Genomic DNA, 72,089 nt, shown 5'->3' with positions numbered 1-72,089 from the left:
GGACTAGTCATCAACACGTCGAAGACGAAGTACATGATAGGGCAGAAGTTCAAGAGAAGACAATGTGAGCCACCCACCGCGAGTTTGCATCGGAGGTGACGAAATCGAGGTGATAGAAGAATTTGTGTACTTGGGCTCACTGGTGACTACCGAAAATGACACCAGCAGAGAAATTCGGAGACGCATAGTGGCTGGAAATCGTACGTACTTTGGACTCCGCAAGACGCTCCGATCGAATAGAGTTCGACGCCGTACCAAACTGACAATCTACAAAACGCTAATTAGACCGGTAGTCCTCTACGGACACGAGACCTGGACGATGCTCGTGGAGGACCAACGCGCACTTGGAGTTTTCGAAAGGAAAGTGCTGCGTACCATCTATGGTGGGGTGCAGATGGCGGACGGTACGTGGAGGAGGCGAATGAACCACGAATTGCATCAGCTGTTGGGAGGACCATCCATCGTTCACACCGCGAAAATCGGACGACTGCGATGGGCCGGGCACGTAGCCAGAATGTCGTACAGTAACCCGGTGAAAATGGTTCTCGACAACGATCCGACGGGCACAAGAAGGCGAGGTGTGCAGCGGGCAAGGTGGATCGATCAGGTGGAAGATGACTTGCGGACCCTCCGTAGACTGCGTGGTTGGCGACGTGTAGCCATGGACCGAGCCGAATGGAGAAGACTCTTATATACCGCACAGGCCACTTCGGCCTTAGTCTGAATAAATAATAATAAATAATCATTACCAAAGATAATATTATATCCTGTAAGAGTAACTAGTGAACCCTCGTGAACCTTCCATCTAAGATCGTTCATCACCAACTAACTGGCTATAGATTTCGGTTTACACCCTTACCCAAAAAAACAAATTAATTTTATTTTATCAGAGTTATATAAACATCCGACTCATTCATTCGAGTATGTCTGTACGTTCAGTATTGGAAGCTCAGGCCGCTGTCAAAACTGAATCGAAAAATATTAGCTCATTTGACAAGAATAATCAAAACATTTATTTTTCATTCCCGATAAAGTATATCAAACGAAATCATTGGCTGGTATCCGCAACTGTGAGTAAGCTAGAAAATTCCTAGCTACTACTAGAAAGGTGCAGAAAGCATCGAAAGAGAACGATTTCCAGGGATTTTAAGGGAACTTGAGGAGGACACTGGTCGCACTTTTGTTTTTTCAACCTTTATTATAGTGATTTCTTCTGTAAATGAAGTTCATCACTTAGACCGCACTTTTGGTATTTCTGAAGCAAGTTTCGGAAGCAATCTTGTATAAATTCCCTGTGGCAAACTCTGGAGGAATTCTTGGGATCATGCTTTTGGAACAGGAATACAATCAATTTCCTAATTGATGAAAGCTCGAAAGAGTTCCTTCATTCAGACCCACCCAACGTTAATTTATCTTTTCCATCAACCGTACAATTCAACTCTGTGCTTTCGCGGTTTGCCGGATACGAACGATGTGACCACCGACCATGCTATCTCAGTGTCTCAGTCTTCATCATACAGCTACTGTCGCTCCCATCATCTTTTGGCCATTTCTCCCCCATCACCCCTACACCGCACCGCACCGTGCCACCGCCAGAGTCAGATGGCGGTCGATGAGGAATTTTATTAGATGCGCCATGGCCATCGCGACACGGTTGGCCACCTTCGGCTCCTCTTCTCGATTCTTAATTGAATTTAATAATCCAATAAACATGCATACGGAGCGCGATCGTGGCGGCTGAAGGGTGCGAAGAAAAGTGAAGCGTGAAAATTTTAATAAAATGACCGATGACTTCTCGGCGCAACTGGTGGCCACATTGTGCACTGGGTGTTGATGCTTCTGGCTTGGAATGTCATACGTGTGGGGTTACCAATCAGCAAGCATAATAAATTCATGAATAAACAGATGCTACTTCGTGATTCATGAGGACAATTGCGAGTATCTAACATCCAAAATCAATATGTTCGCTGCATACTAGGAATAAAACTTGTAAAGGTGATGTTTACCATATGACTGCGAGAAGAGGAGCTTTTATGCGCTCAAGAGACCGAATATGACTGTCGAGAATTTATTTTTTTCATTATGGCAAGTCAAGAACTTACATATTTTTTTTTTGCGTTGTTTGAATTTTGATTTAATTATTGAATTATTAAATTATACGAGGATGACTATATAAAACTATATAAAACAATTATTATTTGTAGGCCAACATTAGAAACAAGCGAAATTATCCAAATGTAGTCATTCCAGCATCTCATCTGCTTATTCATATAGCTATACATGTGAACGAAATACTGGAATAATCACATTTTGGTTGTTGCACCCTCAATGGAGTGTATTGTCAGTGCACGCAATTTAGTGGCTCTGGTTTGTCTTTTTTGACAGATTGACATGACATTTAAATTCAAATTTCCTCTATTAATTGCTTTTACTGAATTATACAAGATTATACAACCCTTTGAATGGTTTACAATGAGAGAGAGCAGATTTTTTTGGAGGGCATTTATGGACTACACTGCTGGCAGTTGTGTTTGAACAGTCAAGCTGATTTCTTTTACTTGAAAACCCCTAATTCTGCATATTCTTTTCCCTATTGTCGCCAAAGATATAATTCGTGTGCTTCACGACCATGCGGTTAGCGGCGTCAATCGTCTGGAAACATCTGGAAACATTTACACATTCTGTGTAAATGTCTTCTCCGTTGTCTAAATCTAGCTGTTAAGTGTTCAGTCTATGGTCGAAGATGGTGATCCTGTCTTTAAAAAGAAAAATCTCGTTGAACAATTTTTCTCATATTTTGTACTCTTCTTCTGGTAGATAAATCATAAATCATAAACATAATATGTACATAATATATGCATATTGGAAGAAGAACTATTTTGACAGAATACTATTGCGTTTTGACAATCTCATCTAAACAGCCATTTCACTATTGACATTAGTTTGAGCTAGCTGCATTAACAATTTCATCAACTATTGGATACCTAAACCAAACATTCACATCCAAGATTTGACAAAATAATATCTTTCTTATTGGTTTTGACACGCTGGTGCATCTTGCCCAGCACTATGAAGCCGGTTCCCAGCTCGTTGGTGGTGCCACAGCTCTGGTAGAAGAAAGCCGCTCTATGCCCGCTCTTCCACACTCTGTGTCCTGTCCAGCAAATCTCCAGCAGTGCCACGACTTCAAAGTTGTGGGATGTAATTCATCGTAGATTATCCTGTCGCAACCTGCGAAATCTAGCGACTTGCAGTTTCATGTTCCCACCTGCGCAACCCTACTGTCTCGTCGGAGGGCCGTCGTGTAGGTCTATTTAGTGTCCCACCTGACATCAGGACTTGCACCTTAAGCAGCACACGGTCGCTTCGGGGAGGCCTACTTGCGGATACATGCAGCTTTTTATAGAAGTTCAACAGAGCCCACTATCAAACCCCACCACATTCTAGGCAAGCTGGCAGATGGCATGGGGAAGGATCGTCAAGCCCTTGGACATACTCCCTGTTGCCCAAATATAATATCCAAAGGCAATATTAAACTATTAAACTATTGCTACTCCAAATAAATTCTTATTTTTTAATCTCATTTTAAGCATTGCAAGCCAAAACCAATACAATACCATCCGTCAAGCTGATGGCTTCCGACCAGGAAGCGAACACAGTTACAGTTTGTTAAACATTTGTTCGCACTCCAAACGTAATGGTTATCTGCCCTTCAAAAGCCAATCCATCCTTCCTCCAACCAATGCTAACTCATCGATATTTACGTCGAATTTTTAGCAATTTTTCAATGCGCCTTTGACATTCAAGAGTCGAAAATAAGACAAAACTAATGGATTCGGCGCTCTTCCAGAGTGCTTTCGACATTACAAGTCGGAACTAAAATAAAACCCTCCGACGCACTTTCAAAATGCCCTCGACATTACAAGTCGAAACTGATGACAAACAGAGCGCCTTCGACATCACATACCGAAACCGATGAACAATAATGCATTCAATCTGGCGCTCTTCCAGAGTGCCTCCGACATCACAAGTCTAAACCGAAGAAAACAAAACATTCAATCCGGTGCTTTTCCAGAGCGCGTTCACATCACATGCCGAAACCGATGAAAAATGGTGCTCTTTTAGCCCTAACAGCACACATGTTTCACATATCTAACTGTAACTCATATGTGACCAGATTCGGTAACAATTAAGTTGCTGTAACCATCTTTGTCTGACTTGTGCTGCTCGGAGAGTATCTTCGACAATGAAATTCATTATCCCTGTGACATTCCCTTTTAGTTTCATTTATACTATTTTATATTAATCCAGCTTTTTACGCTAGCCATAAATCAACAAGGGGTGAATCGAATTTGCCGTATGCTGTGAACTTGATCTATAATAATAACTTACTGATCTTTCAAAACATAAAAATCTATATAAATATGGTCTGAAAAATGGTGCAAGTCTAAGTCTAAGATTAATTCATCCTTCGTTTGCTTTTTAGTTACGAAAAATAACAAAAAATGCTTTTTCTAGAACGCCTAGACTCTAATTGGAACACAACAACGGATTCTTCTTGGAAAATCCTTTGAGATTCCTAGGAAATCGGAAAGCGGAACAAAGCTTCGGCAGTATTCGATCGGCTCAGGGGAAATCCTCAACTGATCCCATATTGGACGATTTGAATGACCACTCTTTCACAAATCGGAAGGCCGTAAAGGCTGTTCTGAGTTATTGGTATAAGTAGGCTTCAGGTTGGTCAACGATGCTGCTGGTGGATTCCAACTTTGGGTATGTGATAGTCGATGGCATTGGACAAATCAGAGGGCGACCGATTTGATGTGGAAGGGCAACCGATTTGATGTGGAAGCAGTGGCGCCGGGAGTGGGTGGGACAAGTAGGACATGTCCTACGCATGAATTTTCCTGGGTAGGACAGTCAAAGCATTGTCCTACCCATGATTACGGTATGAACATATGAAGTCATTGGCTGGCAAGAATGTGTGTGTTAGCAAATGGTAACTTTAAAGTTAGTCAAGAGACGAGCCAGGATTATTAAGCCCACAGAAAACAAAGTTTTCTGCAATCCTCACAAGATTTTTTGAAATCTGGGGAACCAGAAACACTCCAAAGCCCGCTTTAAATCTGGTCAGTAAGGGATTCTGAGCTCCCAAAATATGTTTTTGGTTGTTTGCTTTAAAATACTAGATCCATAAACATTTCTGAAATTTTTCATTGCTTAAATTGTTTCATTGAATATTTTTTTGAATTTTTGTATCCGCGAACTTGGAAAGATATTCGATAATGGTACGAATTCCAAGATGTATGTCAAGCTTCTTGGAAATTTTTGTACAATCTGGGAAAAGCAATGTCATAGAAATCAAGGGTTTTTTTTTCAAATTATGAGCATTCTGGCCATAAGCACTACTTGAAAAGTGCTGATTATTTTCGATTTCTCAACACGAGAACTGTTACTCAAATCGGAGACAAGCTTGGTGTGCTAGTAGCTATTGCTTATGCCTACAAGCAGGAGATCATGAGTTCGATCGCAGGCTTGCCCCTTTGCTGTTCTGTATGTCTTAGTTTGTTCTGTGTTTCACGTTCTACCAAAATGATTCCTACTGTTATAGGTTCCACAGTCGTAGTGTGGCATATATCAGAGGCCATAGTTTTCTGCCCCTTACTTAAGTATGTATCCAATATGCAATATTGGCAATTTATTATAATTATAATCATTTTCAAGGCAGTGGTCAGGGAAGATCTCGACTGTTGGAGAGTGTCTTCCTTCTATCTAAGAGATAGTGATTAGTCCAAAATCAATATCTGTAGTAACGGATGGAATTGATGCTACTCTCAAACAATTTTTTATTATTTTTTTTCTGTTGTCGTGATTTTTTATTAGATATTATAAGTTCATCACGACTCTCATTCAATAGTCTGGATTTCCAACACCTACCAATCATGCGAATCGCTTAATGTTAATACTGCCCGAACTGTTGCCCAAATCGGCATTTCCTATTTGTCCTACCCACGAATCGGGACGTGGATGCGCCTCTGTGTGGAAGTGAAATATGCGGAGGTTGGATGTAATCATTTGTCTGTCGAAATCAAAAATCGTTTTAGTTAATATTGAATTGTGTACTACTTTGGAATTCTAGTATTCGTAGTCCTATCGTATCGGGATTTATTTCAAGTTGTTTCGTTAAAAAAAATTAATAAAAGAGATGCATTAATTTGGTAAGAGTTGTTTCTGTGATTATTTTCCTTTTCACCCTTTAATACGGATAGTTCATAACATTTTCTTCTGTAGGAAGCATGAACAAATATCAGACCGCTTGATTAGTACATATTTATTGTAGCTCACCAGCTACCTGGAAATTCAAATCATTTCACCGTTCAACACTAAGTAGAACAATCAAACTGATTGTGTTTGTCGATGATGTTACTCTCAGGTTATCTCAGAAGATCTCAGATCCTATCCTTAAAGTCAGATGTGCGGTTGTGAGATGATCATTAAGAAAGCTATTTTCTTGCCTCCTTGTTTTTTTATTACTTGACCCTGTGGCCATGAATTCATAAGGATTTAACATTAAAATTACCAATGGAAAGAAATTATTATTTCGCCTAAAATTGATTTATTCTCTGATTAGTTCTCGTGTTATGCAGAAATTTCTGTTTCATTTATATGGTAGTCCCCCTTTCCAGAAGGAGGAGGAGTTTCGAATCACCACAGAAACATATCTTCTCTTCCAAAACCTCCACATGCCAGATTTGGTTCCATTTGCTTCATTGATTCTCGAGTTATGAAGAAATTGATGTTTCATTTGTATGGGAGCCCCCTTTCCAAAGGGTGAGGGCTCTCAACCATCTTCAGAACCTTCAGCTCCAAAATCAAATCTTCAGATCCGAAAACCCCTACACACAAGTTTTCACGCCGAGCGGTTCAGTAGTATAAGGGTCAGACAGATAGAAATTATTTTTATGTATATAGAAAAGAAACGCCTTGCTCTAGGCCGTTTTCTGAAGATTTCAGTCTACCTGAGTTTCATATAATCATATGATTAAAAATATGTTTATAAAAATAGGTTTATACCAATAATTAATTTTAGGGAAACAAAAATATATTATTAAACTGTAAAAATTTTAAACAATATGACAGTTTTATGCTTTTACTGAGAGCTTCAATTAGTCACAGATGGTGGTAGGTTGTTTGGCATAACGCTGTTTGGCATAAAGGTCGTTTGGCATAATGGTCGTTTGGCATAATGGTCGTTTGGCAAAAGGATCATTTGGCATAATAATTTTAAAATGGCATTACCCCGAAGGTCACTACCTCGAATGGGACGCTTCCCCGAAATCCATTACCCCGAAAACATTTCGAATCTGTAGAATTCCATTATTATGTTTAAAACCAACAGATATCGATGAATCGCAAAATGAAAATCTTTGCAAAAAATGAAAAATAGAGTTATTTAGAGAAATGCAATAAAGATTTTGTTTAACCAACAGTTTTGATTTTTCTTCTAATTAACTGACTTAAACTGACATTCTACCCCATCATAACCTGGAAAAGTACTATTCTATGATAAGGAGTATGAGAGCCTTCATTGAATAGAACGATTTTTTCCGGAATAAGGCAATAAGGTGCCTTCTTTCAATGAACGTGACTGCCTAGTAAAAAAAAGGATGCTCCCTCACGAAAACTTTCTGGGAGAAGACACTTTTCGGGAAAGAAAAACAGTCTGGAGAGTGATAACCATTGTTCCCTAACTTTGATTGCTATGGGAAAATGGTTTACTCGTTTTCTTCCATAACCTAGCATTTTCGGTGCCATCAGTAATGCAAACGGTAGTAGCCTTTGTGGAATAACCTACATTCAGATAGCGTGGTGGTGTGGCTAGAGTGAGCGCATCCCTATGTCTATTTTTGTAGATATGCTGGGTTCGAGTCCCACCGTTGTCATACAATTTTTTATAATTGTTCTGCGATAATTCTCGAGAAAAGTAATAGGCACGATTTACGTTTATCTTTCAAGGCTAGATCCAGAGAAAATATTGGTGATGTTCCTCACTATAAACAAGAAAAATAGATTTTCCCTGGACCAGACATACGCTTGCTCTGGTCTCATTGAAACGAAAAGTCGAAACCCTGCTTTTGACAGATTTTGAATCATTTTTGATAGATCTTTTGTTAGCAGCAGCCATTCTTACGGCCAGGGAATTTGAAAATTTCCGAACTGTCACTTTTAATTTTAATTTGGTTTTAATTCGCGAATAGGATCAAAGCCTTAGTCCTATACTGCATTGCAACAGTACAAGGCGAAGGACAAACTGTTGCTTATTCATATGAATTCTAAATTAACGTTTTTTCTTTTTGCCTTTCTCGTACACCAAGGTGTAACGAAAAGGCTATATAGGAATAGAAGGTCCGGAGACTCATAGTGTTATATACAAACGGACTCAGCTCGACGAATTGAGATGATGTCTGTCTGTGTGTATGTGTGTGCGTGTGTATATGTATGTATGCAAAGTGTTAACCTTTATGCCAAACGACATTATGCCAAATGGCATTATGCCCAACGACTTTATGCCAAACGGAGTACAATCGTCACAGAGTGCTAAAACCAATTTATAAAAATTATAGGGGTCACAGTATGTGTTAAAAAGGGTGATTCAAAGCATTATGGCACGTTTGCACCAGAAAGCTGGAAAAAACATTGTAGCTCTAAAATAAAAAGAAAATGTTGCCAAAAACGGGTGTTATTTTTATTTTTATAAAGTTCATCTTAAGTTTCATCATCTTTTATCAAGTTTATCGTCTTCATCGAACACGGCATGCCGGTTTGGGAGAGCTGCACCGATCAGCTTCAACGAGTACAACACAAATTTATGACGATGATCCTCAAAAGCCCTACCTAAATCATCCTAGGTCTACCGTCTTGATGAAAAAAAGTATTTATTAAAACTAAATTGACCAAACAATGTGTGGGGTGTAAGTAAGATACCTTCAACATGTGTTCATAGATTCATACATAAATTGGTAAGCAGCAATCCATGACTCGGCCTCTTCTTGTCAGATCTCCATGTGATGCAAACTCACCGATGCGACGAAGAGCTGCTCACGGTGCGCCAGTTGGCCGTTATTATAAAATAAAAATGTCCATCAAAACCAAGTGCAGGCCTCGATTATTGTGCTAATTCTGCACCTCTAGACATTTTTTTTAAATCCCTAGGAGGAATCTCGAGAAATATTGGTTCGAAGTTTTTAGCTAATATATTTCAAAAGAATCCATACTTTAATTCAAAAATATCCCCAAAATACTTTCAAAGCCGTCCAAAAAGTGGTCCAAGTTGATTTCAATCAGTTTGCATCTGTTGCCTTTAATACAATTATAATTTTTTACAACTGATTAAACACCAAACTGACTTAGGTATGTTTTTGTATAGCTTGAAGCCGTCTATATTCAAGAATGCTATGTTCAAAACCATTCATGAATTCACGTGCAAGCTGCAGATTCTTTTGAATGCCATTCAGATTAAAGTTTGTATTTTTTTAATGTATTCACAAATGTATTCGAGCATCAGAAGTAAAAGATTGGAGTATGGAAAAATTGATGAAAAAACCAACAGCTTAAATATTTGTGTAAAGTAGTGTAGTTGTTTAGTATTACATAAAGGTTAGATCTTCGGCAGATGCTGTAACAATTGAATTGACGGAGCTTTATTATATTCTGAGATTTCCCCCAAAAGGATCATCGGACTGGTAATGACTCCAAAGATGGCGGTAAGGAAAAGCTATGAGTGAGCTCGGCATATGGAATGAGATCTCGAAACCAAATAAAATATCAGGAAAAATGCAAAGAAAAGAAAAAAAATTACAAGCTTTGTGCATATTCTTTGGACGAAGAAATATTGTGGATTTACTTCACCAATGTATTCTAAGGTCAGTTCACTTGCCTATTTCAAACGTTCCTTTTCCTGCACGGTTTGCCAAACTTAGTAAATGTTTGGTAGATTACCTTGTTTTTGCTCCTTGTCTTTCAAAACAGATGTCAAAACATCGAGAAAAAAAGCGAAGTCCGAGGAAACAGCAAAAACCACGTGGCAGACTTGTCAGTTTGACAGATTTTACTATGAAGACAGGTGTGAAGGTGAAAACGGCGATTTCAACGACCGTTCAAGGAGCGACTATTTCGAACGTTCGGGTCCAATAGGAAATCCACGTACAATATTCAATTTTTGAACTTTTAAAAACACTTTAATAAAGAAACAAAATGAGCCTTTGCTTATCTCCGTCACTACACATCTAGTTCGGAATTGTTAATACGATTTTAAAGTTGCTCGAGAAGCGCCATGTTGAGCCAATTTATGGGTGAACCAAGTACAGATGAGGCATCAGCAAATTGCATAGAGTTCACTAAAATCCCGATCTTGCGGATTACGGCATTACTCTGCTTAACCATTAACAATTTTCTAATTAATATTTCAATTAGCGGTTTCTGAATAATTTCAAAAAAGTGTACGCAAGATACAGATCTTTGAAACTCGAGCATGCTTTCGAGGAAGCAATTGATGCCTTTGATAGCAGCTGTAAAAAGCCGCAGCTTCCATTCTCGTCAAAGTACCATATCTTGAATTATCATATTTCTGAGTTCTGTAGAGGTACCGGAATAGGTTTTTGCTTACATATCAAACATGCTTTTTCTAGTCCGTTGATTAGAACTTTGACGACATGTGGCAGCAAAGATCGGTTAATAAGTGTTGTGATCGAGTATAACAGCTTCGAACTACTATTATTCTACACGAACTCTGGTCTTACTTCTCTCCATTATGAACATAAACACTAAATTAAAATTTATGTTTACCTTTCATTCTATTAAACATTGAAAGCAACACTTATACTAAACCCGAGCAAGTTAGCCATACAAAAACATACTTAAGTCAGTTTGGTAAGATAAGTCAGTTGTAAATATTTATAGTTCTAATAACGGCAACGCGTGCTTAGGGCCATCTTTGGCGTTGTGCAAGAGAATGGTGTGTGGCGGCGAAGGTTGAAACAAGAGCTCTCTCAGCTCTACGGCGAACCCAGTAAAGCTGGAAGGGTACGATGGGCAGGGCATATTTTAAGAATGCCGGACAGCAACCCTGCAAATCTGGTGGTTACTTCCGACTGGTTCAAGAAGAATTGAAGGTCATCTATCTAGGTGGATTAATCAGGGTTTTTGGTGATATTTATGGATTCTTTTGAAATTTCTTAACTAAAAACTTCAAATCAAGATTTCTCGAGATTCCTCCTAGGGATTTTTTTAAAAATTGGTCCAGAAGTGCAGAATTACCACAGGAATCGAGCCCTGTACTTGGTTTTGATGGACATTTTTATTTTATAATACCTAACGGTCTACCAGGGGCACCGTGCTGCTGTCATCCTATTTCGATCCAGCCATTTAGGGTCACACATTTTGGTGATTCTGTGACTTCATGGATCCTGACGCTGATTTCGAAAAGTGTGTTAATGTGCAAACAATGAAATATTTGAAGGTTTTAACAAATCACAAGGCATTGCTTTGATTACTACAAGACGCGTTTGGAAAATTACAACGCGGAAGACCGTTGGAAAATGGTTTGTGGTTTGGAGCCCCTGTGGAAGACCGCCGGATAACGGATTGTGATCTGGACAACCACAAGGCACGCCTGGGAGACTGCTGAGAAAAGGGTTTACGATCTAGATCCCAAGGTGATTAAGGTTGAAATGAATTAATTTGGGTTGATCACCGTGCGCATGGCTTTATCATTATCGATTTATTGGCATTGATTGGTGAGTACAACATTAACTGCTCATTACTTTCCCCCTCCTACTTTGAGCAGTTCATAATGAAAGTTCATAAGATATAAACGTAACTTGACACCATTAAACAACCCTGTAAAAACAAAAAAAAATGATTGTAATAAAAAAATATTTCACTAAAAACATTTCGTCATTTTATAAAACGTTAGTGTACAACAAAAATGTAGAACGAAATTTATCCTGAGAGTCATCATTTCAAATCGAGCCCTGAGAATTGCGGCATCCGCTGCTTATCTGGTCGCTGAACGGGTTTGTCGCTCTCCATCCCTGATTTGGCTGCAGCAACCAATTTTCTACTAGGCATTTGACCGCGGTTTGGCGTGGCCAAAACCGCCTTTTTTGGATTAATATAAATGTTGGAATGCCTTATCAACTATGTCAGCTAAAAGTGTTGTAACCACACACCAGTACAGCTAAAATAATTTGATCGTTATTCCTCATTGGCATTGTGATACATAAAATGAATTTGTTTGCTTTAGGCAACAATGTTGAATTCTTATTCATGGATGTTGGATCTTTACATTTTTATCTCATCCCGCATGCTCTCTGATAGGACATTGTAATATGCCTCATCCAAAAGAGTAAATATTTTCACAGTTGTTGCTACCCTTGGATAAACCAGCATTAAAGCTAATTGGCTTCTAGTGGATGCGGCTTGTTTGTGATGTGCTTCAGGATTGACTAACAGATTTTATAGTTGTGCTACACTTTGTTACGAACGGGATGCAACTGTAGGCCAAATCAATGACGATGTTTTTGATACAGATCCAATTAAGAATAGATACTTCAACAGCAGTAACAACAAGCAACGGGTTGACATTTTAGCGAACGGTTTGCATTTCATTTGCACAAGATTTTCCCTTTCAATTATTGAACAAACTTCTCTTAAATACTCTTTAACGGATAAAGGCGTTATTTCTGAGAAACTTAGGATTAAATACCTCACATGTTCATCCCTTTTAATATATTAATCAAAATAACAAAGATTAACGGCATTCTACGTGGTCCTATAAAAGATCACTAGGAAAAATACATTTTCGTTACATCTTGCATTTTGCAATTAACGCGATCACGTCTCTATTTGATTATCCCACAATAAATAGATTTTTAATGAGCGCGTCTCTATGACTTGAATGAGCATCCTAGGACCATAAATCATCAGCAGTGCGTCTGACATTGAAATGATGTGTTGCGGATTTTATTTCTAAAGAAAAACATTACGTGAGAAAAACCGCTGACTGCCCGTACATATATTACGTAGGGGATTTTTCTGGCGTTTTCAAGCCGCCCTACCCATGTAAGATTTTCTCATGCAAATGGTGTTTTATTTGTATGGGAAAAGGAATAATGAGAAAACGATAAACCTTTGCTCCTCTAAAAGCATTACGTAATTAGTGTACGGGTCCTAACAGAATACAAAACAATTTCAAGTTTTACGACGACTATTTCAGAAAAGTGATTTCTGCTATGGGTTGTTTTATATATGCATTCAGAAGGATACTTGAAGCTTAAGTATTCAATTTTAATCAGCTAAAATGACTAACTACTAACATATTGAGTGAAATATATGTTCCCAATAGCTACATCAAGGTCCTATGGATATAGAAAAGTCATATCATCACTGTTCTAAAAATTCAAGGCCACAGTACTTATCGCACATTTGAAAATTTTCGCTATATTCTCTTTTTTCGTTGAAAAACCACCACGGAATATTTCCTGTTCCCGGTGCGATAAATCCATGCGGTGCCCACGTGTAGGTCCCACCGATAGAGCGAAATAGCGAAATGACAGTCGCAACTGTTAGGCTGGCAGCATGCCCGCCCATTTATCTGCCGATGGACGCTGATCCGATATCTCTGCCCGAGAAAGTAATAGGGCAAAAAAGCGAAACGACTACAGGACAGTCACCAGTGAATGACGTACAGTGACCGAAAAGAAGAAACATATGGCATGACTCTTTCGCGATACTCTGGAAGCAGTGCTGGTAGATTTGAAATACAGTTGCTGTAGACATGTAATTAGCAGAAAATTCGCGCTCCTGGCATCCACGGGTTCGGGAAAAAGCGACAGGTTGCTCCTCCAAGATGGCAAGACAGTGTAGATCTTTCTTGCACACGTTTGGCAAGCCACGTTCTCGGTGAACGGTGGCAAGGAATGTAGATTTTTAACGATGTTATCATTCGTCTTGGTCGGACGGTGTCAATAAAATTCCATTCTCGACTTGGCACGGCTTTCGCTTGGGGTGAATTAGAGGCACTCTTTCGTTGTTTATTAATATCGTGCATGTTTAAGATATTCCGGAGCTGGATCACTTGCTTGGAGGTCGTGAATGATGTTTTTTTATTAGATGGGTAGATAGTGGTTTGAGAAAAAAATAAACATTGAATCTCACAACGCAAAAGTCTTGGCAAAGAAGGCTAGAAGCTAGAAGCTCACGTTGGAAATTATATTATTACCGATAAATTTCACTGTACAGTGTAGCAAGATAAACAGTATTACGCATCCAATATGTGCTGCAATGCGAGATGAAAAATCTTATTATTGGCGATACGATCGTATTTTTACTGTCGCATCTAATCTTAATGATATCCTTAAAACAGCAGTATCTGAAATACTCACCATGTGAACGTTTCTTCTACTTCAATGGCACTACATTCAAGTATAGTCTAGTCTGCACATTACACAGCCAGTTCTTGACAGAACCCTGGACAGTGATAGATTCGACTATATTTATCATTTTTCTTGTCATTTTTTTTTTTAAATTTTATTATTTGAGTTTTAAGGTATATCATAAATGGAATTCAATCATAAAAGCGGCTGTTTGAAAAATTCTGCAAAAATCAATTATAAACTTAATTTTACATTAAGCCTCCGTCCCGGTAAACAACCTGGCAGGCCTCCGGTAACGCTCAACACCTGTCACCTATACCGGTGGGTAGTAGGTTCAGAGGCACTATTCTGATTTACGCCGATCCGGCTCTGAACAGAATTTTGTAAGGCACCGGAGTCAACCCTTGCATGGACCTCACTATTTACAAAGGCACCCATGGGATCACAAGAGGCGACCATCTTCAACAGGTAGAGGTAACGGCCCGAAGGGGGGGACCGTTTTAACATGGAAACAAATTCTACAAACAATGAAGGAGCAGCCGTGTGAATGTTTTCGCAAAGAGTCCAGCGATCTCCAGTGATGTCGCAGGGAGCAGTATCGAGTACCGGCAGTACGACCAAGTCTGCTGAGAACCAGGTATGCCAATAGGAGCCAGGGTGTCCACCCCAAAATCGGAAAGTAGTGCTACTCAGGAGGAGCTACAACTTGGAAGGTCCAACCTGATAGAGGTGCGGAAGCGAATCAACGAGTTTTATGACGGACAAGCACAATGTTCACACGAAGGTCAACCTTTTAGTGACGAGCAACAAGTCCGCCGTTAAAGCTGCTGAGCACAAACAGAACGAGCTCAAAACAAGACCGGCAGCTGAAAAAACACTGAAAGTTGCAGCGGAGCATACAACAGTCGAGGCACTGCAAACACCAATGAGCCCCCGGAATACTCGCACGGAGAAGCGAAGCAGAGACTCTCCAGGAGAGCAGGAAGTCCCGAAGAAGCTGCTGAACGCGCAAGATTTTTCTAGCATACTGAAGGAAGTTTAAGAAATATCTAGAAAAACAGGCAGATAAGTGAACGCACCAAAATACGAATTTTCAACTCTAACGTGAAATCTGTGCTGTTATACGCTAGCGAAACATGGTGTGTATCAGTAGAGAACACTCAACGGCTGCAGGTGCTTCGGCCTGGTGGCCTCACAACTGGATCTCAAACAACGAGCTCCATTGTCGTTGTCACCAGAGGCCGAAAGCAACAGAAATTCAGAATCGGAAGTGGGGCTGGATCGGCCACACTCTACGTAAGGCGGAAACAGAAATCTGTAAACAAGCATTAGACTGGAACCCTGCGGGACATCGCAGCAGAGGCAGACCCAGATGCTCATGGCGGCGAAGCCTCAATAAAGAAATAAAAGAAGTCGACCGAAATCTAACCTGGCAACAGGTTAAAGCGATAACCGGGCAACGCTCAGGATGGAGATCTTTCAAGTCAGCCCTTTGCATCACCTGACCCTGGCAGCACACTTATTCCACATAGGTTACTGCAACTCATATATGATCGAATTCAGTCACAATCAAGTTGCTGCAACCATTTTTGTCTAACTTGTGCTGCTCAGGGAGGTGTGCAGGATCCCTAATATAAATATAATACTTCGAGCGCACAGCAACGTTACAAACCTTGACGCAGACCAGCTTGCGATGCAATTAGAGCCAACGAACAGCTGCTTCAAGGAGTTGTGCCGAGAAGCTGACGCTGATCCTTAGGATAACGCTTAACAAAGAAGATCAGGAGTCCAGCGACGCCAGTCGAAATGTGTCCGGAAAAGCTGAAGATCATCGTGGACGGCCTTTTCCGGCAGCATGGTTCTACGCCGTGGCCGCGTACGCCGTATGAAGATGAAGACCGAGTAACCGCTGCAGGTATGCAAGTCTCCAATGACGGGCTATCATCAGTGGCGAAAGGTTTGAAGATGGATCCTGGTCTGGATGGAATTCCAAATGTGGCTCCAAAATCCGCGATTTTGGCGTTTCCGGACCTGTTCAGAATGGTGCTGCAGAAGTGTTTACTAGATGGTAATTTTCCGGATACGTGGAGGATCCAGAATCTAGTGCTGCAGCCGAAACCAGGGAAACCGCCGGGGAATCCAGCATCGTATAGCCCATATGTCTGCTGGATACACTGGGGAAGCTTCTGGAGAGGGTTATCCTCAATAGGCTTACACAGTTCACGGAAGGTTAAACTGGATTATCGGAAAAACAGTACGGATTCCGTAAAGGCAGATCGACTGTGGATGCAATTAGGACAGTCATTGGAGATGTAGAGAGGGCGTCCCAGAAGAAGAGGAGCGGCAATCGGTTCTACGCGGTAGTGACGATTGACGTCTAAAACGCGTTCAACGGTGTCATCTGGGAAGCCATCGCCGCAGTTCCCTGGAATGCGGATCCCCGACTTCCTGTGTAAGATCCTTAGGAGCTACTTCCAGAACCGGATTCTGGTTTACGACACGAACTCGGAGCAGAAGTCGGTCAGGGTTACGGCGGGCGTTCCACAAGGGTCCATACTAGGCCCAACGTAATGGAACGTTATGTACAATGGGGTGCTGACGCTGAAGCTGCCAAAAGGTGTGAAGATTTACGGATTCACGGATGATGTCGTCCTAACAATAACCGATGAGTCACTGGAGGAGGTGGAAATGCTGGTAGCGGAAGCTACCGACGCAGTAGAAACCTAAATGAATTAAGTCAAGCTGCAGCTGGCTCACCACAAAACGGAAATGATGCTGGTCAGCAACTGCAAAGTAATCCAGCTAATGCAGATTACCATCGGAAGGCACGACATCTCGTCGGAGCGAACTCTGAGACATCTAGGTGGGATGATTGATGACCGGTTGAACTTCAACACCCACGTGGACTATTCCTGTGAAACGGCGGCTGAAATGATCAGTGCGTTAACAAGGATCATGCCGAACGTCGGCGGTCCGAAAGGCAGCAGTAGGCGTCTTCTGGCGACAGTATCCTCCTCGATACTAAGGTACGGAGTTACAGCCTGGGAAGCTGCGCTCAAGACGAAACGTAACCGGAGGAAGTTGAATAGCATGTTTCGTCTAATGGCCATTCGAGTGGCGAGTGCGTACCGAACCATTTCGTCGGAGGCAGTTTGCGTTATCGCAGGGATGATTCCAATATTTATAACCCTAGCAGATGATATCGAGTGCTACCAACGGAGAGTTACTTGAAATGTAAGGAAGGCGGTGAGACTGTACTCTGTGGTGAAGTGGCAGCAGGAGTGGGACAACGCGGATAATGGAAGGTGCACCCATCGGCTCATCCCCAACATAAGTGTCTATGTGGGTGAACAGGGAGCCTGGTGAGGTAAACTTTTAACTTACACAGATCCTGTCCGGACACGGTTGTTTCCGCCAATATTTGCACCGGTGTGGCCTTGCGTAATCGCCATTCTGCCCGGCGTGTATCAACGTAGAGGAGACTCCAAAGTACGTGGTATTCGACTGCCCGAGGTTTGCGGAAGCACGTAGAGGAATGCCTGCGATGAAGGTATGTGGAATGCGGTAAGCAGAGTCGTGATTCAAATTCCGTCAGAGCTGCAGCGTCGATGGAGAAGGGACCAGCAAATAAGCGTCGGTTTGGAGAGTTATCCTGCACAGTGAGCAGTGTTTGGTCTCGGGTCGTCAGGGCGCCAGCGAACCGGAAGTCTTTTGCCAACCGGAATCGTCGGACCAACTTCAGCACTCGAATCGCCATCCTGCTAAAGAAAGAAGAAAAACGAAGGAAGTGCTTCGGGTATTTAGGGCACCGCTAGTGTGGACGTCATCCACCACCGGAACTGTCGGACTGGGGAGTCAGGAGGATTCGAGTTAGGAAGTTTGTGGCACGACCGCCGAGGGATCAAGAACACGTAGCAGTGGATCTCAGCAAACCCTAGCCTAAGCTAGGGGCCGGAATTTTAGAAGAAGTGCATGAGCACAGAGGCTGCACAGACTGAACACTTAACTTTTTTTTAAAGCCAGTCCACATTAAATTTCGGACTTTTAGCCAATGTCCAATCGATCTGTCGTCGTTTCGTCAGTTTGGGCATGCACATTCACAAAATAGCAGCGATATTCACAAAACAACAGGATGTTATTGTTTTCTTGACCATGTCTAAAGGAACATATTTTACTGTTAATAACTAATTTTTAGCGTAGTTATGGATCTTAAAATTATTCTTTCTGGATACTTCTGAATGGATTTATGATAGTGTTTTATGGAACATTCAGATGTTATTTACGAATCATTTTTAATTTTTATGGATCCTTTTTGCAAAGCTACGGTACAAATTAAGGGCTGCCATAGTTCAAACAATGGAACGAAATAACGTTCTGTTATAATAAAGTATTTTTTAGTGAAATTGAACACGAATATGTGAATCTAAGATGTCTTAGAAAAATAATGAACTAAACTTTCATATAAACCAGAGTTTGCACTGCCCATGATCGCATATTTGAATCATTTGTATTTTTTCGATTTTGATTTAATCCGATAAATCGTCTTCAAATTGTTGATTCTTTCAATTTATTAGATGAAATCAGAAGGTTTGTTCTGAAAAACTTAAAAAAAATACATAACAGTAACACTGAACATTGTTGTCGCTGGTATACCTTGCGTCTCAAAAAAAATACACAATTAATTTGTCCTCAAAGAACAAGTAATGTTAATGTTGCTGGCGAAGAATTTACTGATTTTTTTAAGTGTTTTTGGACATTTTTAGAAAATGGCTTAGATTTCTATACTTATGCATATCACAAACTTTATCCTTCCATTTCTCTTATGCCTACTAATGTCGAATATACGATCATAGGCTGGGTAGTAGTAACACGTCCCTATAATGAAATAAATGAACTTAGTTTTGACGACTCATCAAACGCCTGCAATTTGGCTCAAACCATGATTGGATGATATTTGATTTTAAATAACGTGTAGCAGGCACAATGATTCTTCATGATCAGAGAAATCGAGAAAGTTTCCATCCATAAAAACCTCTCTAGGAGTTTGGGATTTGTCTAGGCGGTAGGTTAACTTTTCTAAGCTTTTCGTAGCGACATTTATAATGCTTTCTTAAAAGATTCTATCAACAACACAGTCTTACCCACTTTAATCATGGTTATAGAGGCACACAAGGAGATAACTTTCTAAAATTAGTATGACGAAAGGCGTCAAAGGTTTTATTTCTCGAATTTAAGCAACTTCTTCGAAAGAACACTTAACTACATAGCTGATGCTAAATATTATTTTACTATCTTTATTTGCGAGATTTTCAGCCCTAGGTAAGTTCATCTCGTATAATACTAAATAGTTTTGCGTGAAAAGTACCTAGTTTTGAGAGAATCCGCATTAGAAAAAAGACATCTAAGGCAGATTTTCTCATAAGTAGGAACTTTCCCGCAAAACTATTTAGTATCAGTTATGTAGGACGGTATTCTGTACGGTGGCGCCATACAAATTTCTGGCGGTTAACTCATGTTGGCTTTTTTCACATGATGTTAGCGCCTGAATGCTGGCAGCGGCTGTTAGGAAACCACCCTTCTTTTTCTTCAATGGCTCTACATTCCAACCGGAACTTGGCCTGCTTTTCAACTTAGTTTGCTATTAGCATTTTCACAGTTATTAACTGAAAGCTTTTCTATGCCCGCCACTGCATGAGTGGTAAGTGCAATGGATACACTATGCCCAGGGGGAGATTCCAAAAATCAGCCACTGTTGGTAATTCAATAAAAAATCCTGTTTGCCAAAGCATACTGTTAAGTAGGTATGTGCGTGAGTTAGCCGACAGTTAGCATTACGAACAAAGCCGAGAGATTTTTAAATCAAAGATAGTGGATCTATTCGGTAAGAAAGATTCTTAATTCCCAAGTAGTCCTATCAAGCAAGGCCCAAGTTCCAAAACACAAGGAAGAAGCAACCTTATACACACCTGTCTATAAATATTGCTTCGGCACAGAGAGTTCATCTTCATTCGCGTGCTTGTGTAAAAGTTTGTACTGGTCATTTTGAAGTATGTCGTTATGCCCCCGTTGCGCGGTGCTAGGGTGCTAATAAATATGGTAACAATTTGCCGTGTTTTACTTTTTAGCGCTAGTGTTCATTTCGAATTGCTCCTAGGCTCACTCCTAGGTGGCAGCACTACGTTGTTTATGTAGTGTATGCCAACGCCATCACTTAGTGATATTGAGTTTTTATGTCGGGCAGCCTGCGTTGGCGGCGCTGAGGTTCGATTTAAATCTTTACACACATTTTTAACGAAATTTTGTTCGAGCATCTATGTCTGTTCTCTGTGGCTTCGGTACAGTAAACTCATTTGTCTTGTGATCTAAGATAAGATTCTATTCTGTTTGTTGGTCACATCAGCGCAAACGGAATGGATTGAATACAGCAAGAAATCGCCCTTCCAAAATTTAGGTGGAACAATGCAGAGTATATGTACTTGCCCTAAAATGTGTACATGTTGAGCATTCAATTGTTATGTGAAGGCACTTTTAATTTAATTTCAATCCAACATCAGTTAGTTATCAGAAGGATGTGTGTGATCCAGTTGTAGAATTTATTCCACAAAATTATGTTGAATATACTATAATATAATACCATCGCTATTGTGCTTGAATTGCAGCAGCAAAGTCTATTTTCCCAGAAGATAAATTGACTTGACTCTCTGCACGATATCGATTGGCAATCCATCACCCAATGCTCGCCAAAAAAACGCGGTGTCGTAACTCGTCACATGCCAAATTCTTCATCAGTGTACAGAAAATGTAAGCACAGAATAGCGGACTTCAACTGATGCAGTGGAAATTATGATTGATGATGCTTTAAATGTTCGTTACTATGCTTGTTTGCCGAGCACAACACTCGGCTAAGATTTCCAGACCCAACTTTAATAGACAAATGTTCGTATCTTCTAAACACAATCAGCTACTTTGCCAAAGGGAAGTTCTCATCGTCGACACAAAACAAATGAAACGCCCTTCCAGATCTTATCCGATACAAATTGTTTTTATTCTGTACAACAAATACGATTGCAGTTTTCCAAAAGTTGAAAACTGGTTTCCTGTCGGAGCCCACGAACTTTGAAGTTATTGAAAAGAGGTGGTTGGTGGTCCTTAGAATGAAATTGCTCCAATAGATGATAAAATAAGAACGAGAGGTGGATTGTGGTTTATTGTTATTAGATAAAAGGTGGATCCAGTCCGACTTTCTGTATTAAGTTTTATGATTCAATAAACACTGTTGGACACACGATTAATTCGAACCCACCCTACACCGGTTACGAGGGCTCGTGTACCGAATAGATTTTCTATGGTTTTTCCTTTCCGATTTCTCTCCTCGGTTGTAGCAAATAAAAACTTTGCTCTCGCCAATTCCTACAGTTCGACTGTCTGCTAAACGTACATTCATATTCCTGTTCTAGCTACTGACTGCGTTTTACTTGGTAACGTGCTTTCTTAAATAGAGAGCAAGGTGGAAAATTTAAGCTTACATTATCGAGATAGAATAGAAGGTAATTAAATATTAAAACGAACATTAAGCTAGCAATAGTTGGATGGTACACTGAATTGGATAGGGGACCAACCACGATGAACTGGTTTAATCGTCTCCACCAGTCATGACTTCCATGAATTCTGCAAAGAGATTGAAAATGTCAGATTATGTTCAACAACCACAAAAGTGTTTCATCCTACCATCGAAATCAACGGTTCCCGAACCGTCAGAATCGATTTCCTCGATCATCATGTCCAGATCGTCGTTGGTCAGGTTGTCGTCCAGCTCCTTCAGGATTTCACGCAGCACCTGGGTGGTGATGTAGCCGTTGCCCTCCTTGTCGTACAGACGGAAAGCTTCCTTCAGCTCCTGCTGCATGGCTTCGGCGTCCTCCTCAACCAGGAACCGGGCGGCCAGGGTAACGAATTCCTCGAACTCCAGCTCACCGGAACCGTCAGCGTCGACCTCATCGATAATTTCCTTGAGCAGCTTGTCGTCCAGCTGGTGACCCAGCATGCTCAGGATGGTACCGACCATCTGGGTGCCGATGCATCCCTTCTTCTCCTGATCGAACGCGTTGAAGGCGTTTCTCAACACTGTGCGCGGGGCGGGAAGAAACGAAAAGTGATGCAAAACGTTAGTCGAGTTGAAGCCATGATAATGCGTCAATTGAATTTAATATCGATAGGTACGAGAGCATGCAATTTACGCTGAATGCTTCAATACGAAAAAAGTGCTTTTGTGCGGGATTTTCCCGCATTAAGCCATTCAATTTGCCTTTGGGTTGCCAGCTCTGCCGGCGAAGGGAACAACGGATGGAGGGAAACTGGGAAAATTCCAAATGGCGAGCACGTTCCGCGTCTGATGAGATATTAATAGAGGTGCAAATTTAATTAGCGTAGATGCTGTGCTGTGCAGCAGCAGTAGCAGCAAACTTGCTGCTCGGTACTCATAATTTGGAGATGAATTGTGTCATTAGCGGAATTTGGCTACCGTGTAAATGATGTCCACGCGGTTTCAGACCTAAAATAATGCTTCGATGAGTTGCATTCATTGTGCAATACATTTCATACATTTATACATTTGAATACATTTATACAATTTATATAATTGGGTATTCAACAAATGTTTGCATTGTTTGTTCTCAAACAGTTCAGCGAATTTAAATGTTTAATCTTTTTGGTACGTGGATTCCAAGATATTCATTCTGCATTGTCCATGAATAAAATATGTTGCACAATATACTAAAAAGTGTATTTTGAGTCATCTGAAACGAAAAGTAATCAAATGTTTGCATTCATTGTTTGCATGTTTTCATTTGCCGGTTTCGAGAGCGGGGAATAGAATTTGATAGGGACATAAGAAATGTACCACCAAATTAACGGGTGGCAACTAAAAAAAATGGAATGAAAGAAATGGCTCGGGATAAAAAATACAAAGTACAGTTCAATCTGATATATGATATACAAAGAGTTGTTCTTAGTCTTCAAACTTAGACTAATGAATATTGGCTTATGGGCCGTGGTTCGCCGTGCGGCGCAGCTAAGTCTTGCTGGTATAACATGACCGCTGTACGGTTCTACCACATCGATTTCCGGAATGCTGTTTCTGATCCTACTTATGAGTTGATCCTACTTATTGTGTCTTTGGCCTTAGAATCACCACAAACAATGGAGCTGAGTAGACCAAATTATACTATGACAGTTTTCGAAACATTTTCACGCTTAAAATGTTCGACCGTGTACTTTATTCCTGATTTTTGTTTGCTTGAAAAATTTACAAAGCTCGCCGCAGTATTTCCTGTTTCCACAGCATTTTGTGAGCAATGTTGGAGTGAAAGTGTGTGTGTGCGATAATTTTAAGCATTTATTCTAAGGATTCATTCACATAAACGTTTTCGGTGTATGGAAGCTAGAATGAAACGTGAACCTGAGCTACCAGTGATTTTACAGACAAAAATAAAGAAGAATGGTCAAGAATGGTTGTATTCGTAAACTTAGCTCGGCCGAAATAAAACGTCGCAGAATGTGTCGCAGTTATCGAACGGCATTCGCTATCTGGTACGCAAACATGTTGCAGTTATCGAACGACTAGTGTATTGTCCATAAGAAATTCTTGGGAAATTCCATTGGCCGAAAGTGACATACGGCCAAACTGGTAATTTGACCGAAAAAGTCGTTTGCCCTCACAAGTCGTTTGGTCAAAATGAACATTTGGCCGAATAGGTTATCAGTCGGAAAATGCCGTTTGGCCGAAATGGTCGTTTGACAGTATGGGCCATTTGGCCGAAAATGTTGTTTGGGCCAACAGGCCATGAGGCCAAATGACTTCATCATCCGTTTGGCCAAATGACATTTACGACGAAAACGCTATTTTGTCAAACGAACATTGAACGGAATTTCGTAATTTCTCTACTTTTAAGCCGATACTGGCCTTTAAGCCAAATGTCATCTCATCAAATATCCAAAACTATTATCATGTTATCATTGGGCAATCGTTTAACCGAATACTTAGATCATTTGACCTAAAAGGCCGTTTGGTAGGAATGATCATTTAGTCCGAAAATATCCTTTCTGGAAAACAACCCTTTCGGCCAAACGGCATTCCTTGGCAAATGACCTATTCTGCCAAATGTATTTTTGGTAAAATAATCAATACAGCCGAACAACACTTTTCGAAGAAGCTTTGTTTGCAGAAACAATATTTTAGGTCAAATGACTCTTTCTGCCAAATGATAATTCTAACCAAACGGCATTTTTGGTCAAATGATCTACCCATCAAACATTGAAAACTGATAGAGCGCTTATTCAACCAAAAATTGTCTTCAACAGCAAAAAAAACTGGATTATTCAGCTTAAACTGTTTGTTGGGAATTCGGTCAAATGACCCGGGCAGGGGTGGACTTGAAAGATATAAGAGATAAAAGAACAGGCAACAATATCAAAAATTTGAACCGAAATATCATTTAAATATCAAGATATGCTATGAATAAGAACAAACTAATGGCACATGATATTGATCACTTATTACATATAACATAACTTGATCTCCTCGTGATATTTTAGTGCAAAATATTGATATTGTCGTCTAATCTTTTATCTCTTATATCAATCATTTCCATATCTCGTTTTGTTATCCTATCAACATTTGATATTATATTATTGATTTCTGTCTACTCGGGGACTGTTTTCGGCCGGCCGACATGTTCAGCCAAATGACCTGTTAGGGTAAACAACTTTTTCGGTCAAATTACAAGTCCGGCCAAATGTTCCGTTCGGATGTACGTCGCTTTCGACCAAACCACTTTTTAGGTCAAATCTGTTTCGACAGTTTCCGTTAAATGTTTAGTTCTACAAAATGGTACTTGACCAGATGATTTTTGGGCTACAGGCCAGTATCGACTTAAAAGTGGAGAGGCTACCGTCGTGCGGGGCTTCTTTTGAGAAATCGGGGGCTACTTTGGACATTTTAAAACAAGAATTGTAACGTAAATTACTATCAAATCGTCATTATTACCATTCAGGTGTCTTGTTGATAGTTGGATGCTAACTTTCTGTCTCAAATTTGGTATTGGTATTTGGTATAATACAAAATCCAAAGTAGCCCCTGAAGTCAAAAGAAGCCCCGCACGACGGTACGGAATTTTGTTTAATGGTCTTTTGACAAAAAGGCAATTCCGCCAAACGAGTGGCCATTTTTGACCTTATTATCCGTTCTGTAATAGATATTTGGCCCTATGATTCGATGGGTCAAATTACATTTTCGGTCAAATGGCTCATTTAGTGAAAAAAATACCATTTTGGCCAGACGGCATTTGCGACAAACGGTAGCTTTGACCAGACGGCCTGTTAGGGCAAACGGCTTTTCCGGCCAAATTACCAGTTCGGCCGTCTGTCGTTTTTGACCAATGGAATTTCCCAAGAATTTATTATCAGAAATAGAAAGAATTTTCTGAAGAAATCCAAAGAAACTCCTTAAAAAATGTTCGTTGAAAGCAAAGGAATTTATTTTGTTGATATCTACATTTTGAACAATGAACTATAAACAATCTTCTACGGAAACTTTGAAGAATTTATCGGATATTCCAAAAAAATTTCTGTTTTAAAGTTGGCAATGCCAATTTAGCCGTCCTGTGATGAACTTCTCCCTGCTAAAAAATCACTCTACGTTAAAGCATCCCTTTTACCAGTTACAATCTCCTACAATTATGAATGATTTTCTGTTCAATTTTCTGAGAATTCTCAACAAAAACTCAACAGGAGCTTTCCGTGAATATTGACCTGAAGAATGTTCTGGGGAAGTTTATCAATTTCATCTGACAAAATTCAAAACATTCTCCCGTAAATTTCTTGAAAATATCTAAAATGACCAATTCAGCCGAACGACACTTTCGACCGAATGTCTATTTCGACCAAATGGCCCTTTCGACCAAACGACTGTTTCGACCAAAGGGCATATTCGGCAAATTGAGCAATTCGGCCAACCGATGTTTTTTAGACAAAGGAAATATTCGACCAAATGGCATTCTCGGCCAAATAACTTTAGACTAGAATGCCTAGCATAGACTGAAATCATAATAAGAGCCATTAAAACATTAAAAAATATAAAACATATTTAAAACATATTTTGATTTTGACATCAAATTGATTCATAATTAGTTTTCCAATATTTTTCAATCATAATAATTGATTACATATTTTGATCTTATTTTGCTGTAAATTACCAATTGAATGATATGACATCAAACTGTGTACTTATTATGTTATCGGAAACCAGTATCAAAATAAATTTTTCAATTTGCTATCATCGATAGCAGGAATAGATTCAAAGTGAAAATACTAGCAACACCCTGAATTGTGCCTCCAGAGCTAGGCCATGCTGAAAGTAACTGATTTTAATTCATGGTACGTATTCATATGAGCATTATCGTGTTAGTCTTACGACACAAGACTGCTAAAATGGTGAATCAACGTAGAAACCTCGCAGTTAAGGTTCAAGAAAAGTGGCGATGGAAAGAGCTTTCTGAATGATTTACCACCGGCGATGTGTCGTCTGTCTTTTTCCGTCTTTCGAAAAATTGTGATTATGGTAGTGCAACACTGACACATACCACAAACACTCATTAACAAACTTAATTCACCAAGTAGTGATATTGCCTTTCTCGCATTTAGCTAAGACACCAACCTTATATGGTGCTAAAATGTTTAAATGTATTATTTTCTTCATAACTTTTCAACGCAGCTTTCGATCGTTATAAAATTCAATAGTGATCAACTAGGTCTTGTCTCCTGTCGAATGCAACTTGTTGCGAGAAAATCGGTTAAGAATTTCTATATGACATACACACATACACACGGACAGACAGACATTTGCACAACTCATTAAGCTGAGTCGATTGGCATATAACACTTTGTGTCTTCGAGGCTTCTATAAAAAGTTCGTTTTCGGAGTGAAATGATTGCCTTTCGGTACAACTTTGTTGTACGAGAAAGGCAAAAATACGACAAATATCACAAAAAATCATTAAAAAATACGGATTTATGTAGTGGTTTGATGCTAATCTTTGTTCCTCCTTAATACGTTGCGGCAATTTTGACATGGGGGATGAAATGCCAACAAAAAATACCAGAAAAAAGAATTCCAGCAGGACATAGCTGAAAATCCTACAGGAGGAGTTCTCAGGAACTGATGAAGGAATTTTCATGAGTTTCCAATATATATTCTGAAAAATGATTTTTTTTTATTCCGCTGAACTTCTCGCCAAGGGATTCTCTAAAACTTCTAAATAAAGAATTTTGTAATGAATAAGAAATCTGGGATAATGAAACCCTCCAGGTTTTTTTTTATAAGAATTTTACAGCAATTCTTGTAGATAGAACTTTTCATATTTGGAGGTCATCCAGCTCAGGGCTGCAAGAAGAAAGCCTTAAAAAAGACTCTAATAAAGTTGAAGAAATTCCCCAGAACATAAGAAGAGTAAATTTCTTTTAAATTATCAGTTCATATTTCGAGAGGGATAAATTTCCCAGAGTTGTTAGAGGGAAGAATTAGAGCTTGTTCGCAAATTACGTAATGCTTTATTATAAGATTTTGGACAATCAGGTTCAATATTTTTGCGACCCGTAATGCTGGGTAGACACCTTTACGTGGTGTGTTACGGGGTAAGATCTACCACGGTTACATTGCCAGCTACAGGCAAATCCTGACCCAACGATTACCTTCCTCATTACCCAACTCCGTGGTACTTATGAGGGTGTCGCTAAGTCAGTGGCCTCTCGTTAAGTAAATACTACATCAACACTTCCTTCCTCTCCCTAGTTACGGTGAAGATGGGCGTGGCCAGGAGTAGTAATCCTCATGCTTTTGTTATTTTGTTTAAGACTGGAATCAAGGACCACTCCCCTTCTTGATTTCTGATAGCATTCTAGATAAGGATCTCAAAAGTAAAACATGAGTATCACTAGTGTCCAATCTACGAATTACACCGTAACAATGCTAATGCTAATGCTAATGCCAGGTTCAATATTTTTGCATGAATTTCAACGCTTGACCCGACCCTATCCCCACTGCAGCGTAATTAATGAACCGGCTCTTCATTAGAATATCTAGGCCGAGTTGATTAATTCCCCAGGATCCTCGAAGTAAGGATTCCTCCAAATTCTTGAAAGAGAAAATTCTTTTAGGTTCTGAGAGAACCCAGAAGTCCTAAAGGAAGAACATTCCATAAATCTTGTATAACGAGTTCCCACAATACCTGAAGAAAAATTCCTCAAAAATATCTGTGAGAGGTTTCCTTTTCGAGAAAAAGGAATACCTGTGTAGAAAGGGGGAGGGTGGGCTGAAGAACTTTAGAGTGTTTGGTGGAAGAGTTCCTCATAATTCATAAAGGGGTTTAAAGCTCTGATGTTCTGGAAAAAGAATTCCAAGAACTCTCGTAAATGCAAGAACACAGATTCTTTGGAAAATCAGTTTCTTAAAGCGCATGAAGCAGGGGCCGAATTTCGCCGATTTTCTAAGGAAGAATTGTCTCATGATTAAAGAAGAAGTAAGTCCCTAGAAATCTTGATGAGGCAATTGTTCAGAATATCTGCAGTGCAGAGAGTAATTCCACAGAATTCTTAGAGGTAAATTTCCCCAAAACTCTTGAAAGAATCACTGGTGGAGCTTCCCAGAATCCTTGTAGATGGAATAACCCATTTTTTTTGGAGAATCAATTTTTCAGAATACAGAGAGAAGGTATTTCCAAAGACAAGTTTCCTAAATCAGAAAAAGGTATTAGAAAGATTTCCTGGTTTGATATTTATGTAAAAAGGTTTTTGCTTATATGGGGGTTGTGCCATTGCACAGTGGATAAATTTTAAGCAAAAAGGAGCATAATTCAAAAATTTGAACCGAACGGGATGTTCTATACTGCCGTGAATCGCATATTTGTCCCATCTTTGCTGGGTTTCCTATTCATATGGGACAAATATGCGATTCACGGCAATCTCTACCAACGCAGAATCTTACCAGGAATCGAATGCATGCAGTGGTTACTGATGGTATCCGGTGCAAGGTGGTCTTTTTTCACGATTTTGTATTTCGTATCTTGGGTACAATGATCTTCAAAATGCATAAAATTGATTATAATGCCAAACCTGAATACAATTACCAATAAAGCTCCAATTACCCTCAAAAGTTAGCTTTTTTCAACAGCTTTTTTGGAAATTGTAAAACATTGCTGCTACCGACAAGGATCGGTGAGATATAACTTCCAGGAAGAAACTTGAAAAATATTATATTATCGAAAAAGTAGAGCACATTGCTCAAAATATAAAACTTCAATTTTAATACACAAATATATAAAGTCATACATGAATCATTGCAAATTCAACCAGCTTTCATTAGCCGAAAAAATATTGACAATGCGTGAACTCATTGCTGAGATAAAACGTTTTCATTGACAATTGAAAATATCTTCAAAACAGTTATTTTGATCAGAACCTAATTAGATGGGAAAAATAAAAAATCAAGGATATGCCACCCAACCGTAAAACCAACCACTTACGTGATAAAAGTGTACGTTTCCATTGGAAATAATGCTCGATACTTCATAATTATTTACTGATTAAAGATTGGGTACCGATTACAAAAATTCCACATTTACATTTATTGTTTAAAATGATTCCAGATATACATATTACTATTGTTGATAATTATTATATTTTAGATCAGAACTGTTTGTTGTGAACATATTTGGAGATTATATTCAAATAATGCAAACAGATTTAGAATTTATTTATTGTCAAAATATTACTTTCAGGAAATATATTGGTTCTAAGAAAAGTATTTCAAACAACTTTCGATGTAAAATTTCGATGCAGCTTCTCAAGTAAATCAAAACATACTTTAAATATATCCATATCACATCATATTCTGCATCACGATACACGGATAGCTCATGAATTCATTTTTGATAATGGCACTAAATTTAGAAAAATTCAATCCAATCGAAAATGTATATGATTATGGTTGTCATAACATAAAAGCCTAACCAATTTGCAAGCATAACGGATATTTTCTATTTCCTAACTCAAAATGATTAATCAGGAGTGGCTCAGGGCAAAATTGAGGCTTTTTAATATATTAAAATATTAAGGTTACCAGTAAAACATATTGTTTTGGTACATGTGGTTTTTTCCTCTAATCTTGCTATAAATTCAAGGAAAAAATATTGTTTCGAGCTTGTTTAGTGGAATTTCTTCAGAATTTTTACTATTCCATCTATTTCGATAATTGATAATAACTTCATAAGGTGTGTTTGACAGTTCGATTGGAGAGTATTTATCTTCGCTTATCTATATATTCCACTATCTATAGTAATCATTATGTACTAAGGTGCCTTTTGAAATATGGCTTTTCGCTTTCCTGTTAGGCCGATACAAATATTTTAAAAAGTATGTCTCCCTCCCCCGGATTTTTTGCCCAAAAATAATAATTTGAGGACAACAAAAAATTTGGGAGTTTTTTTTAATATTCTTCAACAAACCCGAGAAGCTTTTGATTTTTTCCATTTGAATATTTATTTTTTTACGTCACGCCAATTTAATTAAATATTTGTAACGGTCTTATATCCAAGAAACGTGACTAATCTTTTATTATAATAAAAACAAATATCAGTGAAGAAAATAGGGTAAATGCAATTATACAAGATAAAGAGAGCTCATCAATTTTAATTGCTCAAATTGCAACAAAATTTTCAAAATATTCATCAACAAACACAAAAAATCCATAAAACAAATAATAATGAAAAAATGAAAAAGTACTAAATAAAAACAGTTTTGCATAAATCGTTAACGTTTTCAAATGAAGCGCAATCTGTAAACTTAAACCTTGCGAACAAAACGAAATAATTCCAACGATTTTGAATAATTAATCATTACTTATGCACAATTAATCAAATGTGAGTAGGTTATCCTAAATATAAATATTTTCCAACCCTATTTTTTATTCGATAACCATAAAAGCAACATTGAAATAAACAGTAGACTCTGTTCTCTCACCTTGAACTCTGAATTCAACCAATCGGCGTTTCTTTCGAAAAAGCGTTCTTTTCCATAAATTTGGCCCATCTTCGATTAAATTGGCGAATCCAGCTTTCAACACCATTTACGGCGCACTTATTAGAGATGCAAAGTTCACTAGTCAAAAATCGATTAAATGTTTTTATTTCGACCTGATTCAGAAATATTCTTCAGCAATTGTCTTATTCATCAACATTCTGTAACTCACTCTTTGTAGTAACTGAATAGTTCAACAGACGCAGTGCGATATGAATAGATACATAATGCATATATAGGGAATGACGGCTTTGGCAGGTTTTGTTCTATTATTGTCAGGGGTGTTTTTTATGACTGATTATGCTCAAATTTGGCCTAAACGTTCTTTGCATATCAAAGAATATTGTGGCCAAATTTCATAAAATCAGTCGACAAACCCCCTGCCAATAATAGAACAAAACCAACTCAAACAAATCTTCTACAATAATGTTGTTCGCATACAAACTTGTTGTGAGATTCAGGGGTAATATGCCTTTGGTCCGAAGAGGTTGTATGGTGCAATATAGTTATTAATGTAATTTTTTTTGTTAATTTTTTCTTAAAGAATTGCATAATATGCTAATATTATACTTTTAATTACGAGAAAAAAACACATTCCATTATATTTTGTCATTTGATTGTGACACTAAATTATTATAATTTAAAACTCTTTTTGCAGGAATGAGAAAAGCTTTTGTTATTGGAATATTATGAGTAGAATTGGTGGGCTACAAAAAACCTTGGCTTAGTGAGACAGGTTGTGTAATGTTAAAATATTTGGAACGCGAAATAACACCCTATTCAAATGCGTACAAACGAACTTCCAGCAGAAGAATACGAAGTATTTACAAAGGATGAAAAAAATTACACTGTATCAAGCATTGTTCAAATTCGCACTTTCTGTCATGTAAGTGGGTGCATATTCTTGATTTTTATATTCCCATCTAATTAGGTTTTGATCAAAATAGCTGTTTTGAAGATATTTTCAATTGTCAATGAAAACGTTTTATCTCAGCAATGAGTTCACGCATTGTCAATATTTTTTCGGCAAATGAAAGCTGGTTGAATTTGCAATGATTCATGTATGACTTTATATATTTGTGTATTAAAATTGAAGTTTTATATTTTAAGCAATGTGCTCTACTTTTTCGATAATATAATATTTTTCAAGTTTCTTCCTGGAAGTTATATCTCACCGATCCTTGTCGGTAGCAGCAATGTTTTACAATTTCCAAAAAGCTGTTGAAAAAAGCTAACTTTTGAGGGTAATTGGAGCTTTATTGGTAATTGTATTCAGGTTTGGCATTATAATCAATTTTATGCATTCTGAAGACCATTGTACCCAAAATACGAAATACAAAATCGTGAAAAAAGACCAACTTGCACCGGATACCATCAGTAACCACTGCATGCATTCGATTCCTGGTAAGATTCTGCGTTGGTAGAGGTATAGAACATCCCGTTCGGTTCAAATTTTTGAATTATGCTCCTTTTTGCTTAAAATTTCTCCACTGTGCATTGCCACAAATACCAAGCTGATCACCGCATCATATCCTCTGATGGCACATAACATCATCTTACATTGAAGCTCGTGAATATGATCCGCATCCCAGCACCCAGCACCTGAAAGTCAATGAATCACCTGCATTTTACAAAAACACTCAAAGAGCTTCCGGATTGTCATTGAAAAGCGTTACACATTAGATCCGTGAATTTGGAGTGAGAAAAGACTATGCATTTACAATATGTTCTTTTCTGCAGCGCAGCCGAAATTTTTCAACTGCTCATGGGTTTGAACTGAATTTTTCTTAAAAATAGATGGGTAATGGAATTGTTATACTTTTATATACTGTTCCGTCGTAATTTCAAAAATCCACATTTTGTCCCGATTTTCCAATGATTTTTCAAAAGAGCTCCAAACCTTCATTCAAACGAACTCAACATTTTCGGCAAGAAATAAACTTAAGTGAACAAAACCTTTAAAAAATATGAAATGTTTAAAAATTGGGTAATGCTATTTATGTTGCTCTAAAAAGAAAACTTTGGCCAATTTTAATTGTGGAATAATTAGAACTGGTAGCTTGGTAGGAAAGCATTTCCTGATCATGTTACATCTCAACGTAAATACAATGAGGCGGATGGACAATTTCAAATGGGGCTTATTTTCGATTATTCATTTCAAATATTTTGAAACGACCAAATTTTTTTTCCTAATTTTGCCTTATAACATATTTTAGAATTATTTTGTTTTCTCGAAACATTACAATTCATTTTAAGCGTTTCTGAATATCTTTGAATATTTGCAAATCGTCCACCGGAAAAAATACGACGTGAAGGAAATTTAATCAACTGCACGATATCGAGTTCAAATCCGGTTCAAACCTCGGGAAAGTTTTCTGTCGGATTTTAATCTTAATGTTTTTTAAGGCCATAGTTTATAGATCGGGAACTTTTGTCTGCGGATTTCACTCCCATGTTTTTTTCAAAAGGGCGGAATTGACGGGATCATTTTTAAAGTAGGTACATGAGGACCAAAATCAGTGGACCAGATTCCCGAAATGTGGAGTTACTTTCAACAAGGTAGTAAATTCATCAGATTTGACATTTGTTTTCATGCGTCAACTATTAAAATTATAACATATTTTTTGTTGCTCTCTTCTTCTTGAGATTCTTGTTATTAAAAAAATAATTGGCACAAGAAATCGATAATCCTACCCTATGGCGCTTTGACTTACAGTTGTTTGGCGATTTTTTCCCCAAATTAATAATCCTACCACGATGTCACGATTTTTTCTTAAATTCAACACATTGTCACAAGGTAGTTCGACACGTCCCGTTTCGCAAGTGGATATCTATGTCTCGTTTCTCCATCGAAATGATCTGGTCAGGTTATCGAAATTAAGTAGTTGGGGAAGGGCTGTTTGGCCTAAATTCATTCAGCCGAATGCGATTTGGCCGAATGCCACTTGACCATACAAACCATAAGGCCAAAATACATTTGGCCAAAAGTCATCTGACCGAATGGGTCATTCTACTGAATATATCATTTGGCCGAATACTTCAGCGAGTTCTGAATTTTATGAAAATGAATCCAACTTTAGAGTAAATAATCGCACTGAATCAACATGACAACATGATAAATGCTTCAATAACACCATTATTCTACCTCGAGCAGTTTGAATGCGTCCGAAATATAAATGACACGATGATGCGAAATTGATGAATTTAATATCATGTATAACAGAATTCAAAATTGTTGGTTTTTATTTACATTTGTTGCTTAAATCAATATTTTTTCTGTTGCTTCGCCATTCAAAATTATACAAAATGAATCCTACAAATATTGCTTCTGGAAAAGTTTAAATTAGTATTGAAAAATTAATTCAGGTTAGGTTTTGTTACCATAGTTTATTTCGCGCTTTACGAAACGATTAAACTACGATTCAACAAGGATACAACCATTTTTATTCATTTTTAAATATTGCAATTAAACATGATAGCAAAATAAATCAATAAATTTCGTGCTTTGTTATAGAATAGGATGAATAACTGATGAGAGAGAGAAAACGAAACAGCTATATCACTACCTTTTATCCGCACCGCAGTTCCTCAAATCGACCGGAAAAACAACACCCATAGTTGTCTTATCTTCATTTTACCGAACACCGCAGCTTCATCAACTCCTCTCTCCATCATCAGTTTCTAAGCTTTCCCAAGCAGATGACAAATAAAATTTTCCAAACAATGCCACAACACTTCAAATTGTTGGCAAATAATATCATAGAACCCGAGAGAAAAAAAAATCAGAAGACCAGCCACATCCTTCCCTAGCTTGCTGGTCCTTTCTGTTAAACTTCTACAAGTCATCGCCACCTTCATTTGGGAGTCCATGAAAAATGATTCCGACACGAACCGGACCGGATGCCGGGCAAACTCAACCAATTCGGCGTTGTTGGTCGTCTTGTGAGCGAACACAGGACGTCCGATGTAGCAGGTGGAGCAGTTGGTGCCCCGATTTACGTGCAACAGTGTTCTTAAATAATGTATTGTATTCATAAATGCTGATCAAATTCCGGACCGACGGCAGAACGGGGGTGAACTTTTTCTCCTCCGCTTTTTGTGACAGTCACCTGCGCCTTGTCGTCTCTCGGAAGTGTCTTAAGGGGGAAATACGAATTGCATTATTTTGCTGGGTGGTAGGTTGAAACTTGGCGGAAACGGAACCAGATAACATTTTGGATTTTGGACAGGGTGATGGCATAATTACGTAAGGCTCCCAACAGCGAAAGGCCCGCTATTTAGGGGAATGACTACGTTGCTGCTGGTTGACTATAACCATCTGCACTGCGAGGTTAGAAGAATTGTTCTCTGGTGGTGTCAACTGGCAATGTTTCCTAGGCCATCCAATTCATGAATGGAAATGAATGCGGGTGAAATCGATTGTTACTGTGCCAGTGTCAGCCGGTACTGGTGTGATAAATGAATAGAACGGAACTTACAGGTGTAGGAAGAACATGGCCCACGGCACCGGATATTCAATTCCAAAGTGATGAAGCACTTCTTTCATTATGCTTGGTATGAAATGCGATACGTATCAATATCCACCGAAGGTGAAATGACTGTTATTCAATACTTAAAATGATATGAAGTCGGTTTATCGAGAAAATATTTTGTTGGAGTATTATGATCATAACATATGTCTTTCCTATAAATAGATACGTCTTCTAACAGTAGAAAGAAAATAATTTTTCAATCTTTAATACAGATCAACTAAAAATAAAATGAATAGTCATAAAAAATAAGCATTTTCATTAGCGAAATGACTGATTTATCATCACAAGTGCAGCCCATAAACTGCAACATTGTATCAAAATACCCCATCTTTACGACTAAGCCGAGCGATAAAATGCGCAGCTTAGCCGTTTTACATCACCCACCGAATTGTAATCGACAATAATACAACTGATTGAGAAAACAGTCGAACAAGCAATAAACTAAAATCTCACTGCCTCATTCCTAATGATTATGCACCGATAAATTACTCAACAGGGAACTACCCCGCCTCGATCATTCATTGGCAAAAATTGTTATTCAAGTCAAACGATCGCCCCCGACCAGCACCAAACGCATCAAAGTGCAATAATTCACCATCTCTTCTACCCGAACCAACCGATTCGCTTCCATCCTATTCCGTTACTAATAAAAAATAGCGTCAAAAAAAAACAACAGCTTCATCTATCGAGCCAGAGAGTGGCAAATGTCGCGTCAACAGCTCCCATAGTTCAAAACCGCTTTCGACTTGTCTCGGTTTTAAATTTATCTTGGCAACATTCTCCACCGTCCCGTGTCCAACGGCGGTGTAACACGTGCTATGCTTCAATAAATAAACGACGACAACATCGTCTCCATCGCGCGCCATGCGACCAGCAGGAACGGGCTGTCCCATTGATCAAAAACCGCCACTTGGCTACCAGACTGTCGATCAGCGACACGACGCGAACAGTTTAAAGAGTCGCATCTTCCGCACTCACCACGCCACCACCACCCACCGACCGCAAATGAACCGTCTGCTGGCTGGCGATGATGCAGCGCATCGCCGCGCTCGGCTCTCCAATCTCGATTGGATATTGGTGGTTAGGTGCGCTCTCTTCATCACACTTCAGATATGGGATTATATTTTTAGATAGCATCATCGTCTTCGCCGTCATTGCGATGCTTCGAAAAAGTGTGGGAGAGTTCCAATCGATGCGATGATGGGTGAGGTTTTCCGAGGAAAAATCGACGAAGCGCTTCGATGGGAAAAGTGATGTGTCGACTGGTTGGGTGCTTTTATAGTTGTTTTCCGACCACTCGCGACACGACAGTTTCAATGAAATGATGGCACCATGCTACAAGACACATTGCTCACTTGAGGGTGCTCAGTTGATTGGAGCTGAACGAATGTTGGTGGCAGTAAATCCCCTGTATGAAATTGAGCTACAAAACGATCGACGCAGGTTGGTATCCTGGCTAAGAAGATCGCGCAACATTTTTTTGGAATGAAACGCGACACGTTGTCAGATCGTGCTGTTTCTTTAAATAATTTGAGACCGAGAGAGTGTGTGAGATTTTTTCTACAATCTAATTATATTTAATGTTCTGTTTCGAAACGAAACAGCAAACGTTTATAGCCTTCTAATTATGTATGATTGAAATTTTGATGTAGATTAAGATCACTTTAGATCGCTACAAGGAATAAAAAAACTACTCAAAATTAAGTTGTTCACATGCTAGAAATTTAAGGTTGGCTTTCCACAGCTAACAGCTACATTATTGTTTTGCCTTTCTCGTACACAAAGGTTAAACATAAAAGGCTATATATTCAATCCAAAGAAGATTTTGCGATCGAAGGCCCGGAGATCTATTGTGTTATATACAGATCGACTCAACTCGACGAATTGAGATGGTGTCTGTCTGTGTGAGTTTGTGCGTTCAATTCATCTCACTCATGCTTTTGACACTAATCTTCAACTGATTTGCTTGCAACAAGTTGCATTCGACGTTTCCATTTTCCCTAAGAATACCTCAGAATCATCGCAAGGTGTATCCGTAAGGGCATTTATTCTGTTACTGAAAATTTTTAAAACTACAAAGAAGAGGAAAAACTGTTCATAGTAGAAAATTCCTCTGGAAATTCGGATGAATTTCCTCTGGAAATTCGGATGAATTTCCTCTGGAAATTCGGATGAATTTCCTCTGGAAATTCGGAAGAATTTCCTCTGGAAATTCGGATGAATTTCCTCTGGAAATTCGGATGAATTTCCTCTGGAAATTCGGATGAATTTCCTCTGGAAATTCGGATGAATTTCCTCTGGAAATTCGGATGAATTTCCTCTGGAAATTCGGATGAATTTCCTCTGGAAATCGGATGAATTTCCTCTGGAAATCGGATGAATTTCCTCTGGAAATCGGATGAATTTCCTCTGGAAATCGGATGAATTTCCTCTGGAAATCGGATGAATTTCCTCTGGAAATCGGATGAATTTCCTCTGGAAATCGGATGAATTTCCTCTGGAAGTCGGATGAATTTCCTCTGGAAATCGGATGAATTTCCTCTGGAAATCGGATGAATTTCCTCTGGAAATCGGATGAATTTCCTCTGGAAGTCGGATGAATTTCCTCTGGAAATCGGATGAATTTCCTCTGGAAATCGGATGAATTTCCTCTGGAAATCGGATGAATTTCCTCTGGAAATCGGATGAATTTCCTCTGGAAATCGGATGAATTTCCTCTGGAAATCGGATGAATTTCCTCTGGAAATCGGATGAATTTCCTCTGGAAATCGGATGAATTTCCTCTGGAAATCGGATGAATTTCCTCTGGAAATCGGATGAATTTCCTCTGGAAATCGGATGAATTTCCTCTGGAAATCGGATGAATTTCCTCTGGAAATCGGATGAATTTCCTCTGGAAATCGGATGAATTTCCTCTGGAAATCGGATGAATTTCCTCTGGAAATCGGATGAATTTCCTCTGGAAATCGGATGAATTTCCTCTGGAAATCGGATGAATTTCCTCTGGAAATCGGATGAATTTCCTCTGGAAATCGGATGAATTTCCTCTGGAAATTCGGATGAATTTCCTCTGGAAATCGGATGAATTTCCTCTGGAAATTCGGATGAATTTCCTCTGGAAATTCGGATGAATTTCCTCTGGAAATCGGATGAATTTCCTCTGGAAATCGGATGAATTTCCTCTGGAAATTCGGATGAATTTCCTCTGGAAATCGGATGAATTTCCTCTGGAAGTCGGATGAATTTCCTCTGGAAATCGGATGAATTTCCTCTGGAAATCGGATGAATTTCCTCTGGAAATCGGATGAATTTCCTCTGGAAATCGGATGAATTTCCTCTGGAAATCGGATGAATTTCCTCTGGAAATCGGATGAATTTCCTCTGGAAATCGGATGAATTTCCTCTGGAAATCGGATGAATTTCCTCTGGAAATTCGGATGAATTTCCTCTGGAAATCGGATGAATTTCCTCTGGAAATCGGATGAATTTCCTCTGGAAATCGGATGAATTTCCTCTGGAAATCGGATGAATTTCCTCTGGAAAGTCGGATGAATTTCCTCTGGAAATCGGATGAATTTCCTCTGGAAATCGGATGAATTTCCTCTGGAAATCGGATGAATTTCCTCTGGAAATCGGATGAATTTCCTCTGGAAATTCGGATGAATTTCCTCTGGAAATCGGATGAATTTCCTCTGGAAAGTCGGATGAATTTCCTCTGGAAATCGGATGAATTTCCTCTGGAAATCGGATGAATTTCCTCTGGAAATCGGATGAATTTCCTCTGGAAATCGGATGAATTTCCTCTGGAAATCGGATGAATTTCCTCTGGAAATCGGATGAATTTCCTCTGGAAATTCGGATATATTTGCTCTGAAAATTCGGTTGAATTTCCTCTGAAAATTCGGATGAATTTCCTCTGAAAATTCGGATGAATTTCCTCTGAAAATTCGGAAGAATTCCGTTTGGAAAATCGGATGAATTCCCTTTGGAAATTCGGATAAATTCTCTATGAAAATTCGGATGAATTTCATCTGGAAATTCGGATCAATTTCCCCTGGAAATTCGGATGAATTTCTCGGGAAATCGGATGAATTTCCTCTGGAAATTCGGATGAAATTCGGATGAATTTCCCCTGGAAATTCGGATGAATTTCCTCTGGAAATTCGGATGAATTTCCTCTGGAAATTCGGATGAATTTCCTCTGGAAATTCGGATGAATTTCCTCTGGAAATTCGGATGAATTTCCTCTGGAAATTCGGATGAATTTCCTCTGGAAATTCGGATGAATTATTGGAAATTTGAATGAATTTTCTCTGGAAATTCGGATGAATTTTCTCTAGAAATTCGGATTAATTCCTACTGGAAATTCGGATAAATTTCCTCTGGAAATTCGGATGAATTTCCTCTGGAAACTCGGATGAATTTCCTCTGGAAACTCGGATGAATTTCCTCTGGAAATTCGGATGAATTTCCTCTGGAAATTTGCATGAATTTCCTCTGGAAATTCGGATGAATTTCCTCTGGAAATTCGCATGAATTTCCTCTGGAAATTCGCATGAATTTCCTCTGGAAATTCGCATGAATTTCCTCTGGAAATTCGCATGAATTTCCTCTGGAAATTCGCATGAATTTCCTCTGGAAATTCGCATGAATTTCCTCTGGAAATTCGGATGAATCTCCTCTGGAAATTCGGATAATTGATTTTATAACAAACACAAACTGGTCAGAACCGTATATGGCGGAGGATGACTTTTTATAGTCTTCAAATCAGTTTTCGAAAATATTTTTAAATGAGCTTGACGTCTCGGAATTGCCTTGTTAAGTTACGTAACTCCATTCACACGACAGTAAAGCAATTCAGCGATGCTTTTGCCCAATTTTTGTATTTACGAATTGAATATAAACACGTTCATTGTAGGTAAGTTCTGTGTTGGCGCAAAGCATAAACATCATCCAAATTTTAGTTGAATGATCAATTGTTAAATACTGATTCGGATGAATTTCCTCTGGAAATCTAAGAGCAGTGCATCTCACAATACATTGTATATCCGCTGATGAGTCAATGTCAGTTATGCGGCAATATCATTCATTTAAAAAATATCAAACCATAAACAAACCTCACGACAGAAACCATGAATTATCGCTTCCTGCAACTCATCAATCACCTAAATACTTTTTTTTAAGCATTACGCCAGTCTCTATTTCGTGTCAGTTTAATAGGCACCTAGTAACTCAATCAAAAATTCCAAAAAAATCTCCTTCGCTCAGTAAACTTCTTTTTTCAAACGGCGTTCAATTATGCAATCCATGTCTGGGCACCCATGTCTAGCAACCAGCCTCCAACAACGCCACCACCTGTACCTCGAAGACATTTTCGCGTGCCCCTCGAAAAAGAAAGAATGAAAGAAGTCAATTATAATTGACACGCGTAGTCCGAGCCCCGCTTGAACCATGCTCAGCAGCTCACACTATAACGACCGAACTGCTCGCGTACAAAATTCTCGCCCCCGAGCCAATTCATCATCGCGCCGCGTCGGTCCTTTGAACGAGCACGCGGGCTTCCTGGGGACGCGACTCTGCTTTACGGCTCCGCGATGGTCGCCGGCTCCGGGACAGACCACCGGAGTAACGCGAAAAGATTTTGCGCCAAATTCCGATGCTAAACAGTGCCAAACCCGGAGCAGGGTTTTCACTTTCAACGGCGGCGGCGAGATGTCGATTTGGTTAGTAGAGAGAGAGAGGGGTTCGCCCTTGCGGCGATTCTATGTCGCAACCCGAGTGGCTCGTGTTGTGGTACCCTCAGGCCAAACAGTAAACTGCGAAACGGCTAATCAGCGAAAGAAATGAGTCTTTTGACGCTTTTAAAAATGCGCTAAAAATGCGGAGACGGGTCAGCGAGGAATTATGAACATTTAGAGCTATAACTGCAGCCATTAATCAGGCCTCCAAGATGGATGTTTGCGCTTGTTTCGGCGTGTCAAACGGCCATATCGGTGGCAGGTGATGAAAATGATAAGATTGCATAAATTTCCCTCGGGTAGTGCGCCAGTTGTGTCGTTTGAATTTCATTAGAAGAATGGAACGACCCGAAGCAAATCAGCGATAATTGTCGTTCCATGAACAGGACATTTGGTTGGTCTTGGTTTTATCCTGAGGTACAAAAGAGGTATGAAATATAATTCACCTTAAGATAAGTATCTTATAACGTACCGATAACTGATATTTATCGGAGGACAACCGCGAACTTAAACTTTTTGTTATTCTGAAGAATTTCCAACTTACAGTGATTGTTATAAGAAAGAATAGATATAAAAATATATATCTGCGAATCAAGCATAATCTTCTATAGCATAACCTACATTGTCTTCGTATGTGCATCTATTTCATCAAACGGATAATTGGTTTTATAACAAACACAAACTGGTCAGAACCGTAGATGGCGGAGGATGACTTTTTATAGTCTTCAAATCAGTTTTCGAAAATATTTTGAAATGAGCTTGACGTCTTGGAATCAATTGCCTTGTTAAGTTACGTGACTTCATTCACACGACAGTAAAGCAATTCAGCGAAGTTTTTGCCCAATTTTTGTATTTACGAATTGAATATAAACACGTTCATGGTGGGTAAGTTCTGTGTTGGCGCAAAGCATAAACATCATCCAAATTTTAGTTGAATGATCAATTGTTAAATTCTGCATTATTGCAAAAAACTTGTGGGTCTGAGTTATTGTTTTCGCTTCCGAAATATCTACATTCCATTCAGGTTTGTTTTGTAATTTACTTAAGTCGTACATATCGATCAGTTTTTGCTTCACACTGGCCCTAATTCCGTGTCGCCGTAAGCCGTTTTTGCTTATGCTCGTGCGCTAAGGTGTTACTGTTTTGAGGCCAGGCGGCATAATATTTGCTATGATGGCAAAACATGAATTGCGTCGAACCGGTCAAAGGTATTGTCATTCATATCAATCATTATCTTGACCATTTTGATTCGTACATTTGAGGGAGGGTATCGGCTCAAAAAAAATATGCTTGATTTCACAAACGGTTCAAAAAGAGAGCGAATGCATTCATGAAAAAAATTGACTGAACCAGTTGAAATCGGCTCAGCAGCTAAATTGGTTATAAAAAATTGGGCGTTTGATTTTTTACATAACCCGGCAAGGCACAAACATTCAACATTGGTATAAAGACTGCATCAATCACCACCAATCTAGATGCGATATCATGTTTTGGTTTCGAAGGGAGATAGTTTTGATGCCTCGCTGAGCCATCGTGACAAGTTGGGTCAAACTAATGCCCCCGTCGAAGGTTGGGAGAAGTTTTGTGGCGTGCTTTTGGACGAATACCTTCGGGCAATTTACTGGACAGATGAATTTAGCAGGTGGATACTCGGTAACCCGAACGATATACATATGGTTAGGTTACTAGCTGTCTGAAGAGCTAATTTAAATGCGCCCAACTTCCTTCATAATTTGGTGGCTTGGAGTTTCGGAGAGTCTCGGATTTCTGATAACCTTGCGAGCAAAAATTATCGATTAGAGACGGAGAGGTCTGACATAAGACCGATTCAGAAATGTATCGAGTGAGAAAGATTCTGGGTTTATTGGAAATCAGAATTCATAATTGTAGACATGATCGATAACCCGAAAGATATATGTTTACTAGCTGTCCGAAGACCTAGGTATTTGATTTGAGTACCAAGTACCATTTATAATTTTGGTGGCTTGGAGTTTTTGGACACTCTAGGTTTTCTACAAGCCATAACATTACCTATTGTAGACGAAGAGGTTTGATTTTGGCCCGAATCAGAAACGAGCTGATGACGCACTGCAATGGACATAACTACAGGGATGCCAGTTAGGCCTTAGCAACTCTCCCAGACTGCACTGCTTAAAGAAACGGGAGTTTGAGCAATGTTTTTAAAAATTAACTGATGCGACAATAATGTTCGTTAAATAAAAATAATAAAACGGACTAACTATCAATAAATTGCAGATATAAAGGTTTACAGTTATTTTTTCTCAAATAAAAACGTCACTCGCTTGGGATTTCAGGGCTGGTGGTGATCAATGCAGTCAAATATAGTGTCCATTTGGATCGTGTTGCTAGAATGATGATTTTAACTCTTGAAATAGGTGACCTATAACATTAACCTATGAACACTTTACCCTAGTAGCACTGTTCAGATCTATTTGGTTGCAGCAACTCCAATGTGACTGAATTTGGTCGCATATGAGTCACTTGATAAAGTTGAAAAACTGCTACTCTACTCTACTATCAAAATTGAAAAGGAAACACTTATATCGAGTGAAATCCCAATTGCCTTGCAAACTTATTTTTTTTTACCGGGATGTCAGCAATTTGTTCAACTTTTACCGAGATTCGCACAGCCGAGTCCCAGCAATCATGTTTTCCGCTGAAATATCTGTCAAAGTTGCTGAAAATCAGCGAATAATTTGCCGAAACCCAGCTAACAAACCTCATTTTCGACGGGATATCAGTTTTATATTTTGCTGGGAACACGGCTGTGCGGATTTTGCCGAGCTGCAGAAATAAAAACTGAATGTGTGAGAAAGTGTCATCGTTCAGGTAAAAACTCCATGCTTTTGCTTTCAATAATGCGACACGGAAAAGCCATTTGGCCGAAAGACATACGGCTGACATTAGGCTGAAAGCCATTTAAACGAATAACACGTAACGTAAACACTTATTGGGCCGAAAACAATTTGGCAGAACATGTCATATTTCCGAAGGAGACATACGCCAGAAGAGACATACGACTTAACGGGTCAGCTGGCCAAAAACTTCGACCGAACAGGTATTCTTCTTCAATGGCTGTACATTCCCACCGGTGTTTGGCCTGCTTTTCCAAATAGTTTTCTATTCTGTTTCCATAGTTATTAATTGAAAGCTTTTATAAGTCCGCCAATTGCAGGAATATATATCTTGTGTGGCAAGTGCAAAGGACACATTCTATGCCCAGAGAACCGAGAATGTTTTTCGCCCAAAAACATCCTAGGCCGGTCCAAGAATTGAACTCACTATCTCCGTATGTTTCATCGAAGGGCGTGTGGTCTACATATCGGCTCCTGACCCCGACGTCCATGGTTCAAATCCAGTTTGTCACATTTTGTTTTTTTTTGTATTTCGTAAGCCAACCTTTTGAAATTCATACCTCCTTATGACGAATTTCCATAAGGCGTTTGATTGGAATTCTTACGTCCATTTGCCTCAGTATAGGACTTTGTTCGCCATACTTACTGGACCCCAATGTCATTTGGTCGAAGCTACCGTTTAGTCAAAATGCTCGTTTGCCAAAAAGGGCAATTCGGACAAAATTGTAATTCGAAAAAAATTGGTCGAACTGAAAATGTTGTAGCGCTGGCTGAAATGTCATTTGGCCAACTTAAAATGTCGTTTGGCCGAACAATAGTGAATGTGAGAAGGGGATTTATGATAATTGAAGAGTGGGGAACAAAAAATGAGAAGTGAGAAGTGGAAAATGAAGAGTAAGAAGTGAGACTCATTTTAAAAGTGAGATGTCGACAGTGGATAGTGAGACGATTTACATCTCACTTTCTACAAGTGAGCAGTAGTATGTGAGATATGAGATGTATGAAGTAAGAAATGAAACGCCCCACTACTTACTTCTCGCTCATTCCACACTTCTCACTATTCACTGTAAGACAACTCACTACTTACTCTACATTTTTCACTTCTCACTGTAAAAAGTGAGAAGTGAGAAATGAAAAGCTAAACATGAGAAATTTTCCACTTCTCATTTCTCAATTCGCGCTTCTCACTTTTAGTGAATAGTGAGAAGTGAGCAATGAAGAGACGTCTTACTTCTCATTGTTCATATGTAATTTCTCACTTCTCATTCATTCATAATCACCATTGTTCGGCTAAACGTCATTTTCGTCCTTATGGCCTGTTTAGCCAAACGACATCTTCGGACCTATTCGTCTAAATGGCCCTTTTTGTCAAACGATCATTTCAGCCGAACAGCATTTTCGGACAAATGACCTTTTAGCCTGAACGACCATTTCGGCCAAATGATCAGTTCGGTCGAATGAAATATTCGGTCAAATGACTAGTTCGGCTAAACTTCATTTTAGGCCGTGTGTCCATTCTGGTCAAGTGACATTTTCGGTCACATTGCTTTCCACCTAACGTTTTGTTCGACCAAATAACATATTGGGTTTTCGAGTGGCTTTCGGTCAAACGGCTTTTTCACTTTTACAATAATTCTAAAATAAACCTCAACTTTCTTCTTGAATGTACTCATCATAAGGTCAACAAAAAATATCTCATGTTATTTTCTCCGCCGGATAACTAGTAGCACGCATATTCCACGAACAGTTTCAGTCATATTTGAGTTACTGCCATTGGCGCATTTACAGGGAGGCTAGAGGGGACTATAGGCCCACCTAGGATCGAATTACCACCCCAGGAATTTTAGCTGCTATATAAGTGTTGCACATAACTCGCTCTTGGATAATAGAGGAGTAAGTAAAAAGAGAAAATCTTTTTACTTACTTTCTCTTCGAATCAATACAGCGCAAGTTTAGAAAAAGTGATTCGCTGGTTGGGATTTGAATACATGGGTCTCTTTTTAGTTGGGCCTCCGCTCGGTGGGTCATGGCCCAACTAAGAAGCAACCTTACGTCAAAATTCAATGTAAACACGGAAAACGGGAAAATGGGCGTCACTGGACATCATTTGTGATATTCATGTCGAAATACACGTGTTCAAATGGCTGTCAGTTGACCCAACTAAAAAAGCGAATTCGTTAGTTGGGTCGAGGTCGTGGCCCAACCAGCGAATCGCGACTGTATAATTTAAAAGCCTTTCTCGTGCCAAAAATACTATAAAATATGAGTGAATGTTTTTAACTTGTTTTGCGCATACGCCCAATTAAGTTTTCATGTAGACCACACAGTCAGATGAAACAAACGTAAAATAATAACTAAATAAATAGTATATTGGCCATAACTTCTGATCCCTTAGTCTAATCTGGCACTTTTTTTTTTTTTTTTGAAAAAATGCTTAGGCTTCAAAAGCAACGCCGTTTGTAATTTTCATCCTCAGTAAGGAAAACCGATGAGAAACTAGTTTTGGTGGGCTAAAACGCCAGTGTTTGGAATATGAGTCATGTTTGGAATTTGAGCCAAAACGGTATAAGTTACTTTGATAAAAAAAAGATCAATGGCCAAGTATGTTGAAATAGCTGTCTGGTTGTCCAACAGTATCTGTTTGTTGGGTCGAGCATCGGGGTGCTTAGTTGATTTTTCAATCGTTAACAATAGTAAACGATAGCTTTTCTGATTTTTAGGCTTTGTTCCGATTTGCGAATTACAATCAAATTTAACTTTAAACTGACATATTAAAAATATCCCACGGTCATAATATTAGCAGCAATACCAATAAAACATCTATAAAAAATTATTCGATATCTGTCAAAAGTAATCTTGCTCTTCAAGCAGGTTTATTTGAAAATTATTCAACTGTCACTTTAAAGTTTAATTCGAAAATCGGATCAAAGCCTTAATGTAAGAATAGAAAAATAAAAATAAAAGTTAGCCCCCCTAGAATATTTCCTTAGTTACGTCAATGGCTACTGCAACTATTTTTGGTCGACCTGTGCTGCTTATTTGCACCGTTCAATGTGCGAAAACGATCCATAGAAAAATGAAAAACGATCTATAAATAACATCTGAATGTTCCATAAAACGCTACCATAAATCCATAAAATAGTTCGGGAGATTCCATAAAGAATAATTTTATGATCCATAAATATTTGAAAAATGATACATAAAAACTGTATTTTGATCCATAAAATGGATCAAAAAACTATGGAAAACTATGGATCATTTGAACAAAGTTATGGATCATATCACTCAAATTATGGATCATAATCACGATAAAAATTGCGCAAATTTGAATCTTATGGATCACAATATAGTATTTTATGGCTCATTTTCCAATTGTGAATCATTTGTCATACGTTCATGGGAAAATTGCAGGAATGACATTGTTTTTCTTGATCATGTTCAACAGTACATATTTTCCAATTAATTGCTAAATTTTAGCATAGTTATGGATCGAGAAATTATTCTTTATGGAATCTAAACTATTTTATGGATTTATGGTAGCGTTTTATGGAACATTCAGATGTTATTTCGACATTGTTGTTTCATAAGGGCGAAAGTCGCAAACGTAAACATTGACTTTTTCCGCTGATTTCAGGAAGATTAGAGACTTCTGGTGGTATTTTCTACTTCCGTTCGATAGAAGGCGCGGAGCTCTTCAGTTTCAAGTTATTGTTAGCCGGAAGTGATCCTAATTGTTAAGGAATTTGCAGGAGAAGACATTGTTTACGTTTGCGACATTGGCCCTTATGAAACAACTGTGTCGATTTATGGATCGTTTTTCATTTTTTATGGATCCGTCTTTATTGTTGATATTCAATAGTAAGTTTTGCCGCTGCTTATTTTACTCGATTGAAATTAACTTTCCTTAACAACTTATTGTTTCTGTTGGCTTAAACTATTTCAAAAATCAATACTGTGTGAATAGGATTGATGTTAGCTCAATATCGGGAAAATATCAGTTCAAAGCAGCCTTGAATTTAAGGACGAACCTCTGAGAACTCAATAATGGCAGTCAAGATGGAACCGCTTCATCTCACCACCCCTTGCCCATCGTTACACTCGCCATACATACAAAAAGTTCAATGCATGTCCGAGCAACAAAGTAAAATCTCAATTTGAGCTAATTACTTGTTAGAAATCTGTATTATGAATTATATTTGGAGTTCATAGAAGTTCTATTGAAAAAAAATAACACCAAACTCCCAACCTTTTATTTTTTTTCACTCCAGCATTCTAGCCTTCCTCACAATAAGACAAGATGAAATCTCGCTTAACTTTTCAATAGGTCATGAGGATTCAATATACCAATATGAAAGCATTTGATTGCAGTACTCAAATTAATTCATAGTACCAATACTATTGCAGTTTTTTGGTGAATGCGGACAGGTAAAGTTCACAATGAAACTCACGCAGTGAGGGACTCGTATCCAGTATTTTAATAAAATTAATTTAAAAGGCAAAATTTCATCGATCTTCAAAGACAATTCAAAGTCAATCAAAGACAAAAAAATTTTCCTGTGGACATTAGGCCATTTTGCCTAAAGGTCATAATTTTGACCTGCGATAAAAGTGATTGTCATTTAGCAAAGCGGGTATTTTGCATACATGTAAATTTAAAGTGTGAAAATGGAATCGTCAATTTGTATTATTTAATTTCATGGAAAAGTTTTTTTTCACATCAAAGGCAACGATATTTCTAATCGTGGAATCATCACGTATCTAAAAAGAAAATTCAAAAATGTCGAAATTGAGACAGCGCGTTTGTTGTCAAATCGGTTCTTCACGGTGTGCCTGTGACGGTTATTAACGAAAAAAAATGTCCATCCATTCTGAACTCGCCTTTCGAAAGATATAATAACCAGGCGTCTGCTATGAAAATTTCAAAATATTTCATCTAGGGAATCAAAAGTTATAGCAGTTACAAATTTAATGATTTTTGCGTTCGATATTTAACTAATATGCAACCATATATACCGTGAATTTCCTCCTGATTACATCCAAATAAATTATCATCAAATATGCAATTTGCAACTTCAACCAACTATAACCTAAAACCTATTCTTTGAATAATAGAAAACAAATAAATAACATAGGATGTTAGAGGTAATATTGTTCTAATATCAATGACAAAATAGACAATACAACTACAATACAGTATTCAAATTACAGAATTATTGAACTTCAATCTCCTAATCATACCAAAGTGTGAATATTTCTATGACAAACAAGTAACTACACTCTAAATGATGATTCTGCTTTTATTAAATATGATAATAGTTGGTAACATAGAATACCGCGCTGAAACAATTTAGTCTTTTATGGGTACTGGTTAGTTAGTAAGACAAGTAACCAACATTTAAACAACAATGTACATCATTTGTTGTCAGTTATACAACCATCATCCAGTTCTATTCAAGCAGTGGTACGAAAACGAGCTCCATTTGTAAAAAAAAATGGGAAAGGCTAGATCACACGAGGAAACCGCCTTTTCCGAGAACGGTAGACGGAATAAGCATATATGCCCCACTTCGGAACGTCTCAACAATTTAGCTGACTTGTTGAACTACGATGCAATTACTTCATAAATGAATGCATTTACTACATAAATTAACTGACACAGGGAATACTAGTATCCGACTTAGAACTAGAAGAGAAAAACCATCGCATTTTCATAAAGCCAGGTAAGAAAATGAGAGATTTTAAAAGACTGAAACTATTTAAGAAATATTTCACTGTCATGAGACGAGTTTACTACAATTCCATTTAATTCCACCAAATCGTATTACTTTAACATATACGTATTTCGACCTCAACTGTAAGGTCGTCTTCAGTATCTCGTACTTGACTCGACTCAAATCTGTTGACTTGTAAGGTCGTCTTCAGTGTCTCGACTTGAGTCGAGTCAAGTACAAGACGACCTTACACACTTACTTTTTCGCGGGATCTCAGCAAAATGGTCAACTTTTACCGAGATTCGCACAGCTGTGCCCAACAAACATGTTTTTGCCGAGATTTCTGCCAAAAGTGCTGAAAATCAGCAGATAATTTGCCAAAAATAAGCTAACAAACATCATTTTTGCCGGAATATCAGCTTCTTATTTTGTTGGCGTACGGCTGAACGGGTTTTTGCCGAGCTGCAGAAATAAAAACTAAGTGTGTACAGTTAAGGTTGAAATACGTATATGTGAAAGTAATACGATTTGGTGGAATTAAATGGAATTGTAGTAAACTCGTCTCATGACAGTGAAATATTTCCTAAATAGTTTCAGTCTTTTAAAATCTCTCATTTTCTTACCTGGCTTTATGGAAATGGGATGGTTTCCTCTTCTTGTTCTAAAGCCGGATACTAGTATTCCCTGTGTCAGTTAATTTATGTAGTAAATGCATTAATTTATGGGGTACCATAATCCGGGGTATCATTGATCAATTTTTCAATGTTTTGTAAATATTTCCTCCGTAAATTAAATGATTGCTTTTTCATATTTTTAAAACGAGTACTGCTACGTGTAGAACGTTTGAGGCTATTGTTCTTGATTATTTGATAATTATAAAATTGTTTTAAAATCTGTTTTGTCTAGTTTTTCGAATTTCCAATTTGGGGTAACTTTGATCATCAATCATTTCACTTTGTTACGTCTATAAAGCAAGCGTTTGTAAACGCCTTAAGGTAAACAATTACTTTTGAAATCCTTATACTGAGGCGAAGCGTATTGATTGTTTCGAGTAAGGCATCATGACCGCTAGGTGAATTATCTGGGTTTTCAACAATAAAATCAAAATTTTGAAACAAAAATATAGATAAACAAAGAAAATAAGATTACTTATCACCCAATTGTAGGTACGATCTCAATTTTTTGTTATTATGCTTGTTTTGAGTGCTTTTTGGCAGCTTACTGTGAGTTAACAAAATGATGTTGATTTTATTTTTCAAACTATGGCAAAAATTAAATGCAAATTCTAGTGGAATTATATTATTCAGTAGCAAATTTAGTCAAAATTAAAATACCTAACTCATAATAAGTAATCGTAATAACAGAAAGTAATACTTTATTCATCTTTTGAAAATGGTTCAACTGATCAATGTTACCCCGCTGATCAATGTTCCCCCGGATTACGGTAAATGCATCGTAGTTCAACATGTCAGTTAAATTGTTGATACGTTACGAAGTGGCGCATATATGCTTTTTCCGTCTACCGTTCTCGGAAAAGGCGGTTTTCCTCGTGTGATCTAGCCTTTCCCATTTTTCTTCCAAATGGAGCTCGTTTTCGTACCACTGCTTGAATAGAACTGGATGATGGTTGTATAACTGACAACAAATGATGTACATTGTTGTTTAAATGTTGGTTACTAGTCTTACTAACTACCCAGTACCCATAAAAGACTAAATTGTTTCAGCGCGGTATTCTATGTTACCAACTATTATCATATTTAATAAAAGCAGAATCATCATTTAGAGTGTAGTTACTTGTTTGTCATAGACATATTCACACTTTGGTATGATTAGGAGATTTAAGTTCAATAATTCTGTAATTTGAATACTGTATTGTAGTTGTATTGTCTATTTTGTCATTGATATTAGAACAATATTACCTCTAACATCCTATGTTATTTATTTGTTTTCTATTATTCAAAGAATAGGTTTTAGGTTATAGTTGGTTGAAGTTGCAAATTGCATATTTGATGATAATTTATTTGGATGTAATCAGGAGGAAATTCACGGTATATATGGTTGCATATTAGTAAAATATCGAACGCAAAAATCATTAAATTTGTAACTGCTATAACTTTCGATTCCCTAGATGAAATATTTTGAAATTTTCATAGCAGACGCCTGGTTATTATATCTTTCGAAAGGCGAGTTCAGAATGGATGGACATTTTTTTCGTTAATAACCGTCACAGGCACACCGTGTTCTTATAATTAAAAGAGGGTATTGACATCCCCATCTAACTCCCGTAGCTTGAAAATAGCCACCTTGTCCCGGGCACAGTGTTCAGATAGACCGCAGTCAGTTGCACGAGATTTCAACAATCGTCAACAACAACAATGATTTTATACGATTGTAGCTTAATAATTGAAAACATCCACAACAACAAAAAAGCATTATTTATCTTTAAATTCTAAAAAACAAATTGTTGATCTCGATTCAAGTAAAATCAATACTGATCTTATAAAATAAGTTTTGAAGTAATTAAATTCATAAATCACATTTCATACATATCCTTGATCAAAGTTGCATATTAATCAAACCTGACATTGGATGCTTTGTGGTGTAAACCTTCTTCATTTTTGACGTGTGTTACTTGGTGTTGATGTTGGCTACGCTAAAATGACGTCGTAACATGGGCCTGTATTAAGCACAAAGGTAGGAGTATGGTTCCACCTTCTATTTTTAGGCACTTTAGACAATGAATTTAATTGTTCATTGTTCATCACCACATGACCTACCCACGACATCCAATGATGTCGAAGCTTAACAAAATCAATTAACTGCTGGAAGGGCCCAGAAAACAAGAAATTTACTGTGTTGTAATTTTTTTCCAAAATGAGGAAAAGTCATCTTCAGCTAATTATGTTCGGTAACTCCCTTGTTGAACAACGAAAGGTTTTATTTTCTGAAACTGAGAACTGAAAGGTGTCGTTATTTTAAGAAGCGAATCACTAAACGCTCCTTTCGAGCGCATAGTGTCGATCGCGATTAGTGGAACTAATCTAAAATGTACTACGCGTCTTCACGCACTGTCTATAACAGCCGGATAAAAGGCGTTTTGCCTCATGAGTTTTCCGTCAGCGAAATATAACCACTTTTTTTAAATGTGAATATTATCAATAAGATTGAGATTTTTTTCTAACCTTAATATGGCATCAGCTATCTATATTGTTTAATTGTTGCATGAGGTAGAAACACCCATGAAAATCGTTATAGCTAAGGCATAAATTGTCCCACCTTCCTTTACCTTATTTTTTAGACGGGATGAGCCAACTAAGGGCTGGAAGTCTCGTTATTAAAGACAATAATAACTCATTTTTGAGCACCGATAATAATTTACCCAACCGAAGAACTACATTCCTCATTTGATTTAGCTCGCTTTTTGCTGTTGTCTACTTACGTTCCAGCTGCTGCTTGTCAAGATCCTCCTGCAAGTAGAACAAACAATATGATTAGTTCAGAGTGGAATAAGGTTTTTTTTATTATGGAAATGCAATAGATTTGCATATGCTATGTGGGCGATATCGACCACACAAGTCATAAAAGCTTTCTATTCCTGTCAGAAAAATAGAAGTCACGTTTCACTCATAAAATGAATATTTGACTCAAATGCTTTTCCGACTGCAGATATAATGACCTATTCGTACCAATCATTCATATATTCCCATGAAAATCACATTCGCAATCGTGCTCCTTTTGGGAGAACCCTTCGAGCACCTCACCAGTTAGCAGTAAAAGCAAATCCTCATCTGTATTCCGATCACCGTCATTTTGTGGGATATCTTCTTTTGGGGCAACCCACTGAAAAAAAAATCAAGTTCGGAGGCAGAGCATGGCTTGGATTCCTCCGAACAAGGATCAACTATGCAATAATTGTATCGATTTTTGTTGCTCGAAGGATGACGAAGCAATGACAGAAATGAGCAAAAGCTCACATCCAGTCAGGCGGATACCATAGGCCGGCATTGAATCACATCAACCGAACAAAGATGAATTAACAATGTTCCCATCGGAATCATATTACGAGAGCAAACTCGATTGCAGTTTTCCGCTTGAATCGTAATGTTGTCCTGCGGGACTAATACATCTCACTTAGCAGTAAAAATGACAACTGGAAAGTAAACCGGAAAATTCGATCCGGAATTCGATCTGACTTACGTGGCAACCCCAGTTTAATAATCCTTGCTCAGCCAAGTAGGAATGAAGTAAAAATAGTTGCAGCCACAGCAACCTGTCAAATGATCGTTGTCAGGTTCAACATCTCGAAAATGAAACGACTGAGCCATCAACTTCTACTGTGACAAAAAGCTGTCACTAAATGCACAGGGGGAAACGGTAATCCATTTCATCGCGCCACAGCGCGTGTCAATAGATAGCAGAGCTGTGTCAGATTCGAAGGCAGAAGTCATATTTAGAGGCATTTCTTGTTTTATGTGTTAAGACATTCGTGATTTTTCGATAGAGGATTTTTATCCCACTGCATTCCGTTGAAAATTGAACATCGATCGTATCATGAGATTCATAGATACGACCAAACTACAATTCCAACATGAAGAAAAAAAACACGTGGCACTCTCAATCGAGAGTATAGCACACCGTCCGCCCGTTTGAAACGCTGAGTAATGTTCGCGTTTCAGCAGCTCAAACTGGTATACGACATATCTCACGGCCAAAAGTCAGAGTCAAAGGATCATTAATCTACTTGTCGCGGCTAACAGAAGCCGAATTCGTCGTCGTCGACACCGCTCCCACTCACGTACTACATTGGATATCGGACAAGAAAAATTTTCTACAACCCTCCCTAACGTGCATCAGGAATTTTCACGAGATCTGCTCATTTAGATTCTGCACCACCTCCACCGCGCACCATCCCGAGTAAACATAATCATCATCAATCCTCACTCAGTATTTCAGCAACAGCATTCCATTGTCTGTTTGGTTTGCCTTGCCGAAAAACGGGCAACAATCATCAGAGGAAAAAAAATATTTCACAATAATTGAGCGTGATTATATAGCCGTTTGCTACCCCACAATATACAGTCTAGCGCGTTAGTAACTGACCAGACTGAAGCGTCGGGCAAGGGAAACAAAGAACAAAAAAATCCCTCGCCAAGAGCGATGACGCCACTTTTCTTTGTGACATTGAGACAATTTTGATGAAAACCGAACGCGATATCGTCCCAGTTTTTCCCTCGTCTATACAGTTTTTTTTTTTTGCAAACGGTTATAACCGGCTTCAGCCAAAAGATGACCGCCGGGCGGGAGTCCCATGCGATAACCGGATGTTCATCGATTTTTGAAGCAACACACGTTCCGGGGGTCGTCGGCGCGCACCTTACACCTAGTGGCTTGTAAACATTCACCGGGAGAGTGATTGTGGAAAGCAAAGGCGTAGGCGTTGGTCCACCGGATATTGACTGACGCAAAAACGGCACCGTGGCCTCAGTGTAAAAATAAAGTTCGCCAATTCACTTCAACCCGGTACTACTGGGGCCCGAACTGGATCGTCTTACTATGTGAGCAGCAACTCCTGCCTGCACTCGACCTTTAAATTATTCATTTGCATTGCTTCCACTTTGTCATACATAAGAGTTCTTCAGATACAAATCACGTCCTGAAACCCTAGTATAACTAACTCGATTGGAATGTGGCCGAGTAATAAACGTCGGGGACGTTAATAGGCGTGCTGCAAAATTCTTCTTTTTCATCTACGTTAATATTTTGCACCAAAAACATGTCGCACAGTCAGTGTTTTTGGCGGTTAAGGTGGCTCGAGGTAGTATGAAAAAAAAAAACTTATTTCAAAATTACGTTATACTTATTCCGTTCTATATGATGCCCTGGTGCTCTGGACGCAATTTTATTCATATCGGATTTAAAGAACTACGATACTTCTTCAAACATTTCACGTATAAATTTCAAATGAGTTTAATATCGCACAAACGTTGACCGATTGGGGTAAAATTTTGCACGGAATATGTTAGGATGTAAGTAGAATAGAATAAGAGAGTGGCAATGTACACTTCTCGAAATTTTGCCAATTTTCATTACTTATTTTATTGAAAATATGAAAATAATGCAATTTCCACCATTTTTTGTAAAATTATTAAGAAAGTATTAATTAATTTATTTTAAATAATTTTTTTCTCGTCCAATTGAAATTATTAAAGACATATGGGAACATTAAACCAATAAACAAATTGGACAATATCATTGTCAAAAGAGTAATGAAAGTTGTCAAATTTTCAATAACAGGAACTTTTTATATTTTTTTTGTGATTATAAAAAAAATATTTTTGATTTTTGCACCGCAGAGTTTGTTAATTACCGCATATGCACACTAAGGTGGCTCAAAAAACACTTCTTCACATTTTTTTCTTGTTCGGTTCTATTTGATGCCCTGATGCTCTGGACAAAATTGCATCCAAATCGGTCAAGGTTTTGGTGGTGCTAAACTTGTTGGAAGTTTATAAGGAAAAATATATGCAGAAAGATCGAAAAACAGTGATTCGCAGTTAGACGGTACAATTTACGATGAAGAACTATGATACTTATTCAGTTCTCGTAGAATGAAATACAGAATGTTATGCTGAAAACCGCGGAGATTTTTTTTTAATTCTTTATTAGAGTGATTTTTAAGTAAGGTACAAAGTTCATCACTTTCGGAAAAACCGCGAAGAAATTAGTGTTTGCCCGGTGAAATTATGAGAATTTCTTTCCAGTGGGATTGGAGCAAATTTAGTTTTTTTAAGAAATAAATTCACACATACATCACTCCAGTAAAATGCTAATATCTTTGCCCAAGTAATTTACCAGAAATTTGAAAATTATTCTTGCTAGTTCAAATTTTACTTTTTGCGCCTATACAAAGTTTGTCGTGGCGATCCTAATAAACTAGGTCAGATTTATTTTATAATGCTCCTTTCTCATCATTAATAACAATCAAATGACTAAATCTTGCAAGAAAACTTTACTTCCTACTCATAAATGGCTGCAGAAGTTATCGCAGCGAATAACTTTTCTGGTGCAACCATCGCTGATAGCCAACACAGCTACCTACGCTATCAATCCCCAAGTCCATATCATGTTTTGTTATTAATATCATGTATTATTGTTAATGAGCTATTCGTGTAATTTTCTATCGATTTGAAGAAAATTCATCTTGCATCAAGTCTCTTCTGTTAAATATGGTGGTCATGACAAGAAACGATTCACGTTTTTTTTTTCACGAGTAAAATTAAACATACGCGATTGGGAAAATACACCATTTTGTTGATTAGGTAAAATTTCATAGAGGTTGAATGATCTGCACTGCCGTTCTACGCATAATTGTCCCATGTTACCTTTGATGAAAAAATCCAAACTCGAGTCAATTTGTCCCACCAATTCAAGAATCGATTCGATCATGAAATTTAACAAATAATTTTGGGATGTTATGAGCGTAGGCAACACTTTTCCAGGACATGAAACGAGTCCCTACTCATTTGAACGGTGTTTAGCCTCTATTATCATCAGACAACAACTTCATTTTTTCAGTGGGACAAATTGACTCGAGTTTGAGATTTTTCATCAAGAGTAACATAGGACAATTATGCGTAGAAGGGCAGTGCAGCAATCACGCCAACCACCATCAATGCGATGGTTCCGCTCTCTGCGGAATTCCGATCATAATAGCTCGCGCATGTCGGAAATAAGCGTTTTTGTATTTAATGAAGTAAGCACTTTTATGTGTTTAGATGTAAATATAATGTGCACTCATAACTATTAATTAAAGGGCGGGACTAATTGGATTACTTTATTAGGTACAAGAAAGCTGCTTTCCGGCGCGTGCCAGCCATTTTGATCGGGATTCCACAGAGAGCGGACGGATTCTGAATTTGGGTATGAGCTGTTAGTTAATCAAAATTTAACCCAAAACGATTACAAAACATTATCACTTGGCATCTGACTGGAGTTTAATCACCGTGGAAACTTATTTGTTGTTTTAATTGGCTTTTTTCGGTGACAATTAAATCAAAACAGCAAATTTAGCGTTATGCGTATCGACTTACTACACTTCAGCCATCATCAGACGCCCAAGATCACATTTATTACAATTTTCACAATCAAACAATAATTCACACAAAATACACTTACTACTAGCTGGCAACCTCCTAGCTGTTCAGTCAGACAAACATAACTATTTTTCTTTCTTTCCTTTCTCGCTAATCTCTACCACCCAAATCACAACCCATCGATTACGTAATTTTTCTCACTCTCAGTCATTCTTCCATTCTCTCCTCCCAGGTACTCTTCTCAATTCCGCCAATAGACCGTTGTAGGTTGTATCAAATATACCACGGAATTGAGAAGAGTACCTGAAGAAGAAAGTGAAAAGAAAAAAAATTTATTTAACACGTCACTAACAAATCTGGCATCTGTTGGTCCGAGCGACGGTCGCCGATGGGTGGTTACTGTAAAAAAGTTTCCACTAATATGGCGTCTTCATCAATTTGGCTGTCGTCGACGGAAAGTAAGCTTTTCGGGCAACATTGTATGATATTGTTTCTATTATCATTGTCAATTAAATCTATTCTTCCGGTTCTCCATTTTATACAAAAGAAGGTTGATCCGAGAAGAATTTTCTTCAAAGCGCAAAACTTAATCATTTGGCGACGACTAAAAGCTGCCTTCGCTAGCAATCACAAGCGCGCCTTGGAGAAAGATGATGCAATAAGTTTGTTCGAATGAATGCATTAGCAGCAGTCAAAGAAAATTTCCTCAAAAGATTCTGATTTTGTTTTGTTGTTGTTGGGGATTGAAAAGTCGTATTATTGGAAATATGTTGGTTCTTTGCTGGGCCATAGGAGGTAATGATGCAATAAATTTGAATGGATTGAATTACTAACAGCAAATTTTGCAATCAACCCTTTCTTTCCAGAAATTGCTGGTCCTGAGAAGAACCATTTTTTCCTCAATGCGCCTTTCCAATCACTTACTGCAACCAAACGCTTGTCACAATCTTTGCGTTCGGAGACGAGCCAGCCTCGGGCTGAAAGTCTCCCTAATAAAGACAATAAATAAAAATCTTTGCGTTGAAATTTCACTTCATGCTGTTACTGTTCGACGGCTACTCGATAACATTTCGCTAAGACGTCAAAATTTGGAATAAAATTTCAGCATCGTAACTGGTGGCGCGGGATCATAACAGTGCTAGTTTGTAGTCAAACCATTCTTCACATAAAGTGCTAGTTTGTTGAGGTTGAATGTTCTGCAGCAACACGCCAACCATGTTACCAGCTGCTACCGTGCTGCTGTGTACGCTCCGTTGCGTCCACTCTGCGTGAAATCTTGTTCGAATTGAGGATTTGAGCCAAACCCGGAAGTTGCTTGTTTTTGATGTCTGTGCTTGCGATGCATGTACGTAATTGGTTGGTTTACCTATTTTTAACTTTTTATCAATTATCGATAACAAATAGGTAAAATCAGTATTTTCAGAACAATAGAAAGAAGCGTTGACTCATCCATGATAGAACAGCTGAGATACTAGCGTTCAAAGTCTATCATATTTTCGTGATGGTCTCCGATTTTCGCAATCGCAACGTGTACCTCAATATAGAAAACACGGACCTACGTCCTACCTCAAAAAAATTAAATAAAGTTTGTTTATTTTGTATGCACAGACGTGTATAACACTTTACGGAGCCACGGCCTTGGAAAAATATAAAAAAGCAAGAAAATTGATATTTTTTTCCAGCACTATATTCACCAAAAATAAGTTGGTCGACCGATTATGCTGAAATGGTCAAGGACTAATACACAATATGTAAGCCTGGTAGGCGCATAACTATTTCACTTTAATTCGTTAATAAATGCGGGAACTTTTCTCTTAAATGAACCCATAAGATTTTGTACAAGTCGTTAACCAACATTTTTCTGCTTTGAATCTTTTCCAACAAACAAATTAACTCATTTTATTGTCTCAGTCGATTATTTGACTTAATTAGGGTCAACTTTGTCAAAGAACCCATATTTTTGACGCGTCTAACTATTACAAAAATCGAAAACAAAAAATCAAGAAAGTGCTGCAGCGTGAACCGGTTTGAACAATGAGATTGTTGCTCTTCAAAAATGTAGCAAATATAAGTCCACAATTAGATTTTAGCACTTTTCTGATTTTTTTTATTTGATGTAACAACAAAACAATTGGAGCAAAGCATTTTATGTTCCATAATGCAAAATTTTGTATGCCTCCGAGGCTCTTATGTTTATTCAAGGCCAATATCTTTGGATCAGCCGCAACTTCTGTGATTTTGGGGGAGTTGACATAAAATTGGATTCCTAGCATCTTTATATAAGATGTGGATTGCACAATGGTGAGTGCGAAATATTGTCTCGCGTACGTCCTGTTCCTTTTTGTGTATTTTCGAAATTACTGGAAAATTCGCAATGAAACCCAATCAACCCAGGAAGTGAAATGTTGTTGGCTTTTGAAAGTGATTTATTCATACACCCTTACTGCCGTTCTACGCATGCTTGTACCAAATTCAAAAAACCACAAATGAAAAAATGGCATTTGAAATTGAACACTAATTTTCATTGCTGGCGTATAACCATAATGCAATATAAGATTATTACATCACAGAACCATTCAAAAGACTTAATTTAATTGAAATCATTCTTATTTTTCACTCACAAATAGAATTTACGACAACGATCATGAAAATAGTTTGGCGGGACAGTTATGCCGAGAAATAGAGCACTTGTTTTATGGTTTCTACGCATATCAGCCCCGTTCAATGCATGATTTCGTGAATGACTACTGCGATTGACATATTTCTCCACATGCTTTATCTATGGAAGTGAACCTGCCACGTGGTTGAAGTGATTATGTCGCTTAGAATGAGTATTGTACAAATTGCCCCCATTAAACCAGTGCAACATGCTAAGATTGCATGATCTAAACAGAAAATGCTATTTCAATGTGTGTTGCCTCATAAAATAACAGAATCCGCCATAATGATGAATTTAATCATCGCAAGACAATTATGCGTAGAAATTAAGCAACGGGACAAATAGACTTGATGTTGTTTTCAATGATTTTCCGAACAAAGTTCGAAATCTGTTAAAGTTCTCTAAAAGTATACATCAAAATAGACTGCTCTATGGTGAAAAGTCAAAATCCACAAAAACTAACATGGGACAACTATGCGTAGAAGGGCAGTATATGACCCATATAAAATAAGCGTTTATAGAAAATTTAATCAATTTTATTGCTTTTTCTTATTCTTTGTGGAATTTTTTTATTGCTCTTTTTTTTGTGAAAAAAATATTTTGTGAAGATTGAAAATTGAAGAAATCAAGAAGTCTATTTCTCGATCTTTGAACCAGAATTAAGCATATTCCCCGATCTAAACCAGAACATCTCTTGAAGAGCTATTGGTTTTCTATCTCTGAAGGCATACATCTAAAACTAGCTGCCGTTGAAGAAAGGTCCTATCTCGTCCAGGACATGGAATTGAAACTTGGTGAGAGAATTTAATTATATATATTTACCAAATTATATTGAAACTATATGATTATCTTCTATATCAGCGGTTCTCAACCTTATTCTTGATAGGTACCCCTTCGAACTTTTGCATGATTTGAGGTACCCCCTCTTGAAAACATAATTCCGAGCCCTTTGAAGGGAAGCTTTTGAGTCCCTTTAGAGTAGGTTTTCGCGCCTCTTTATTAGAGGCTTCTGAGCCACTTGTAGAGGCTTCCAAACCTCTTGAAGGCGTTTATCGAGCTACTTAAAAGGAAGCTTCCATTGCATCTTGAAAGAACGCTTCTGAGCCTCTTGATGGTATGCTTCCAAGCCTATTGAAAGAAGAATTTTGAGCTTCTTGAAGCGAGGTTTCCGAGCCTCTTGAAAGGAGGCTGCCGAGCCTCTTGAAAGAAGGCTTCCGAACCACTTGAAAGTAGACTTCCGAGCCTTTTGAAAGCAGGCTTACGAGCCTCTTGAAAGAAGGCAACCTAACCACTTGAAAGGAGGCTTCCGAACCTCTTGAAAAAAGGCTTCCGAGCCTCTTGAAAGGAGCCTTCGATCCTCTTGGAAAAAGGCTTCAGAGCCTTTTGAGAGGAGGAGGCTTTGAGCCTCTTGAAAGTAGGCTTCCGAGCCTCTTGAAAGGAGGTTTACGAGTCTCTTTAAAGGAGGCTTCCGAGCCTTTTGAAAGAAGGCTTCTGAGCCTCTTGGAAGGAGGTTTCCGAGTCTCTTGAAAGAATCCTTCCAAGCCTCCTTCCAAGAGGCTTCGGGGCCTCTTGAAAGGAGGCTTTGAGCCTCTTGAAAAGCGGCTTTCGGGCCTCTAGAAAGGCTTTTTGAGAAAGAGGCCTTCAGGCTGCTTGGAAGAAGGCTTCCGAGAGGCGTAAAAGGATGTTTCTAATCCTCTTGCAACAGAAGCAACCGAGTTTTAGTGAAAATGTTCCGCAGCCCTTCATACATTGTGCTGGTTGTGGAAGGCAGAATTCAATTGGGATTTATTGATTGCATTACATATTATGTACAATATAAATTTTTGAAATAGAAAATACACAATTATCAAAACTTTATCAATGAATTTTGTTTGGAATTGTAATATGTCCGCCATTACGCATTTTTGTCCGAGGTACCCCCTAGGGCCAGCGAAGGTACCCCCAGGGGTACATGTACCCCAGGTTGAGAACCGCTGTTCTATATAATAAAAATGGGTTGAGATTTCTTTCCTGACGATTTAAATAACGAACGGGTTGACCGATTTGCAAGATTTTTTCCCTAATCGATTCGTTTTGGAGTCCACAAAATTTGTGTACACAAAAAGGCAAGGGGTAACCAACTTTAAACTTTCGACAATATTCCGAAATACTAACAAAAACTAGCGAAAAACTACGTCGTATCTATGGCAAACTGATCGAAGAGCCCTGGTTAAGAAAACATGAAACACAACGCCACACAGTCGACACAGTCCACCCCGTTTTAGGCAACACATAATTTCTGTCTCCTTCATATTCTAAAAAAATCACTTAACAACTATTTCTATTACTAATACTTTTTGGACAATCTCTAGGGCTTGATGGTACAAGGAATATGAAATGCAGTTTGAAAGTTGTCTAGAATCTGCAGACAGTAGAAATCAGATGGTTACAAAATGAAGGAGCACTGTGTTTCAACAACTAACTGGCAAACGCCATAACAACCGAGTTAGCAACCGTATCTTTTTTTGAAGGAAATCATGGATACTAGAAATATCACCAAATACGATTGCTGGACAATGAGTAATCCTATCTCAAAGTTTAGAGTAAGTTACCCCTTGCAAAAAGGTGTTGAATTTAACGAGGAAAGGAAAAATCATTGGAATACAATTTTTAGTCAGCTATTGAGGAAAACAAAACAATCACACAGAAATTGATCTAGAGTGCGGTGCTGCACATAGTTCAGTATGTGACATTTGCAGCACAAACACCCGGGCAAAGCTGGGTATGTTTCGCTAGGATACCATAAAAAATCATCAGGGCACCCGATTGAAGCCATCTATTGGGTCAATCTGGGAAACGAGGGCTAGGTTATATTATTGCATGTACGAACTTTCTTCTGTAAGGAGATTATCTATTCATCCTGTGGATTCGCATAAGTGTCTATGCTTATGGGACCACCCACCCATTTTTGGCCCTTCATACAGGAGTCTGATGAAATACAAATAGTAGTATAATCATGACCAAATCGTTTGTCAGATATGGCTAGTGCTGGCAGGTGCCTAGCTACAATAAATGGTAGTATCATCATCATCATAATCAAAAAATATTTTGTGGAAATTTTGTAATTGTTTATTGGTAACATTGATTTACTTATGCAAATTTTGTATTTTTTTCAATGAAACCTTTTTGATTTCTTTATAGAAAATTCGTCTTTTATAATTACAACTTTGCTTTCAAAAGTGCTAATATATTTTTGTTATTGTTTATGGAAATTTAGCATTAGCTATGGATTTTTTTACTTGTTGCGTATACGCTGATTTCCTGCCATAGAGCTATCGGGCATTGAGTAACAATGAGTCATATTAAACCAATCAGCGCAATTTATTTAAAGATTCTTAATACTTTTGTTTTTACTTGCACACTGTTATTTAAATCATCTATTTCATATTGGAAAGAAGTACAATCTTTTCTCGTGCGCCAGAATATTCCGGACAAATTCGCAATTAAGGACAAGCCTCCCAGAATCCAAAACTAAATTCACTAATAACAGTTGTGCGTTGCTTCCATTCTGAGTGGTATGTCCTTGAAAACGCGAGTAGATAGACATTTGGATTCCGAGAAGCTTGGGCTTAAGGGAGTTAAAGCCAGAGAGGTGCAAATATTATTTTGGTCAACTATGAGTTGATTATAGCGCAGCGAGAAATGCTTTGGCGTTACAGATTTTTGCAACAATAGCTGATATTGTTCTTACGTTATCTTCTTCTTCTTTATATAAAAATGAGTTTGCATTTCCTTTAGGGCAATATAACTCATGAACGCATGGACCGATTTGCAAGATTTTCCCACTAATCGATTCGCCTGGGGCTCCGCAGTGTATATATGACCATATGGAAGAGCGGAAAATTTGATTGAAAAAGTTGGATAATCATGAAAATGCAACGGTCTGGCGTATTGTGAAGAAAACAATCATGCTCACACTAAAATCGATCTAGAGTGCGGTGCTGCAATGTGCTCAGCTATTGACAGTCTGAACTTAAAAATTTCAAACCCGAGCAAGATCGGGCGGGTTCTACTAGATTTTTCTTTTCTATATATAAAAATGAGTATGCATTTCCTTTGAGGCAATATAACTCACGAACGGATGGACCAATTTACAAGATCATCTTGGGATCAGCTGTGTTTATGTATACAAACAGTTTACAAATTAGATGAGGTTAGTTGAAAAAATAGTAAAAATACTATATTAGGGCGAGTTGGGAGGAAACCTAATGCGAACGCGCGGAAATTGATCTAGACTGCGGCGTCGAAAAAAATAATCAAAAATTGACATTTAGAACGCTAAAAGACGCGAGCAGCGCAGGGTACGTTCTGCAATCTATATACATAAAAATGAATTTCTGTCTGTCTGAACCTTATAGACTTGGAAACTACTGACCTACTGATTTTGAGGCCGGGGAAGGTTCTGAAGATGATTTGAGACCCCTTCCCGCTTTGGAAAGAGGGCTCCCATACAAATGAAACACTAATTCCTGCATAACCCGAAACTAATCAGTGAATAAATCAATTTTTTTTAGTTCTTAATAAATATGAAATATCACAGAAAAATTGTACCCATTTTTCTCGAAACTGTCACACTCCTTTGCGTTTGACCTCAATTACAGTCAAATAATGAAGGGACCATCGACTCATGGAAATATCTAGATGTGGAATAGAAAATCCTTGGGAAGCCGTTTGAAGGGACCATCGCAGTAGCCCAGAAAATATTTTTTTAAAACGGCAAAATTTGCTTCCACGAGTCAAACATCGACTCATGGAGGTTTGACTGAATGTGTTTTATATTTAGTATTTGGATGTACTTTGGACAATCTGGTAGGCCTGCTTTCTAAACAGATATGCAATTGTAGATTGCGTGTGGCTTATTCGTGATCTAGTAAGTATGGACTAGTTTCGGCAATTCCTAGAGAATACTTTTCTGCAAGGAATGACATTGTTTTTGCATTGCCTTAGTTTGTTGTTTCTGGTAAGTTGCCATTCCGTTTGCCATTATTTGGTCATTTTGGTTCTGATTATCGTTTTTATTTCCTTCTGGTTCACTATTGTATTCGTAATAATGTTCAACCTTAGGCCTGTGAAATGCTATTTATGCTGAGTTGTGAAAAAAACTTTTTTAAAACCGTACTCGTGAGCATTTCGATCTTTGAAGGAAGTACCATATTAAACAACGAACCACAAAGCAAAAGATAATTGACTTTGTCGAACACTTTTGTTTTTCTTGCAAAAAAAATTGCGACTGAGCTAAGAATTGAACCCACACTCCACATCAGAATGCGATTGAATCACAGCAAGTGGATGATCATGGAGATCTGATGTATCGAACCCATCAGCAACGGCTGGCGAGAATTCAACCATAGCTAGAATGGCGTTGATAGCAAAGTTATCAATGGCAGCCATCGATGGTAGATGCTACCAAAAAAAATCCACTTTGGCGCAGGCGTTTGCAGTGGTTAATCAGCTAGTGAAGTGCACTCAAGTGAAATTTTTCACAAAATTCGCAAAATGGAGAACCTATTTTGCAACGTTGGCGTCGGTAACGGTGATTCATAGAGTGGCCATCATAAATGGAAGGTGCTCTTAACTCTTACTTTCTTGTAAGAATCAAACTGTTAAGTGATTGCTTTTAGTCACTGGAAAGGTGCATAGTCTATTCCAGATATGTTGAAATGAGTTTGCATTTCCTTTGACGCAATATAACTCACAAGCGCATGGACCAATTTACAAGATTTTCTCACTAATCCAGACCTCTTGAAGTCAACTGTGTTAACGTATACAAAAAGTTTGCAAATTTGACGGGAAAAGTTGCAAAATAGTCAAAACAATATCAGGACGAGTTGGAAGAAAACCCAATGCGATCGCACAAAAAATGATCTAAAGTACGGCGCTGCAATAAACTCAACAATTGACAACAATTGACAAAGAATGCAAAATAATACAACCCGAACAAGGTCGGCAACAAGTTGACAACAAATCCGTTCTATTTATGACCACCAGTTTTTGGATCACAAAACACATTTAGAATACAATATTATCCCGGCCAGTACTGAGATTTTCATTTTCATTGAGAGAAGTCACGCGATATTTACATTCTATTCTCTCTTGATTTCAAAGAAAACAAAAACACTGAAAGGAATGCCACTACATTTTCACGGATTTTTATTTCATGAAAGCGCATCAAACTACTGCAAATAAGCTGTTTCTTCTTCAATAATGTTACTTCTAACTCGAATACAAGGAACAATATAATCATTTTATCGACTAGTCATCGTTATTTGCACAGATCTATCCAAAGTATTTAGAAATTTGGATTTCAAAACCAAGCCACATTCCCATCATGGCTGCTTATGATGTGACAGATGACCGAGAACCCGCTACATTTTCATTTGGTCTCTTGAAAATGAAAATGCAACTGCTTTCGCTTTCACATGACAATCACGAAAACTAGCAGTACTGATCCCGGCTTTATCACCCCTTGCTTGGTGAATTTCGGCGTTATAAAACGGGGAATGTGACAAAATCGTTTTTTTATTCCAATGTCACAAATATGAATCAGTTTGTGCCTTGGAAAGGCAAAAAGCGTAAATGGTATCTGTTATTTCCTGTCGAAAAGACATAATAAACCAAATGCGCTGAAAGATTTTTCATGAAAATCATTGTTGCTTGCCATATTATTTACGATACGAAAATAAGAAGAACGATTAAAATTTTCAAAACTATTTGGGTTGATAAAATCGGGTCAGAAACGTGATAAAGTCGGGTCGAAAACGTGATAAAATCGGGAGTAGACAAGTTTGGGGAGTGCATAATCGGGTTTTATTCTTATTCTATTCTTCTTCTGTTCGCGGTTGACTGCCTATCATCATGATGCTGAGTTAAGGGCTAGTGCCTAAGACTATATGCCAAAATCAGGTCAACACCCTATCAATTTGTTCGTTTTCGGTATCATTTGCTATTTGCGGAGTGCATTAAAGGTCGGTTTGTTGAAACCAATTCAGTAGGTAAGATTCTTCACCACCAAAATGGGTTGTTGAGATAAGCCCATCACTTATTGAATGAGTTAAGCCCGGCAGCCGCAGATGTTTCACAAACTAATGGAAAATATTTAACAAATTGAACAGTTAAAGCAAATGAGCAAATGCAGGCGTAACCTGTTGGTTACTTTTCGGGATATAGCGGTCCTAAGCGATCCATTTAATTGGATCAAATGAGTTCTGGAAGACGTCTCAAAGATACTACAAAGTTTGAGAAATTCTACACAATCTCCCATGAATAAGAAACAAGGAATTTTATGTTTGAAATTGAAAAAAAAAATCCAATTTTTGTTTTAGAAATTCCGAACAATTGGCCTTGAAAATCCCGAATGATTTCTCGTGATACTGGAAACTCCAATATTTTGTTTGCGAAAATACCGAGGTGTTTCCGTAAAAAATTGAAAAATCACCCGTGGACCAGAGATTCTCTTTCCGATAATTTTGGGAGATTTTCCAAGGGAATTCTGAAAAGTTTCCCTTAAAATTAAAAAATATTTTCCGTAGAGAAGTTTTGAAACATTTTGAAGATTTTTCCATGAAAACTATGATGGACTTTCCGTGGAAATTGCAAATAATTTTCCGTAAAAACTCTGAGAAAATTGGAAGAATTTCCCGTAGAAGTGTATCAGATTTTTTCCTTTGAAAATTCCAAAGAATTTTCAAGACAATCTTAAGAGTTCTCTCATTAAATTGAGCAAAATTTTCCGTGGAAATTGGAGAAAACTATCCTTTAAAATTCCGAAGCTCCAAAGAATTTTTCGTAGGTACAACGGAAAATTTGGAAAGTGCAAGAAAGTGTGAATAAAAAAAAAATGCGCATTAAATCAATGTAAAAATGCTAAAGAAATAATCCTTTGAAAAATCTATCGACTATTAAGGATTTCAAATATTTTCTGAAAGGAGTTATCGGTATCTAACTGAAGATTCCTATGAACAATCCTCACGGAATCCAAAACTCAAGGGCATCTCATTAAAAACGGATACCGGCGACGCAAGAAAGCTTTAATTATAAAAATTACAGTTGGAAGCAACGCTCCATATTGAGTGTTGTGCCCTTGAAAACGCGAGTACATTTAGTTTTGGATTCCGTTAGGATTGTCCATAAAGAAACTCTAAAAATTATGAGATTCTTATCATAATTGGATATTGGTTTTTAAGTACTTTATTGAGGTGATTTTTTGAATAAAATTAAAGTTTAACACTAATAAAAAAGATAAGGTCTTATGAAAATAGGACAATTTCTATTTTTAGAGATATTTGTTTACCAGAGAGTTCCTCAGATATCGAATAGGTATTCTCGTTGGTGTAATTCTGCTAATTGTGGTTAATCAAAACCCTTTTCCCTGCTTCCAGGAAATCAGATTAATGCTCTCCTAATCTCACCTATTTAAGATTTTGCTTGTGGAGAGCATTTTTTGTTTCTGTGACAACAATTATCATCGTTATAACATGATGTTTTTGTTGTTATGTTTGTCGATTTTCAATTGTCACGTTTTGTTTTAGATTCGCAAATTATCGCGACCAAAATAAATTCTAAACTATTACAAACAATTTTTAAGGAACCTTCAAATCCTTCATAATACTCTTCAAAATATTATGAAATCAATTCATTGGCAGCTATTATTAATGTTTTAGACGTCATACCTTACCAATATGGTAGTCTGCGTATGTAAATGAATTTGTGTCACTAAAGAAAGTAGATTATTAAAATCGTATTTCAATGTGCATTTATATCTGTTTTTCAATTGCAACATAAATGCACATATGGTTAGTTAACAAACGCTGTTAAACGTCAAATGGAGTAAATGTTAGAAATCACACACATGCTAAACCAAGCTTGACATTTGTAGCCAATTATTAAATTAACCTTGAACAGTTGAGATTTTGGGTAAACACATTGCCAGCTAAGTTATCCATAGATTACAATGTAATTATTCTAACATTTATGATGTAGAAATCAGTATTATTGCCGTTGAAAAGCTAAAAATAGAATGTTCCTCGGTGTACGAGCAAACTGTTGCAACTGTGCACCGTTCTAACCGGGCCACTATTTCCAGATGTCATTGCAGTTATTAATCTCGATTCGAATCTTTCCAATGACGTCCGTGGTGGCGATAGAAGCAGTTGTATGAAGTATAAATAAATTGATCCTGTTCGAGGAGCGAATTTCCCATTTCCCCAACTGGTGCATCACTTCCCCCCTCAGCCCACATTCCGCCACTGGAATCAAAGCACACAAACTTATGGTACGACACGAAAACAATAGAAATGAAAGAACAAATTACACACAACAAATGAAACCAACCGGAGCTCGACCGGCGACCCCACTAGCATCGATCAGTAGAAGCCAACCGATTAGGAACACGGCGAACACTTTCTTCACTACTTCCATGCGGTTCGAGACGTTCCGGTCCGAGCTCCGAACTCCGCTGGTGTTGCAATCGATGCAATTCTTCTTTGTATCCAATTTGTGCGGTTCGTTTGGTTTTTTATCCAAAAGGGGCCAAATTGGAGCAAAATTTGTTTCACAAGTTTGCAAATAAACAGACGCAAGTATAAACGTAACTAAGTTAGTCGAGAGCAAGCAGTTTGTTACAACAAATGCACACTAACCATTGCTGCTTTTTTCTGAACTAAGAGTGAGTGGTGGTTCGAGCGGACGGAACTTTTATCAGCACTTTTTTTTTGCTAGTTTGCACCTGAGCACACTACGGGCCCGACTCCCGACTGTTGGTGAGATGGATCTAGAACTAGATTTGACCGAATGGCCGCCTGCCGAGCAGAATTTTATTGAAAGGGTTCCGCCGACTTGGGCACGGCTCGCACTGGCACTGAGGTAAAAAGTACTATAAAATTTCACAAATTTATTCGCCAAATATACCAACACATCGACCGCGGCATGGATGCAATTTGGCTGCACTTTTTGAGGGTTTTCCACGGTGGTTTGAGTGCACCATGCTGCAGTGCTCTACCGCCACTACATTTTATAGTTGTTTCAAATATGAACGATGGTCGTCGGCGTTTCTTCACAAATCTTGGTATATTCATGGTGCCCCGATCCGGTGGAACCGTTTAGCCGTCCGATGAGCGATTTGGCACGGACGGAGGCTTAACTTTTTCGTCTTCAGACGCCGTAGTAGCAGGTGTGTCGAGGTGCAAAATAGAAAGTCGAAACGTGCCAAAAAATTCCGTCATCGTTCTGCCCTTCCCGAAACGCTTAACGGGAAAGGAAGTACACCGGGAGGCTGAATTTCACATACGAACGATCATACTTACAATGGTAGACATGATTAATACAGCGATTAATTTGCACTTTGCGACGAAAAGTTGAAAAAACGGACGCGAGCTCGCGGAGACGGAAGACGCGAAGTTCCGGAACAGCACAGTGGCACAGAACCTTGTTGGCTTAGACGTGGACCGTGGTCAACACTAGTACAGAATGGAGCGCTCGGCTGCCGATCGAGTATAGTTATATATAAGCTTCTTTTCCGTTTTTCTCGATTTTCCAAGCTCAGCGTCGATCTCGATACCATGCTGCTGCTGCTGATCCGCCCCCGCGCAATCACACATCATCAGTTAGGGCTATCCCGGCCTCTTACATTCCTACTGTTTTCGTACACTCTGGTTGTTCCACCCGTATCTCTTCCACCTCGTTTGAACGTCAGCTTGAGCGAAATTGTTTTGTAATTTATACAACTTAATGAAAATTTATTTTAGAATATCTCCTCAACCCTATTATTATACGCATTCAGCTTTATTCGAACCCAGGTTTGTTAAAGTACAGCAAACCTTCACATATCGATCATCCACAGATATGGATCTAGATGACATATATGGAAGATTCCATTATTTTG

The 72,089-nt window shown here is 38.3% G+C and overlaps 1 protein-coding gene across 2 annotated transcripts; it reads right to left on the bottom strand.

Annotated features, from left to right (window-relative positions):
* Positions 1-21,456: 21,456 nt before the first annotated feature.
* Positions 21,457-71,680, bottom strand: LOC134210859 (troponin C, isoallergen Bla g 6.0101). 2 transcript variants are annotated; one of them, XM_062687221.1, is made up of 4 exons: positions 71,512-71,680; positions 53,859-53,886; positions 22,164-22,559; positions 21,457-22,103 (listed from the first exon to the last, which is right to left on the bottom strand). In XM_062687221.1, the coding sequence occupies exons 1-4, from the start codon at positions 71,521-71,523 to the stop codon at positions 22,069-22,071; spliced, it is 471 nt and encodes a 156-aa protein (XP_062543205.1). In that variant the 5' UTR covers positions 71,524-71,680; the 3' UTR covers positions 21,457-22,068. The 2 variants fall into 2 exon arrangements, with proteins under 2 accessions (XP_062543205.1, XP_062543206.1); XM_062687222.1 differs by lacking the exon at positions 71,512-71,680 and adding an exon at positions 70,849-71,143.
* Positions 71,681-72,089: the final 409 nt, after the last annotated feature.

Source organism: Armigeres subalbatus, chromosome 2, assembly GCF_024139115.2.
Source record: "Armigeres subalbatus isolate Guangzhou_Male chromosome 2, GZ_Asu_2, whole genome shotgun sequence".
NCBI lineage: Eukaryota > Metazoa > Arthropoda > Insecta > Diptera > Culicidae > Armigeres > Armigeres subalbatus.
Note: the sequence above shows the minus strand (reverse complement) of the source record. Positions and strands in the feature narration are given on the sequence as shown.

Excerpts from the sequence above, each read along its gene's own strand:
- LOC134210859 (XM_062687221.1), bottom strand. Across the intron at positions 22,560-53,858 it reads TGACAAGCAGCAGCTGGAAC|TGTTGAGAAACGCCTTCAAC; the intron begins GTAAGTAGACAA and ends CCCCGCGCACAG. Across the intron at positions 22,104-22,163 it reads GGGAACCGTTGATTTCGATG|AATTCATGGAAGTCATGACT; the intron begins GTAGGATGAAAC and ends ATCTCTTTGCAG.